This window comes from Arachis hypogaea, chromosome 5 (assembly GCF_003086295.3).
Source record: "Arachis hypogaea cultivar Tifrunner chromosome 5, arahy.Tifrunner.gnm2.J5K5, whole genome shotgun sequence".
Classification (NCBI taxonomy): domain Eukaryota; kingdom Viridiplantae; phylum Streptophyta; class Magnoliopsida; order Fabales; family Fabaceae; genus Arachis; species Arachis hypogaea.
In genome coordinates, this window is record NC_092040.1 from 50,027,420 (window position 1) to 50,099,508 (window position 72,089).

General features: G+C 38.8%; 2 non-coding genes across 2 annotated transcripts; one reads left to right on the forward strand and one right to left on the reverse strand.

The window, feature by feature from the left end:
* Window positions 1-8,434: 8,434 nt before the first annotated feature.
* Window positions 8,435-8,542, forward strand: LOC112804165 (small nucleolar RNA R71). The gene has a single exon (XR_003202783.1). It is a non-coding gene; the product is annotated as a small nucleolar RNA R71 (small nucleolar RNA).
* A 6,579-nt stretch (window positions 8,543-15,121) lies between these two features.
* On the reverse strand, window positions 15,122-15,225 carry LOC112804419 (small nucleolar RNA R71). Its single transcript, XR_003203030.1, has one exon. It is a non-coding gene; the product is annotated as a small nucleolar RNA R71 (small nucleolar RNA).
* Window positions 15,226-72,089: the final 56,864 nt, after the last annotated feature.

Consider the following 72,089-nt stretch of genomic DNA (forward strand, 5'->3'; position numbering starts at 1 on the left):
AGTGGGTGATCAGTCACATACAAGTGCTGATAACAACCCTTCTAAAAAGGCTTCCCAACCCACTTCTGTAGGTAATAAACCTGCAGCAACTAAGGTTGAGGAATACAAAGCCAAAATGCCTTATCCTCAAAAACTCTGCCAAGCGGAACAGGATAAGCAATTTGCCCGCTTTGCAGACTATCTCAGGACTCTTGAAATAAAGATTCCGTTTGCAGAAGCACTTGAGCAAATACCATCTTATGCTAAGTTTATGAAAGAGATCTTAAGTCATAAGAAGGATTGGAGGGAAACTGAAAAGGTTTACCTCACCGAAGAATGCAGTGCAGTCATTCTGAAAAGCTTACCTGAGAAGCTTAAAGATCCTGGGAGCTTTATGATACCATGCACATTAGAGGGTACTTGTGCCAAGCAAGCTTTATGTGATCTTGGGGCAAGTATCAACCTAATACCTGCATCTACTATCAGAAAGCTTGGTTTAACTGAAGAAATCAAACCAACCAGGATATGTCTTCAACTTGCTGATGGCTCCATTAAATACCCATCAGAAGTGATTGAAGACATGATTGTCAAGGTTGGGCCATTCGCCTTTCCTACTGACTTTGTGGTGCTGGAAATGGAGGAGCACAAGAGTGCAACTCTCATTCTAGGAAGACCTTTTCTAGCCACTGGCCGAACCCTCATTGATGTCCAAAAAGGGGAAGTAACCTTGAGAGTCAATGAGGAGGAGTTCAAGTTGAATGTTGTCAAAGCCATGCAACACCCAGACACCCCAAATGACTGCATGAGTGTTGATATTATTGACTCTCTGGTAAGAGAGGTCAATATGGCTGAGAGTCTCGAATCAGAGCTAGAGGACATCTTTAAAGATGTTCAGCCTGATTTGGAGGAATCAGAGAAGATAATAGAACCTCTGAAAATCCCTCCAGAAGAGGAGAAACCTCCAAAATCCGAACTCAAGCCATTACCACCATCCCTGAAATATGCATTTCTGGGAGAAGGTGATACCTTTCCTGTAATTATAAGCTCTACCTTAGAGCCACAGGAAGAGGAAGCACTAATTCAAGTGCTAAGGACGCACAAGACAGCTCTTGGGTGGTCCATTAGTGATCTTAAGGGCATTAGCCCAACCAGATGCATGCACAAAATCTTGCTGGAGGATGACGCCAAGCCAGTGGTTCAACCACAAAGGCGGCTGAATCCAGCTATGAAAGAAGTGGTGCAGAAAGAGGTCACTAAATTACTAGAGGCTGGGATTATTTATCCTATTTCTGACAGCCCCTGGGTGAGCCCTGTCCAAGTTGTCCCTAAGAAAGGAGGCATGACAGTGGTTCATAATGAAAAAAATGAACTGGTTCCTACAAGGACAGTTACAGGGTGGCGTATGTGCATTGATTATAGAAGGCTCAATACAGCCACCAGAAAGGATCATTTTCCTTTACCATTCATAGACCAGATGCTAGAAAGACTAGCAGGTCATGAATACTACTGCTTCCTGGATGGATATTCAGGTTATAATCAAATTGCAGTAGATCCCCAGGATCAAGAGAAAACGGCATTCACATGTCCATCTGGAGTATTTGCTTACAGAAGGATGCCATTTGGCCTGTGCAATGCACCTGCAACCTTTCAGAGGTGCATGCTCTCAATTTTCTCTGATATGGTGGAAAAATTCCTGGAAGTCTTCATGGATGACTTCTCAGTATTTGGAGACTCATTCAGCTCCTGCCTTAACCATTTAGCACTTGTTCTGAAAAGATGCCAAGAGACTAACCTGGTTTTAAACTGGGAAAAATGTCACTTTATGGTGACTGAAGGAATTGTCCTTGTGCACAAAATTTCGAACAAGGGAATAGAGGTGGATCAAACTAAGGTAGAAGTAATTGAAAAATTACCACCACCTGCTAATGTTAAGGCAATCAGAAGCCTTCTGGGGCATGTAGGATTCTATAGGAGGTTCATAAAGGATTTTTCAAAAATCGCCAAACCTCTGAGCAACCTGCTAGCTGCTGACACGCCATTTATCTTTGATAAAGAGTGTCTGTAGGCATTTGAGACTCTGAAAGCTAAATTGGTTACTGCACCAATCATCTCTGCACCAGACTGGACATTACCATTTGAATTGATGTGTGATGCTAGTGACCATGCCATTGGTGCAGTGTTGGGACAAAGGCATGACAAGCTTCTGCACGTCATTTACTATGCCAGCCGTGTTCTAAATGATGCACAGAAGAATTACACAACCACAGAAAAAGAGCTACTAGCAGTGGTTTACGCCATTGACAAATTCAGATCCTATTTAGTAGGATCAAAAGTGATTGTGTACACTGATCATGCTGCTCTTAAATATCTACTCACAAAGCAGGATTCAAAACCCAGACTCATAAGATGGGTATTGCTTCTGCAAGAGTTTGATATAGAAATAAGAGACCGAAAAGGGACAGAGAATCAAGTAGCAGATCACCTGTCCCGAATAGAACCAGTGGAAGGGGCGTCCCTCCCTCTCACTGAGATCTCTGAAACTTTTCCAGATGAGCAACTCTTTGCCATCTAGGAAGTGCCATGGTTTGCAGACATTGCAAACTACAAGGCAGTGAGATTCATACCCAAAGAGTACAGTAGGCTGCAATCAAAGAAATTGATCACAGACGCAAAGTACTACCTTTGGGATGAACCATATCTCTTCAATAGATGTGCAGACGGAGTAATCCGTAGATGTGTGCCTAAAGAAGAAGCGCAGAAAATTCTATGGCATTGCCATGGATCACAATATGGAGGACATTTTGGAAGTGAGCGAACAGCCACAAGAGTCCTCCAATGTGGCTTCTACTGGCCTACTCTCTATAAAGATTCCCGAGCTTTTGTACTTAATTGTGACAGTTGCCAAAGATCTGGCAATCTGCCTCACAGTTATGCCATGCCTCAACAAGGAATCTTGGAGATTGAGTTGTTTGATGTATGGGGTATTGATTTCATGGGACCTTTCCCACCATCATACTCAAACACTTATATTCTGGTGGCAGTGGATTATGTATCCAAATGGGTGGATGCTATTGCAACACCCACTAATGACACTAAAACAGTGTTAAAATTCCTCCAGAAACACATCTTCAGCAGATTTGGTATCCCTAGAGTATTAATCAGTGATGGGGGCACTCATTTCTGCAATAAACAGCTTTACTCTGCTCTGGTACGTTATGGAGTTAGCCACAGGGTAGCTACTCCATATCACCCACAAACTAATAGGCAAGCTGAAGTCTCAAATAGAGAACTTAAAAGAATCCTGGAACGGACTGTAATTAACCGTAGAAGGGATTGGGCAAGAAGCTTGGATGATGCTCTGTGGGCATACAGAACAGCATTCAAGACCCCTATAGGGACCTCTCCATACCAGCTTGTGTATGGAAAGGCATGTCACTTGCCAGTGGAACTGGAGCACAAGGCCTACTGGGCAACCAGATTCCTAAACCTTGATGCCAAATTAGCTGGAGAAAAACGTTTACTCCAGTTAAATGAGCTAGAGGAATTTAGACTCAATGCTTTCGAGAATGCAAAAATATACAAGGAGAAAGCAAAAAGATGGCATGATAAGAAATTGTCATCCAGAGTCTTTGAGCCGGGGCAGAAAGTTCTGCTATTTAATTCTAGGCTCAAATTATTCCCCGGGAAATTAAAATCCCGGTGGAGAGGTCCATATGTAATTACAAGTGTATCACCATATGGATACGTAGAGCTTCAGGATAATGACTCTAACAAAAAGTTCATTGTTAATGGACAAAGAGTTAAACATTATATTGAAGGTAATTTTGAGCAAGAATGCTCAAAACTGAGACTTAATTGAAGCTCAGTAACAGTCCAGCTAATGACATAAAAGAAGCGCTTGCTGGGAGGCAACCCAGCCATCACAAAATTTAATTTTATTTGCTTTTCTATTTGATCAAGTTTTACGGGTAGATGCTAGAGTATCTTCAAAAGGTGAAATAGCAATTGATTGAAGTCACAGAGTTACAGGGAAAATTGGAAGCTCACTGGCATGAAAAAGCCAGTAAGAAATGTTTTGGGCGTTGAACGCCCAAAAGAAGCACCCACTGGGTGTTCAACGCCAGTAAGGGTAGCCATCTGGGCGTTAAACGCCAGAAAGGAGCATCCTCTGGGCGTTGAACGCCAGAAGGAAGCACCTTCTGGGCGTTTAACGCCAGATTGTTAGCATCCTGGGCGTTCAGAAAAACGCCCAGTGACAAAGGACTTCCTGGCGTTCAACGCCAGAAAGATGCATCAGCTGGGCGTTGAACGCCCAGGAGAAGCAGCATTTGGGCGTTAAACGCCCAAAACATGCACCAGTTGGGCGTTTAACGCCAGGATGGCGAGGAGGAGCCTCTCCTTCTATTCCTCTCCTTTCCTTTCTTTTGCTTGAGGACAAGCAACCCTCTAAGTTTGGTGTGATTTGCCACGATCACTGAGCTAAAACTCATTAAGATCATGGCACCTAAGGGAACAAGAAGAGCAAGGATGTGAACTGAAGGAACTAAAGCGTCAGAAGTTATTCCTTGAAGGACCAAGCACCCCACAGACTAGAGGAACATCCACTTCCCAAAAATACAGGTTGTTAAGTTCTAATTTTAAGTTTTAACTCTGTGATAGTATTTTTATAAAAATTTACCTTAGAAGTTATATAGGAGTAGTAGTAATTAGCATATCTATTTTGATTTTATTTTCAATTAAGTTATGATTTATTTTTCTCATCATCATCAAACATGAATAAAATAGTAGATTTTTAGAATAAAGAGGCAATAATCTTTTTTCGAGTTCTTAATAAGAAAAATTCTAATTATTTATATGTGGTGGCAATACTTTTTGTCTTCTGAATGAATGTCTGAACAGTGCATATTTTTGATATTGAATTTTATGAATGTTAAAATTGTTGGCTCCTGAAAGAATGATGAACAAGAGAAATGTTATTGATGATCTGAAAAATCATGAAATTGATTCTTGAAGCAAGAAAAAGCAGTGAAAAACAAGCTTGTGAAAAAAAAATTACAAGGAATCATTGGATAAAGAAAAAAAGAAAAAGCCAATAGCCCTTAAAACCAAAAGGCAAGGGTAAAAAGGATCCAAGGCTTTGAGCATCAATGGATATGAGGGCCCAAGGAAATAAATCCAGGCCTAAGCGGCTAACTCAAGCTGTCCCTAACCATGTGCTTGTGGCATGCAGGTCCAAGTGAAAAGCTTGAGACTGAGTGGTTAAAGTCGTGATCTAAAGCAAAAGAGTGTGCTTAAGAACTCTGGACACCTCTAACTGGGGACTCTAGCAAAGCTGAGTCACAATCTGAAAAGGTTCACCCAATTATGTGTCTGTGGCATTTATGTATCCGGTGGTAATATTGGAAAACAAAGTGCTTAGGGCCACGACCAAGTCTCATAAAAGTAGCTGTGTTCAAGAATCAACATACTTAACTAGGAAAATCAATAATACTATCTGACTTCTGAGTTCCTATGGATGCCAATCATTCTAAATTTCAAAGGATAAAGTGAGATGCCAAAACTGTTTGGAAGCAAAAAGCTACTAGCCCCGCTCATCTAATTAGAATCTGAGCTTCACTTAAAACTCTGAGATATTATTGCTTCTTGATTTCTTTTTATCCTCTTTTATTCATCTAGTTGCTTGAGGACAAGCAACAGTTTAAGTTTGGTGTTGTGATGAGCGGATATTTTATACGCTTTTTGGGGGTAATTTCATGTAGATTTTAGTATGTTTTAATTAGTTTTTAGTAGAATATTATTAGTTTCTAGGCAAAAATCATATTTCTGGACTTTACTATGAGTGTGTGTATTTTTTTGTGATTTCGGGTATTTTCTGGCTGAAATTGAGGGAGTTGAGCAAAAATCTGACTTAGGCTGAAAAAGGACTGCTGATGCTGTTGGATCCTGACCTCCCTGCACTCGGAATGGATTTTTTGGAGCTACAGGAGTCCAATTAGCGCGCTCTCAACGGCGTTGGAAAGTAGACATCCAGGGCTTTCCAGCAATATATAATAGTCCATACTTTGTGCGAAGATAGACGACGTAACTTGGCGTTGAACGCCAAGTTGATGCTGCTGTCTGGAGTTAAACGCCAGAAAAACGTCATGATTCGGAGTTGAACGCCCAAAACACGTCATAACTTGGAGTTTAACTCCAAGAAAGGCCTCTACTCGTGGAAAGCTTTAGTCTCAGCCCCAGCACACACCAAGTGGGCCCCAGAAGTGGATTTCTGCACCAATTATCTTAGTTTACTCATATTCTGTAAACCTAGGTTACTAGTTTACTATTTAAACAACTTTTAGAGACTTATCTTGTACCTTATGACATTTTCAGATCTGAATTACATACTTTTGATGGCATGAGTCTCTAAACTCCATTGTTGGGGGTGAGGAGCTCTGCAGCATCTCGATGATTTAATACAATTCCTTTGTTTTCCATTCAAACACGCTTGTTCTTATCTAAGATGTTCATTCGCGCTTAATTATGGAGAAGGTGATGATCCGTGGCACTCATCACCTTCCTCAATCCATGAACGTGTGCTTGACAACCACCTCCGTTCTACATCAGATTGAATGAGTATCTCTTAGATTCCTTAATCAGAATCTTCGTGGTATAAGCTGGATTGATGGCAGCATTCATGAGAATCCGGAAAGTCTAAACCTTGTCTGTGGTATTCCGAGTAGGATTCTGGGATTGAATGACTGTGACGAGCTTCAAACTCCTGAAGGCTGGGCGTTAGTGACAGACGCAAAAGAATCAATGGATTCTATTCCAACCTGATTGAGAACCGACAGATGATTAGCCGTGCTGTGACAGAGCATAGGAACGTTTTCACTGAGAGGATGGGAGGTAGCCATTGACAACGGTGACACCCTACATAGAGCTTGCCATGGAAGGAACCCTGCGTGTGGGAAAAGGATTTCAAGGAAAAGTTGAGAATCAGAGGGCAAAGCATCTCCAAAACTCCAACATATTCTCCATCAATAAAGTAACAATTCCTTATTCCAAATACTTTGACTTCTTATCATTAAAACGAATTAATCCTATTGGCATCCTGACTAGGATTAATAAAATAAACATAGATTGCTTCAAACCAATAATCTCCGTGGGATCGACCCTTACTCACGTAAGGTATTACTTGGACGACCCAGTGCACTTGCTGGTTAGTTGTGCGGATTACAAATTCGTGCACCACTTCTCCAATACAGAGAGAGGCATGAGGTTTATGCTTGACCCTAGGTCACGCAGAGCCTTCTTGAAGGTCATGGTGCCTACTGTACAAGGTATTGAGAACTTTCCAGGGTCCTGTCTCTTTTGAGGTAATTTCTGCCTAGTCAAGTTATCCAGTTCTTTGGTGAGCAAATGGGGTTCATCCTCCCAAGTCTCATTACCAAATAACTTGTCATTTAGCTTCATGATTGCTCCAAGGTATTTAGCAACTTGCTCTTCAGTGACATCTTTATCCTCTTCAGAGGAGGAATACTCATCAGAGCTCATGAATGGCAGAAGTAAATCCAATGGAATCTCTATGGTCTCAGTGTGAGCCTCAGATTCCCAAGGTTCCTCATTAGGGAACTCATTGGAGGCCAGTAGACGTCCATTGAGGTCTTCCTCAGTGGCGCTCACTGCCTCTTTCTCCTCTCCAAGTTCGGCCATGTTGATGGCCTTGCACTCTCCTTTTGTATTCTCTTCTGTGTTGCTTGGAAGAGTACTAGGAGGGAGTTCAGTAACTTTCTTACTCAGCTGACACACTTGTGCCTCCAAGTTTCTAATGGAGGACCTTGTTTCAGTCATGAAACTTTGAGTGATTTTGATTAGATTAGAGACTATGATTGCTAAGTCAGAGTGGCTCTGCTTAGAATTCTCTGTCTGTTGCTGAGAAGATGATGGAAAAGGCTTGCCATTGCTAAACCTGTTTCTTCCACTATTATTGTTGTTGAAGCCTTGTTGAGGTCTCTGTTGATCCTTCCATGAGAGATTTGGATGATTTATCCATGAAGGATTATAGGTGTTTCCATAGGGTTCTCCCATGTAATTCACCTCTTCCATTTGAAGGGTTCTCAGGATCATAAGCTTCTTCTTCAGATGAAGCGTCCTTAGTACTGCCTGGTGCAGCTTGCATTCCAGACAGACTTTGAGAAATCATATTGACTTGCTGAATCAATATTTTGTTCTGAGCTAATATGGCATTCAGAGTATCAATCTCAAGAACTCCTTTCTTCTGATTCGTCCCATTGTTCACAGGATTCCTTTTAGAAGTGTACATGAATTGGTTATTTGCAACCATTTCAATGAGTTCTTGAGCTTCTGCAGGCATCTTCTTCAGATGAAAAGATCCTCCAGCAGAGCTATCCAATGACATCTTGGACAGTTCAGACAGACCATCATAGAAGATACCTATGATGCTCCACTCAGAAAGCATGTCAGAAGGACACTTTCTGATCAATTGTTTGTATCTTTCCCAAGCTTCATAGAGGGATTCACCTTCCTTCTGTCTGAAGGTTTGGACTTCCACTCTAAGCTTACTCAATTTTTGAGGTGGAAAGAACTTTGCCAAGAAGGCATTGACTAGCTTTTCCCAAGAGTTCAGGCTTTCTTTAGGTTGTGAGTCCAACCATATCCTAGCTCTGTCTCTTACAGCAAAAGGGAATAGCATAAGTCTATAGACCTCAGGGTCAACCCCATTGGTCTTGACAGTGTCACAGATTTGCAAGAATTCAGCTAAAAACTGATGAGGATCTTCTAATGGAAGTCTATGGAACTTGCAATTCTGTTGCATTAGAGAAACTAATTGAGGCTTAAGCTCAAAGTTGTTTACTCCAATGGCAGGGATAGAGATGCTTCTCCCATAGAAGTCGGGAGTAGGTGCAGTAAAGTCACCTAGCACCTTCCTTGCATTGTTGGCATTGTTGTTGTTTTCGGCTGCCATGTCTTCTTCTTGTTTGAAGATTTCTGTTAGGTCCTCTGCAGAGAGTAGTGCTTTAGCTTCTCTTAGCTTTCGCTTCAAGGTCCTTTCAGGTTCAGGGTCAGCCTCAACAAGAATGCTTTTGTCTTTGCTCCTGCTCATATGAAAGAGAAGAGAATAAGAAAATATGGAATCCTTTATGTCACAGTATAGAGATTCCTTGAGGTGTCAGAGGAAAAGAAAAATAGAAGGAAGAGGTAGAAGCGTATGGAGATGCTATGTCCCTTTCGTCTCTCTGCTTTCCTACTGTCTTCATCCAATCCTTCTTACTCCTTTCCATGGCAAGCTGTATGTTGGGCATCACCGTTGTCAGTGGCTACAATCCCGTCCTCTCAGTGAAAATGTTCAACGCGCTCTGTCGCAGCACGGCTATTCAGCTGTCGGTTCTTGATCATGTCGGAACAGAATCCAGTGATTCTTTTGCGTCTGTCACTAACGCCCCACAATCGCGAGTTTGAAGCTCGTCACAGTCATTCAATCCTTGAATCCTACTCAGAATACCATAGACAAGGTTTAGACCTTCCAGATTCTCTTGAATGCCGCCATCAATTCTAGCTTATACCACGAAGATTCCGATTAAGGAATCCAAGAGATATCCACTCAAGCCTTGTTTGCATGTAGAACGGAAGTGGTTGTCAGGCATGCGTTCATAAGTGAGAATGATGATGAGCATCAAATAATCATCACATTCATCATGTTCTTGGGTGCAAATGAATATCTTAGAACAAGAATAAGCTGAATTGAATAGAAGAACAATAGTAATTGCATTAATACTCGAGGTACAACAGAGCTCCACACCTTAATCTATGGTGTGTAGAAACGCCACCGTTGAAAATACATAAGAACAAGGTCTAGGCATGGCCGTGAGGCCAGCCTCCCATAATCTAAGAACTAGATGTCCAAAGATGATCCTAAGATCTAAAGTGATCAATAAATGTCAAATACAATAGCAAAAGGTCCTATTTGTAGAGAACTAGTAGCTTAGGGTTTACAAAGATGAGTAAATGACATAAAAATCCACTTTCGGGCCCACTTGGTGTGTGCTTGGGGTGAGCATTGAAGCTTTCATGTGTAGAAACTTTTCTTGGAGTTAAACGCCAGCTTTTGTGCCAGTTTGGGCGTTTAACTCCCATTCTTGTGCCAGTTCTGGCGTTTTACGCCAGAATTCTTGAGCTGACTTGGAACGCCGGTTTGGGCCATCAAATCTCGGGCAAAGTATGGACTATTATACATTGCTGGAAAGTCCAGAATGTCTACTTTCCAACGCAATTGAGAGCGCGCCAATTGTGTTTTTTTAGCTCCAGAAAATCTACTTCGAGTGCAGGGAGGTTAGAATCCAACAGCATCTGCAGTCCTTTTTATCCTTTGAATTAGATTTTTGCTCAGGTCCTTCAATTTCAGCCAGAAAAGACCTGAAATCACAGAAAAAAACACAAACTCATGGTAAAGCCCAAAAAAGTGAATTTTAAATAAAAACTAATAAAAATATAATAAAAACTAACTAAAAAAAACATACTAAAAACATACTAAAAATAATGCCAAAAAGCGTATAAATTATCCGCTCATCACCCCCATATCCTAAATTTGATGCATCTATTTCCACTATCTTGAATGCATAAGGAACAGGTAGGTAAAGACAAGGAAGAAATCTGATAATATCAGAATGCTTGTTTGTCAATGGTGGAGGATTTTTCTTAAGCCTATCATGGAGAGGCTTAATGAGATTGTTAAGATTTAGGATAAAATCTGATACATAATTGAGACATCCTAGGAACCTCTGGAGCTGAAGTTTATCAACGATATAATCTAGAAACTTTTCTGCAAACACAATCGATCTTTCAATTGGAGTTATAGTTCCTTGGAAAATCATATGACCAAGAAAATAGAATTTTGTTTGGAAAAGAACAATTTTTGATTTAGAGACAGCCAGACCATTTTTTGGATGATGTACATAAAATTTTTAACATGCTTGAAATGTTCATCTAAAATTTGGAAAAAGATTAAGACATCATCAATATAAACGATTGCAGAGTTTGAGTTTGGGTTGAAGATCTCATTCATGATTTTTTGAAATTCAGATGGGGCATTTTTCAGACCAAAAGGCATTACATTCCATTCATATTGACCAAATAGAACTATAAATGCCATTTTATATTGGTCTGATTCTGTGATTTGGATTTGCCAAAAACCGGATTTCATATCAAAGTTTGAAAAAATGTTTGCGGAGTTTAATCTATTAAGCAAATCCTTTTTGTTTGGGATAGGATAATGAATCCATTGCAAAGCTTGGTTCAAAGGTTTGTAATTGATGACAAGTCTAGGGGTTCCTCGTTCTATCTCAGCTTGTTTATTGACATAAAAAGCAAAACAGGACCAAGGACTCTTGCTAGGACGAATTAATCCTTTATCCAAAAGATCTTCAATTTCTTTTTGACAATGCTGCAAAAGCTGCTCATTCATCTGAATGAGATGGGCTTTTGTAGGGATTTTTGATTCCTTGAAATTTTTTTCATAGGGAAGATCAACAATGTGTTCTTTCCTATTCTAGAAGGCATGAGGCAAATTAGAACAGATAGACTTTTCAATTTGATTTGAAATATTTTTGATTTTATCTTGAATCTTTGGTTGAGAAAGTTGTGATTCAAGGGTTTTGAAAAGAGATTTCTTATTTCAAAAAGCAAATCTGTTTGGTTTTGGATTCAATTAAGTTTAGAGATCTCTGCTTTGGCGAGTCTAGGAACTCAAAGAAAGTTACCTGTCCTACAACAAAAGAGGTTAGTCCAGGAAAATCTACCAGATATGGAAACAAAAGGATTATGAAAGGTGTCCCCAAGACTACATCATTTTTGATATTCTTTGCTATGATGAATTTGATGGGAATTCTAAGATTACCCTTTTCAACAAAAACATCGATTAGTTTAAAATTGATACTTAGCCTTTCGCCTGTTATTGTGCTAAGATGTTCAGTAGACTTTTCGAAATATTTTGTGGGGATCAGACCTTTCTTAATACAGTTTGAATCTGCACCTGAGTCAAAGAGTGCGATGGTGTCGAAAACAAAATCTTTAACGACAATTCGGACATGAACACGATGCTTCATAAAAGAGAATACATTTATTATTGATGCCAAGGCATCTTAGGCTAGTTTCACTAGCATTTTTCTGTTAGTTTTAGTTGTTTTATGCATTTTCTTGAGCTTAAAGTAACCAAGAATGGTTAAATGAATAACAAAGAAATGAACCATCCAAACAGTATGATTTTGATGCAAATTTCATGAGTTTTTAGTTATATTACTTGAATGCTATGAATGGAAGATTTCTCATGAAATTTTGTAAGACTTTGATGCAGTTGTTTGGATGATTTCAGGGAAGAAGAGGTTAGGCAAGGAAGCAACAAAATCAATAAAGGAAGCTTGAATATCACATATGGAGTTTAAGCTCCAGTTTAAGCAAGTTTAAGCTCCAGTTTAAGCTCCAGTTTAAGCAAGTTTAACCTTAAACTAGAGCTTAAACGCCAAAATCATGAAAGCTGAGGAATGCTGAAACTGGCGTTTAACCTCCAGTTTAACCTTAAACTGGAAGTTAAACGCCAGAATGAGAATTGCACCAAGGAGCATTTCCACGTTTAAGCTCCAGTTTAACCTTAAAATGGAGCTTAAACGTGTTCGACCAGAATTTTCCTCCAGGGAACCATTTCCACGTTTAAGCTCCAGTTTAAGCTTAAACTGGAGCTTAAACGTGTTTGACATTTCTCCTCCTGGGTTGCTTTCTTCATTCCTACGTTTAAGCTCCAGTTTAAGGTTAAACTGGAGCTTAAACGTGTTCGACCCAATTTCTCCTCCAGGGTTGCAATCTTCATTTCCACGTTTAAGCTTCAGTTTAACCTTAAACTGAAGCTTAAACGTGTTCGACTATTTACCCTCCAGGGTTGCCTTCTTCCATTTCCACGTTTAAGCTTCAGTTTAACCTTAAACTGAAGCTTAAACTACAACTTAAACGCCACTTTTTGAAAGGGTTTCTGGGCCAAAGATATTGCAGTTTAAGTTAGCACTTGAGCACAAACATTAACTTAAACATACTCTGGTATGAAACCCAATTGAATATTATGGTTTATGGGATTGGGCCTGAAGAATTGATGAGTCTGGAATTTCAATTTGTTGAGTCATGTGTCATTACTTGATTATCACTAAGTTGGCTCAATGAATGTTACAGAATTGGATCAGCAAGCCTCATCAGGATTATGGATCATAAACCCAAAGCAAAAGGAAATCAAGGAAAGGCCTCAAAGCCCAAGAAACACAACAGAAGCTCAATTTAGAAAGTGTATAAATAGGATAGAATTTAAGTTAGAAAGGACTTTTACTTTTACTTTTGGGGGGGACTTTTAACTTTTGGATCATTTTTGCTAGTTTTGATACTTTTTGTAATTGAATTCAGAGCTATGACTCACTAAACCCCTTTCATTGGGTTAGGGAGCTCTATTGTAATTCAATGAATCAATAATAGTTTTTATCTTCTTCTTCAATCTTTTCTCTTGAATTTTGTTAGAAAGCTTCTCGATCTAAATTCCATTGGTTAGTTGTCTTGGGAAAGAGACTATCCATAATTGGAATCCTTCGGAACCTTGGGAAAGGAATGGAGGATTCATGCTAGAGAAGCTTTCTCACAGTGAATTGGATTGGGGTTTGGATGGATATTGTGACATGTAATCCTACCAAATTGTGGTTCATGAAACTGTGTGGTATAATCAGTGATCGAGCATCATCTCTTCTTATGAACATTTAAACCAAGGGATTGGGAATTTGTTTGTTTTTAGAGAGAATTGGTGAGCCAAGGGATTGGGATCCAATCATATAAGATTGCCAAGCAAAATTCAATGAATGCATTGGTTGAGGAAGGGATAAAAATGTTTTGATTCGGAGATCTCAATATCTCCTGAAACCCAATGAATTCCCCATTTCTGATCTACACTTTCTCTTTACACTCTGCAATTAAATTCATGCAATCACCCCCATCCCCTTTTAATTTCAGCAATTTAGCTTCTCGCTCTTTAATTCATGCAATTTTACATTCCGCAATTCTCATCTAAATCTTGATTCCGCTCAACTAGAACACACTTCTAATCCGAATTGCTCACTCAACCAATCCTTGTGGGATTCGACCTCACTCTATTGTGAGTTTTTACTTGACGATAACCGGTGCACTTGCCGGAAGGAATTTTTGCCGATTGTGCAATTTCCTAAAATCGTAGCTATCAAGTTTATGGCTATCAAGTTTATGGCGCCGTTGCCGGGGATTGGTTTTCGATTGACAATTCTCAAATTGGAAGTTAACTAGATTGAGCATTTTTCTTGTGTTGTTAATTCAGTTCAAGTTACTTGTTGAATTTTAATTTCTGCACTCTGTTACTTGCTTTCTTTCTTTATGCCTTTAAATTCAAGCAACTAACTCACTGACCCACTAACTATTTGAATTAATTCCTCAACTGCTCTAACCATACTCTTCCATTAACCAAGAGTATTTCACTTGTTTGTTGCCTGTGCTGTGTTCTTGTATGACAGGTAGGAGAGGAGAGACATCAACTCCTCCATATACCGAACCAGAGAGGACCCTTCATAAACTTAGAAGGGAAGCAAGAAAGAAGAGAGTACTGGGAGAAGAAGAATCTGAAGGAGAATCTGAGGACAATTTTGAGGAAGCTCTAGATCTCAACATGGATAGAGAAGTTCACAACCATGAGAGAGCTGATGGAAACAATGCCATTCCCGAGAGGAGGGTTCTTGGTTCATACATAAACCCAACCTCTGGGAATTGTGGTAGCAGCATTCAGAAACCACCCATTCAGGCCAACAATTTTGAACTCAAACCACAGCTAATATCACTGGTGGAGGATCATTGTTCATTTGGTGGTAGTGTTAATGAAGATCCAAACCAACATCTCACAAAATTCCTGAGAATTTGCGACACTGTGAAGTCCAATGGAGTTCAGGAAGATGCCTACAAACTGCTCTTGTTCCCATTTTCACTTAGGGACAAGGCAGCTAAGTGGCTGGAATCATTTCCAAGGGGGAGCCTAACAACCTGGGATGAGGTGGAAAGCAAGTTTCTGGCACGTTTCTACCCCCCACAAAAGGTCAATAGGCTTCGATCTGAGGTTCAGACTTTTAGACAACAAGAGGGTGAAACTCTCTACGAGGCATGGGAGAGATTCAAGGATTTGACAAGGAAATGCCCACCAGACATGTTCCATGACTGGGTGCAATTGCATATTTTCTATGATGGACTTTCTTATGAATCAAGGAAGGCTGTAGACCATTCATCAGGAGGTTCATTGAACAGGAAGAAGACTGTGGAAGAAGCCATTGAAGTGATTGAGACAGTGGCTGAGAATGAGTACTACTATGCTTCAGAGAGACACAACACTAAGGGAGTCATGGAGCTGAACCATGTTGATACAATTCTAGCCCAAAACAAGGTGTTTGCCAAGCAACTAGCAGAGCTCACCAGGAACTTAAAAACAAATCAAGTGGCTGCAATACACACATAAGACCAAGAGGAAGTAAGCACTGAAGGAGGTGATTGGGAAGAGGCCAACTATGTGGGAAATCAACAAAGGCAACCATATGATCCACATTCCAACACTTACAACCCAGGCTGGAAAAACCACCCAAACTTTGGGTGGGGAAACCAGCAAACCCAACCACAAAACCACAAACCTTACAACCCCAACCAACATAACAATTCCACATACCAAAACTCCAACCAAAGATCATACCAAGCCCCACAAAACACTTACTCCCAACCACCATATCATGGCCAAAATAATCAACCTGCCCAACCTAATCCGAACCAACAATTTCAAGATCAATTAAACAGGATAGAAGGAATGCTAGCAAACATGGGTCAGGACATAAGTGAGTTGAAAAGCTTTAGGGAGGATGTGAGATCTACCTTAAGGAACCATGGTGAAAAACTCAAGAGGATGGAGACTCAAGTAGGAGAGCTATCTCAACAGGCCCCCAAGTCAACTGCAGTGTTCCCTAGTGACACAGAAAAGAATCCTAAAGGGGAACAAAAGGGAGTGAGATGGGAAGAATGCAAGGCCATCACCATATTGAAGGAAGTCTCAGAAGAAGAAGAAATCAGACCCTCAGAACAGGAGCCAGAAATTTCGAAGGAAGGTGTGGAAGAAGCTAAGCAGGAAAGTGAAACTGAGCAAGCCAAGAAACTGAAAAATAAAGGCATGCTGGAAACATACCAACCAAAAGCACCATTTCCTCAGAGGTTAGGAGGAGGTGAAAAAGGGAAAACATATTCAAGGTTTTTAGAGACATTTAAGTCTCTCCATATCAATATTCCCTTTCTTGAGATTCTCCAGCAGATGCCTACACATATCAAGTATTTGAAGGAATTGCTGAGCAAGAAAAGAGTTTTGAAGGGAGGACAAACTGTAATAATGAACAAAGAATGCAGTGCCCTCATCAAGAAAGACATAGTCTCTAAGAAAACAGACCCAGGAAGTTTTCATATCCCCTGCATCATAGGGGAAACAAAAATTGACAGAGGATTCTGTGATTTAGGAGCTAGCATAAATGTGATGCCTCTGACTCTTATGAAGAGGCTACAACTGAATGAGGTGAGATCCACTGATGTAATCATACAATTGGCTGACAAAACTCAAAAGCAAGCTGAAGGGGTAGTTGAGAATGTGCTGGTGAAAGTGGGAAATTATTTCTTCCCCACAGACTTTGTCATTTTGGACATGGAGGAAAGTTACCTACACCCTATCATTCTGGGAAGGCCATTTCTAGCCACTGCTAGAGCACTCATAGATATAGAACAAGGAGAGCTAATTTTGAGAGTACATGATGAACAGCTCATTTTCCATGTTTTCAAACCTGCATCTGAGCCTGAACCAGAACCTGAAAAGCCTATGGATGATAGTAGCCATCTGTGTTTGGAGGAAAGCAATCCAGCAGCTGAAACTCTGAAACAGTCCTTGGAAGGCAAACAAGAATTGCAAGAGTTAAAGCCACAAAAATCAATAGAAACAGCTCAGAAAGATCCTCCTGGCATAAGGGTCAATAAAGAAATCCTCAAGAGAGAGGGAAGAGTTGTAAAGAAATTGCCAAGAGGGTGGAGGAACAAGAAAATTCCCACTGAAGGTTTCTCTCCGGGAGATAAAGTGATATCAACTCATTATCTGCCAATCCCACCTGGCCTCAAACCCATTCCTTCCCAGCTCCCTCAAGTGTTCATAATCAGGAAAGTTCTTTCTATGGAACATTTGGAAATCATGAAGGAATCAAATGGGGACGTTTTCATAGTGAGAGGAGAGGACATCAAGCACTACAATCCACCCTAACAAGGGACAACCGTCAAGCTAGTGACGTTAAAGAAGCGCTTCATGGGAGGCAACCCATGTTTTAGTATCCTTACTCTTTATTGTTTTGCTCTGCATCTAATAAAGCATGGTTTCTTATGCATGAACTTGAATCCTCAGGACAACTGTTGATAAGGTGCACTAAACATTACATGTAAAATACAATTGGTCTCTAAGTTTGGTGTGCCTGAAGGCACTCCCAAATCTTATTCAAATTGTATTCAATCCTTCATTCAAGGTGCACAACCAAGCATTAAGTTTGGTGTTCCTCTTTGAACAAAGTTAATGAAAAGCAAGAAGTTCCTCTGGATTTAGAAATTCATGACAAGTATACCATTTGCATGTTTTAATACTTTGATTTCAATTACTTTAGGTAGTAAAATTGTTTAGGATCAAAGAGCCAAAGTGACTATGATTTATTAGAATTATGCACATTCATTAAGGACAACCAACATGGATTTCATGTCATCAGGAGACATTACCAAACACTAAGTTTGGTGTCCAGTAATAAGTGTGCATACATACAAAGGTCACGGCTATAAGCTCATGAAGTCAATCATTGATTTACAATTCAAAAAGAATGAAAAACATGTGCAAGTGCTATTCATTATTCACATGGACCGAAAAAAAATGATAGCAAATTTGTTTGTTTGTGCAGATACAAAAGTAAGGATAAGAATGGATGAAAAAGACAAAGGAAGTACAAGTGGTCAAAAAGAGGTAAGAAGCAAGAAGAAGCAGGACCCCAAGAATCAAAAAGAACCAAGCAACAAATGAAAGGTGGTCTTGTTCCTTAATAAGCAAATAATAGTTTGTGAATTGTCTTTATGAGCTTTCTTTCATTTTAAGTCATTTGAGTTTATGTGAAATTCTTAGTATGTTTGTCTGTTTACTGCTTTGAATAAAGTGAATGCCTAGATGTTTGGATATAACTTCACCTTCTTAAACAAATGCTTGCCATGCTTGTTCTGTTTCCAAAAATAAAAGAAAAGTTTGAACAAAAGTAACTTGGCTCAATTAGTGACAAATCAAGTAGAATTAAGTGGTGGTATGCATGCTTGATTGTTTAGTCAGCTCACTGGAAATTGAGTGTAGAATTGTCATTTTTGTGTAGAAGTTTGAATACTGTCTATGGATCTTGATGAATAAATGTCTTTGGCCATGAAAAAGAAAGAAAAAGAAGAAGAAAAAGCCACTGAAAAAGGGCAACCAAAAAGAAAAAAAAATTGAGAAAATAAGCTAGGCACCAATGGTTTGAACTTCTGAGACAAATGCCTGTGGTGTTTATGTATTAAGGATATGCTTGGATGAATAGGTTCTGAGGAGTGTTTCAACACTTGGTAACTTGGGTTAACTAACCCGGGATTATCAACCAAAAGTCCATTATCAAGAGCAACCTAAATACAAAACATTTAGTCACACAAAGAGGTGCTGGGCACCAATGTCTCAAGAAGAAATGTGAACTAAAATGCCTGTAGTGGATATGTATAGTGCACTGATAAGACAAAGAAAATGCCAAAGGCTTGTGGAACACATGACACTGAGCAAACAAGGAGCAAGGGAGCTCTAAGAAAAAGAAAAACAAAGAAGGGAAAAGTGCCAAAGACATAAGAATAACAAGAGGCCATAGTAGTGTTTGATGGATGCAATGAAAAAGTGATAATCTTACATGATAAGAATGAAAAAGTGATGCTGCAACTTTCTGCATAAAACCCTTCTGATGAACTTCAAATGCTTGCTAATATAGCCAATGTAATTGCTTTCTGTTTCATACTTTCTTCTCAATTAACTCAGGACTTGCTTAGGGACAAGCAAGTATTAAGTTTGGTGTTGTGATGCCAAGGCATCTTAGGCTAGTTTCACTAGCATTTTTCTGTTAGTTTTAGTTGTTTTATGCATTTTCTTGAGCTTAAAGTAACCAAGAATGGTTAAATGAATAACAAAGAAATGAACCATCCAAACAGTATGATTTTGATGCAAATTTCATGAGTTTTTAGTTATATTACTTGAATGCTATGAATGGAAGATTTCTCATGAAATTTTGCAAGACTTTGATGCAGTTGTTTGGATGATTTCAGGGAAGAAGAGGTTAGGCAAGGAAGCAACAAAATCAATAAAGGAAGCTTGAATATCACATGTGGAGTTTAAGCTCCAGTTTAAGCTCCAGTTTAAGCAAGTTTAACCTTAAACTGGAGCTTAAACGCCAAAATCATGAAAGCTGAGGAATGCTGAAACTGGCGTTTAACCTCCAGTTTAACCTTAAACTGGAAGTTAAACGCCAGAATGAGAATTGCACCAAGGAGCATTTCCACGTTTAAGCTCCAGTTTAACCTTAAACTGGAGCTTAAACGTGTTCGACCAGAATTTTCCTCCAGGGAACCATTTCCACGTTTAAGCTCCAGTTTAAGCTTAAACTGGAGCTTAAACGTGTTCGACATTTCTCCTCCTGGGTTGCTTTCTTCATTCCCACGTTTAAGCTCCAGTTTAAGGTTAAACTGGAGCTTAAACGTGTTCGACCCAATTTCTCCTCCAGGGTTGCAATCTTCATTTCCACGTTTAAGCTTCAGTTTAACCTTAAACTGAAGCTTAAACGTGTTCGACTATTTACCCTCCAGGGTTGCCTTCTTCCATTTCCACGTTTAAGCTCCAGTTTAACCTTAAACTGAAGCTTAAACTACAACTTAAACGCCACTTTTTGAAAGGGTTTCTGGGCCAAAGATATTGCAGTTTAAGTTAGCACTTGAGCACAAACATTAACTTAAACATACTCTGGTATCAAACCCAATTGAATATTATGGTTTATGGGATTGGGCCTGAAGAATTGATGAGTCTGGAATTTCAATTTGTTGAGTCATGTGTCATTACTTGATTATCACTAAGTTGGCTCAATGAATGTTACAGAATTGGATCAGCAAGCCTCATCAGGATTATGGATCATAAACCCAAAGCAAAAGGAAATCAAGGAAAGGCCTCAAAGCCCAAGAAACACAACAGAAGCTCAATTTAGAAAGTGTATAAATAGGATAGAATTTAAGTTAGAAAGGACTTTTACTTTTACTTTTGGGGGGGACTTTTAACTTTTGGATCATTTTTGCTAGTTTTGATACTTTTTGTAATTGAATTCAGAGCTATGACTCACTAAACCCCTTTCATTGGGTTAGGGAGCTCTATTGTAATTCAATGAATCAATAATAGTTTTTATCTTCTTCTTCAATCTTTTCTCTTGAATTTTGTTAGAAAGCTTCTCGATCTAAATTCCATTGGTTAGTTGTCTTGGGAAAGAGACTATCCATAATTGGAATCCTTCGGAACCTTGGGAAAGGAATGGAGGATTCATGCTAGAGAAGCTTTCTCACAGTGAATTGGATTGGGGTTTGGATGGATATTGTGACATGTAATCCTACCAAATTGTGGTTCATGAAACTGTGTGGTATAATCAGTGATCGAGCATCATCTCTTCTTATGAACATTTAAACCAAGGGATTGGGAGTTTGTTTGTTTTTAGAGAGAATTGGTGAGCCAAGGGATTGGGATCCAATCATATAAGATTGCCAAGCAAAATTCAATGAATGCATTGGTTGAGGAAGGGATAAAAATGTTTTGATTCAGAGATCTCAATATCTCCTGAAACCCAATGAATTCCCCATTTCTGATCTACACTTTCTCTTTACACTCTGCAATTAAATTCATGCAATCACCCCCATCCCCTTTTAATTTCAGCAATTTAGCTTCTCGCTCTTTAATTCATGCAATTTTACATTCCGCAATTCTCATCTAAATCTTGATTCCGCTCAACTAGAACACACTTCTAATCCGAATTGCTCACTCAACCAATCCTTGTGGGATTCGACCTCACTCTATTGTGAGTTTTTACTTGACGATAACCGGTGCACTTGCCGGAAGGAATTTTTGCCGATTGTGCAATTTCCTAAAATCGTAGCTATCAAGTTTATGGCTATCAATTATTCTCAAAATTTCTTTTCCCTCATTGTCGTTAGAAATTTTATTTTCTTGTTTCTTAAAACACTCAGTTTGGTTTAAAAGAGAATCAAGTTCTTCATTATCAGACTCTTCTTGTTGCATTATCTGCGAGAGAATGATTTTATGATTGTCTTGATTTCTTTTGATTTTTTGGATTTCCCTCTTAAGGTTGTTAACCTCTGTTTGGAGATCCTGGATGGTTATGGGACGAATAACTTGTTTTTCTAATTTTTTGAAAATAGGTTTGACGTCATATTTATTGCTAAGGACCAAATTTTTGGGTTTTTTCTCCTTTTGCAAAGATCTTTTAAATTTCAAAAGGAAGTCTTTCTTTTGTTCTGGATTGTCAATAGCCTCGATAGCATCAAATAAGAGATCTTGATCTTTGGATAAAACATTAATTTGCTTGACATCTGAATTTGAGGATGATTTAATGTCATCGACTTGGATGTTATTGATGTCATCCGAAGATTCTGGGTCAGAATCATTATCTGAGCTTTCTATCAAAAGATTATTAATCTATTCCTCAATCAGAGGGTCAAGGTTTAGATTATTAATCTTTCCTTTTAACTGACAGGATTTGCTAATATGTCCTGGTTTCTTACATGTATAGCAAATAATGGATTTTTCTGTGGGTGGTTTTGGAAATTCTTTTGGAAACCTTTTTCATTTTTAGTTTTTTGAAAACCATTTCTGGATCTTCTAAAATTATTTTCAGGATTAGGTTTAAAATTTTTTCGATTGGATGATCTTTTAGATTTCCTTGGATGACAAGCAAGAAGACCAAATTGTTCACAGAAAGTTCCCAGATTAATACAATTTTGGGTTTTCTCAGGAGCAAGTTGCCTTTGGATTTTATCATCTTGACAAATCTTCAGAGCAAGCTTTTGGATGAAAGAAATGATTTGACCATAACTCAACTCATCATAGGGTATTATCTCGTCTGGGGTTAAGCTACGAATTTCGTCCCTTACTTTATCTCCCAGGGATTTGGGGAGTCCAGCAAGAAATTTTTCTTTCCAGAAAGGTTGTTGATTGTCTTCTCTGGTATAGACCCTAGTAAGAAAGGTGTCCTTATACCATCAAAAGTCAGACTGAGTTTTGCATCTGAGATTAGAAAGCAGTTCAGCAGATCGGTCTTTCCAAAGAGATGGGTCACCTATGAAGTGGCTTGCTATGGTAAAGATTAAGGTGTTGACAGCATCAGGGATAGGTTCTCCGTCGTCTCCAATGATGGGTTTGTTCTGATCATTGACTTTTATGGTAGAAAAGATTGAGTGTTTTTGGTTATCAGAAAGGTAGTTATCCCACCATCCTTTGAGTTGACCACTGAACCCGGAAACAATAACATTGGCTATTGTTCTTCAGAAGTTTCATGGGCTGCTTGATAGGCTGTGCCTACCATTGTCATATGCTGAAGCATACTCATGATATTATATTCGGTTTTGCCGTCTATATTCCATTCATAGAAATTATTGGCATTGAAGCTGACAAAACCTAGTTCTCTTTCTTCGAGAGCTAGATTCGGAGCGGATACTCAATTATAATCATATGCAGAGGGTTTGGTTAAACCCTTCCACTTGGTTAGAGAGTTGGTTATAATAGGGATGACCTTGAGGGAAGACTTACCAGAATCATCACTTTGCTCGGAGGAAGATTCATTGGAATCATGGCCAAGGGCATTAATGGCTTTGGATGAGCGAGTTTGAATACAAGAGGTAGATTCACCAGAGTTTGTAGGAGTTTCAGGGACAGTAGTAAGACGATTTAGAAGTTGATCGATCTTTTGCATGACTTCTGAATCACTAGATTGTTGTTTTAAAATAGAGGTTCTAAGACTTTGTTTTGCTTTGCTACTCATTTTAAAAGTTTTGAAAAGAGGTTTTTCAATAGTTTTGGAAATAGAAGTTTCATGGATGTTTTTTTGAAGACAAAAGAGATCCTAAAAATGAAAGGTTGTCACCCAGACATTGTAAAAATCTGTTGGTGTAATTTTCCTGTTCAATAAGATTTTTGATATCTTTTGGGGCGACTGCTTCATCTACATTTTTGGTTTTGAATGGAGAGGCCATAATTGGGTTATGTCCTTCCGTATTTGAAATAACAAAAGGTTCTTTTGGAGGAAATTCAGATCTGACTAAATTTCCATCTTTAACTTTCCAAGTTGAAATAACCTTTGCTGAAAGCGAAGTTTATTTGTTTCTGAAAGGATAATCGATATTATTTTTGATGGAATAAGCATGAAACCATTCAAAGAAAGGAATATGCATTTTAACATCATTTAAAAATTTGTAATACTTTTCTTTGAATGGTGAAATTTGAGCAGCTGTATATGTACGTAAATACCATTCTTTGTGGAGGTCATATTCCTCAGATTCAAGATTTTTACGTAAAGCTTTTCTATTTATAACAAATTCTATGCTACTCATTGGCATCATTCATAGAAGAGTATGTTGGAGATTGAATGGAAGATTGTACTTCAACTTCAACATCATCATCCGAGTGCCTACCCTCGGTTTGATAAACTGCTTGAGAAATGTTTGAATTATTTTGTAATCCTGAAATATTAATTTCAGAATGTACTGGTTTTGAAATTTTTGAAAACTGAGATTGAGAAGCCACGAAAAAAGACCTTATTGCTGAAGCAAAATCATTGGATGTTCCTACTTCAGATCTGGAGGAAAAAGAGTTTCATCTGTCAAAGAAAATCTCTACTTTCCCTGATTCATCCTGTTTTATTTCTCAAAAGAGAGGTGCTTGTCTAGGTTGTGTTGGGATAGCATGGTCAATAGACCATGACTGGGGGAGGTCAATTTCATCCCACCTTATGAGCCTTGGGATCATGACGTTGGCTGATGAGCGGATAATTTATACGCCTTTTGGCATTGTTTTTAGGTAGTTTTTAATAGGATCTAGCTACTTTTTAGTATATTTTTATTAGTTTTTAAGCAAAATTCACATTTCTGGACTTCACTATGAGTTTGTGTGTTTTTTTTATTTCAAGTATTTTCTGACTGAAATTGAGGGACCTGAGCAAAAATCTGATTCAGAGGCTGAAGAAGGACTGTAGATGCTGTTGGATTCTGACCTCCTTGCACTCGAAATGGATTTTTTGGAGCTACAGAAACCCAAATGGCACGCTCTCAATTGCGTTGGAAAGTAAACATCCAGGGCTTTCCAAAAATATATAATAGTTCATACTTTGCTTGAGTTTAGACGATGCAAACTGGCGTTCAACGCCAACGTTCTGCCCTATTCTGGCGTTAAACGCCAGAAACAAGTTGCAAGCTAGAGTTAAACGCTAGAAACAAGTTACAAACTGGCATTTAACTCCAAAGAAGGCCTCTACACATGAAAGCTTCAATGCTCAGCCCAAGCACACACCAAGTGGGACCGGAAGTGGATTTCTGCATCATTTAATTGTTTCTGTAACCCTATTAACTAGTTTAGTATAAATAGAACTTTTTACTATTGTATTAGGCATCTTGGATACTGGGATCTTTTGATCATATTTTGAACTCTTGATCACATTTTGGAGGCTGGCCATTCGGCCATGCCTGGACCATTATCACTTATGTATTTTCGACGGTGGAGTTTCTACACCCTATAGATTAAGGTGTGGAGCTCTGCTGCTCCTCAAGTATTAATGCAAAGTAATATTGTTCTTCTATTCAATTCAAGCTTATTCTTATTCTAAGATATTCACTCGTACTTCAACCTGATGGATGTGATGATCCGTGACACTCATCATCATCATCCTCCCTTATGAACGCGTGCTTGACAACCACTTCCGTTCTATCTGCAAGAGCTTGAGTGTGTATCTCTTAGCCTACTGGTTCACGATGCATGGTTGCCTCTCCTGACAACAGAGCTTCCATTCCGTGTGACCAGAGTCTTCGTGGTGTAAGCTAGAATCAATTGGCAGCATTCTTGAGATCTGGAAAGTCTAAACCTTATCTGTGGTATTCTGAGTAGGATCTGGGATGGGATGACTGTGATGAGCGTCAAACTCATGACTGTTGGGCATAGTGACAGACGCAAAAAGATCATTGGATCTTATTCCGACACAAGTGAGAACCGACAGATGATTAGCCCTACGTAACCCGTAGCTGGACCATTTTCACTGAGAGGATGGACGTTAGCCATTGACAACGGTGACCCCCCTACATACAGCTTGCCATGGAAAGTAGTATGAATGATTGGATGAAGGCAGTAGGAAAGCAGAGATTCAGAAGGAATAACACATTTCCAAACGCTTATTTGAAATTCCCACCGATGAATTACATAAGTATCTCTATCTTTATTTTATGTTTATTTATCTTTAAATTTTCAAACTTTATAACCATTTGAATCCGCCTGACTGAGATTTACAAGATGACCATAGCTTGCTTCAAGCTGACAATCTCCGTGAGATCGACCCTTACTCACGTAAGGTTTATTACTTGGACGACCCAGTGCACTTGCTGGTTAGTTGTACGAAGTTGTGAAAAAAGAGTTGAGATTACAAATGTGCGTACCAAGTTGTTGGTGCCATTGAGATCACAATTTCGTGCACCAAGTTTTTGGCACCGTTGCCGGGGATTGTTCGAGTTTGGGCAACTGACGGTTCATCTTGTTACTCGTATTAGGTAATTTTCTTCTTGTTTCAACCTCTATTTTATTTTCAAAAAGTTTTCAAAAATCTTTCAAGATATTTCTTCTTTTTTGTTTTTCAAAAAAATAATTTTCAAAAAATCCAAAAAAATTTATAAAATCATAAAATAAAAAATATTTTGTGTTTCTTGTTTGAGTTAGTGTCAATTTTTAAGTTTGGTGTCAATTGCATTTTTTTTAATTTTCTAAAAATTTTTGAAAACTCATGCATGGTGTTCTCCATGATCTTCAAGTTGTTCTTGATAAGTCTTCTTGTTTGATCTTCATATTTTCTTGTTTTGTATCTTTTGTTGTTTTTCATATGCATTTTTTTATCCATAGGGTCTAAACATGAAAAATCTCTAAGTTTGGTGTCTTGCATGTTTTTCTTTTCTTGAAAAATTTTCAAAAATAATAAGTTCTTGATGTTCATCATGATCTTCAAAGTGTTCTCGGTGTTCATCTTGACATTCATAGTGTTCTTGCATGCATCATTTGTTTTAATCCAAAATTTTTATGTGTTGAGTCTTTTTGTGGTTTTTCTCTTTCCTCATTAAATTAAAAAAATCAAATAAATATCTTTTCCTTATTTCACTCATAAATTTTGAAATCTTTGGGTTGACTTAGTAAATTTTTTTTAAAATAAGTTGTTTCTTGTTAGTTAAGTCAAGATTTCAATTTAAAAAAAAAATTATCTTTTCAAATTCTTTTTTAAAATAAAATCTTTTTCATTTTTCTTTCATGATTTTCAAAAATTTTAAAAATTGTTTTTTAAAATCTTTTTCTTAATTTCATTTCAAATTTTCAAAAACTTTACTAACAATTAATGTGATTGATTCAAAAATTTCAAGTTTGTTACTTTCTTGTTAAGAAAGGTTAAACCTTTAAATTCTAGAATAATATCTTTTAGTTTCTTGTTAGTCAAGTCATTAACTTTAATTTCCAAAATCAAATCTTTGTAAATTACTTTTTCAAATCTTTTTCAAAATAAATTTAAATCATATCTTTTTGATCATATCTTTTCAATCATATCTTTTCAAACATTTCTTTTTCAAATCATATCTTTTTCAAAATCAATTTCAAAATCTTTTCTAACTTATATTTTTAAAATTGATTTGCAAATCTTTTTCAATTAACTACTTAACTTTTTGTTTGATTTTAAAATTCTTATCTTTTTCAAAACCACCTGACTACTTTTCTCTCTCTAATTTTCGAAAATCACCTTCCTCTTTTTCAAAAATCTTTTTAATTAACTAATTGTTTCAAAATTTAATTTTTATTTTATTCCTTTTCTTAATTTTTGAATACTAACTAATTTTTAAAACAAAAACAAAAATATTTTTCTTCTCTTTTAGTTAATATTCGAGTTCCCTCTCTCTCTCATCTCTTTCTATTTATTTTATTCATTTACTAACACTTCTCTTCATCTAAAAATTCGAACCCTCTCTTCTTCTCTGTGTTTGAATTTTTCTCTTCTCCTTCTTCTATTCTTTTCTTCTTCTACTCACATAAAAGAATCTCTATACTATGACATAGAGGATTTCTCTTCTTTTCTGTCCTCTTCTTTTTCATATGAGCAGGAGCAAGGACAAGGACATTCTTGTTGAAGCAGATCCTGAACCTGAAAGGACTTTAAAGAAGAAGCTAAGAGAAGTCAAAGCACAACAATCCAGTGAAAACCTTACAGAAAATCTCGAAAAAGAAGACATGGGCGAACCCAACAACAATGCAAGGAAGATGCTTGGTGACTTCACTGCACCGAATTCCAACTTCCATGGAAGAAGCATCTCAATCCCTGCCATTGGAGCAAACAATTTTGAGCTAAAGCCTCAATTAGTTTCTCTAATGTAACAGAATTGCAAGTTTCATGGACTTCCATCAGAAGATCCTTTTCAGTTCTTAACTGAATTCTTGCAGATCTGTGATACTGTTAAAATCAATGGAGTTGATCCCGAGGTATATAAGCTTATGCTTTTCCCTTTTGCTGTAAGAGACAGAGCTAGAACATGGTTGAACTCTCAAGCTAGAGATAGCCTGATCTCTTGGGATAAGCTAGTCACGATTTTCTTAGCCAAGTTCTTTCCTCCTCAAAAGCTGAGCAAGCTTAGAGTGGATGTTCAAACCTTCAGGCAGAAAAAAGGTGAATCCCTCTATGAAGCTTTGGAAAGATACAAGCAACTGACCAAAACGTGTCCTTCTGACATGCTTTCAAAATGGACCATCTTGGATATATTCTATGATGGTCTATTTGAATTGTCTAAGATGTCATTGGACCATTCTACAGGTGGATCTATTCACCTGAAGAAAACGCCTGTAGAAGCTCAGGAACTCATTGACATGGTTGTAAATAACCAGTTCATGTACACTTCTAAAAGGAATCCTGTGAGTAATGGGACACCTCAGAGGAAGAGAGTTCTTAAGTTGATGCTCTGAATGCCATATTGGCTCAGAACAAAATGTTGACTCAACAAGTCAATTTGATTTCTCAGAGTCTGAATGGATTGTAAAATGCATCCAATAGTACTAAAGAAGCATCTTCTGAAGAAGAAGCTTATGATCCTGAGAACCCTGCAATGGCATAGGTGAATTACATGGGTGAAGCCTATGCAAACACCTATAATCCTTCATGGAGAAATCATCCAAATTTCACATGGAAGGATCAACAAAAGCCTCAACAAGGCTTTAATAATGGTGGAAGAAATAGGTTTAGTAATAGCAAGCCTTTTCCATAATCCTCTCAGCAACAGACAAAGAATTATGAGCAGAGCCCCTCTAGCTTAGCAAACATAGTCTCTGATCTATCTAAGGCCACTCTAAGTTTCATGAATGAAACAAGGTCCTCCATTAGAAATTTGGAGGCACAAGTGGGCCAGCTGAGTAAAAGAGTCACTGAAACTCCTCCTAGTACTCACCCAAGCAATATAGAAGAGAATCTAAAAAGAGAGTGCAAGGCCATAACCTTAGTTGGTGTGACCAAACCTAGAGAGGAGGAGGAGGACGTGAATCCCAGTGAGGAAGTCCTCATGGGACGTCCTCTGGACAAAAAAGAGTTCCCAATTGAGGAACCTAAGGAATCTGAGGCTCATCTAGAGACCATAGAGATTCCGTTGAACCTACTTCTGCCATTCATGAGATCTGATGACTATTCCTCCTCTGAAGAGGATGAAGACATTACTGAAGAGCAAGTTGCTAAGTACCTTGGAGCAATCATGAAGCTAAATGCCAAGTTATTTGGAAATGAGACTTGGGTGGATGAACCCCCTTGCACACCAATAAACTAAATGACTTGGTTAGGCAGACATTACCTCAAAAGAAACAGGATCCTGGTAAATTCTTAATTCCCTGTACCATAGGCACCATGACCTTTGAGAAGGCTCTGTGTGACCTGGGGTTAGGCATAAACTTAATGCCACTCTCTGTAATGGAGAAACTGGGAATCTTTGAGGTACAGGCTGTCGAATTCTCATTAGAGATTGCAGACAAATCCATGAAAAAGGCTTATGGACAGGTAGAGGACGTGCTAGTAAAGGTCAAAGGCATTTACATCCTGCTGATTTCATAATCCTAGACACTGGGAAGGATGAGGATGAATCCATCATCGTTGGAAGACCCTTCCTAGCCACAGCAAAAGATGTGATTGATGTGGACAGAGGAGAGTTGATCCTTTAATTGAATGAGGACTACCTTGTGTTTAAAACTCAAAGATCTCCCTCTGTAACCATGGAGAGGAAGCAAGAAAAGCTTCTCTCAATGCAGAGTCAAACAAAGCCCCCACAGTCAAACTCTAAGTTTGGTGTTGGGAGGCCACAACTAAACTCTAAGTTTGGTGTTGAACGCCCACATTCAAACTCTAAGTTTAGTGTTGGGAGGCCCCAACAATGCTCTGAACATCTGTGAAGCTCCATAAGAGCTCACTGTCAAGCTATTGACATTAAAGAAGTGCTTATTGGGAGGCAATCCAATTTTATTTTTCTATGTTATTTTCTTTTTTTAGGTTAATGATCATGTGGAGTCACAATAACAACTGCAAAAATGAAAGAAAAATAAAAAATAGCATTAAAAATAGCACACCCTGGAGGAGAAACTTACTGGCATTTAAATGACAGTAAGGGTAGTAGAATAGGCATTTAACGCCCAGTCTGGCACCATTCTGGGCATTAAACGCCAGAAAGAAGCACCAGACTGTCGTTAAACGCCAGAAACAGTTTGTAGCTTGGCATTTAACGCCAGGAAAGGAATAAAAGCTGGCGTTTAACGCCATAAATAAGCAGCAGTCTGGCGTTAAATGCCAGGATTGCACAATAAGGGCATTTTTGCACGCCTAAATGGAGCAGGAATGAGAAGTCCTTGACCCCTCAGGATCTGTGGACCCCACAGGATCTCCGCCTACCCCATCTCTCATCTCCCTCTCCACTAATTCTTCTTCTTCTACTTCTTTCTTTCTTCTTTTGCTCGAGGATGAGCAAACCTTTTAAGTTTGGTTTGGTAAAAGCATTGCTTTTTGTTTTTCCATAACCATTTATGGAACCTAAGGCCGGAGAAACCTCTAGAAAGGAAAAAGGCAAAAGCTTCCACCTTCGAGTCATGGGAGATGGAGAGATTCATCTCAAGGGTCCATAGCTCAGTAGTAGAGCATTTGACTGCTGGTGCACGAAATTGTGATCTCAATGGCGCCAACAACTTGGTACGCACGATTGTAATCTCAACTCTTTTTCACAACTTCGCACAACTAACCAGCAAGTGCACTGGGTCGTCCAAGTAATAAACCTTACGTGAGTAAGGGTCGATCCCACATAGATTGTCGACTTGAAGCAAGCTATGGTCATCTTGTAAATCTCAGTCAGGCGGATTCAAATGGTTATAGAGTTTTGATAATTAAAAGATAAATAAACATAAAATAAAGATAGAGATACTTATGTAATTCATTGGTGGAAATTTCAGAAAAGCGTATGGAGATGCTTTCCTACTGCCTTTGTCCAATCCTTCATACTCCTTTCCATGGCAGGCTGTATGTTCAGGTATCACTATTGTAAATGGCTACCTCCCGTCCTCTCAATGAAAATGGTCCAGCTACGGGTTACGTAGGGCTAATCATCTGTCGGTTCTCACTTGTGTTGGAATGGGATCCAGTAATCCTTTTGCATCTGTCACTACGCCCAACGTCATGAGTTTGAAGCTCGTCATAATCATCCCATCCCAGATGCTACTCGGAATACCATAGACAAGGTTTAGACTTTCCAGATCTCAAGAATGCTGCCAATTGGTACTAGCTTATACCATGAAGACTCTGATCTCAAGGAATTGAAGGCTCTGTTATCAGGAGAGGCAATCAAACGCATGGACCAGGAATCCAAGAGATATGCATTCAAGCTTGTTTTCATGTAGAACGGAAGTATTTGTCAGGCACGCGTTCATAAGTTGAGAATGGTGATGAGCGTCACATAATCATCACATTCATCATGTTCTTGTGTGCAAATGGAAATCTTAGAATAAGAATAAGCATGAATTGAATAGAAAATAGTAGTAAATGCTCGAGGAACAGTAGAGCTCCACACTTTAATCTATGGTGTGTAGAAACTCCACCCTTGAAAATACATAAGTGATGATGGTCCAGGCATGGCCGTGAGGCTAGCCCTCCAATGTCTAAAAACTAAAAAGGATCCAAAGATATTCCAAAAGATCATCCAAAGATGTAAATACAATAGTAAAAGGTCCTATTTATACTAGACTAGTTACTAGGGTTTACAAAAATAAGTAAATGATGCAGAAATCCACTTCCGGGCCCACTTGGTGTGTGCTTGGGTTGAGCATTGAAGCTTTCATGTGTAGAGACTTTTCTTGGAGTTAAACGCCAGTTTGCAGCCTGTTTTGGGTGTTTAACACTAGCTTGTAACCTGTTTCTGGCGTCTAACACCAGAATAGGGCAAGAAGTTGGCGTTTGAACGCCAGTTTGCATTGTCAAAACTCTGGCAAAGTATGGACTATTACATATTTCTGGAAAGCCCTGGATGTCTACTTTCCAACACAATTGAGAGTGCGCCATTTGGGTGTCTGTAAGTCCAAAAAATCCATGTCGAGTGCAGGGAGGTCAGAATCCAACAGCATCAGCAGTCCTTTTTCAGCCTCTGAATCAGATTTTTGCTCAGGTCCCTCAATTTCAGCCAGAAAATACCTAAAATCACAGAAAAATACACAAACTCATATTAAAGTCCAGAAATGTGAATTTTTCTTAAAAACTAATAAAAATATACTAAAAAGTAGATAGATCCTACTAAAAACTATCTAAAAATAATGCCAAAAAGCGTATAAATTATCCGCTCATCACAACACCAAACTTAAATGGTTGCTTGTCCCCAAGCAACTGAAAGCAAAATAGGATAAAAAGAAGAGAGTATACTCACAATATCAATGAAACTTAGTCCCAATTAGATGAGCGGGGCTAGTAGCTTTTTGCTTCTGAACAGTTTTGGCATCTCACTTTATCCTTTGAAATTCAGAATGATTGGCATCTATAGGAACTCAGAATTTTGGATAGTGTTATTGATTTTCCTAGTTCAGTATGTTGAGTCTTGAACACAGTTACTTTATGAGTCTTGGCCGTGACCCTAAGCACTTTGTTTTCCAGTATTATCACTAGATACATAAATGCCACAAACACATAACTGGGTGAACCTTTTCAGAATGTGACTCAGCTTTGCTAAAATCCCCAATTAGAGGTGTCCAGAGTTCTTAAGCATAATCTTTTTGCTTTGGATCATGACTTTAACCACTCAGTCTCAAGCTTTTCACTTGGACCTTCATGACACAAGCACATGGTTAGGGACAGCTTGATTTAGCCGCTTAGGCCTGGATTTTATTTCCTTGGGCTCTCCTATCCATTAATGCTCAAAGCCTTGGATCCTCTTTACCCTTGCCTTTTGGTTTAAAGGGCTATTTGATTTTTCTGCTTGCTTTTTCTCTTTTCTTTCTTTTTCTTTTTCTTTTTTTCGCTACTTTTTTTTTCTTTTTCACTACTTTTTCTTACTTCAAGAATCACTTTCATGATTTTTTAGATTATCAATAACATTTCTCTTTGTTCATCATTCTTTTAAGAGCCAACAATTTTAACATTCATAAACTTCACTATCAAAAATATGCACTGTTCAAGCATTCATTCAGAAAAATAAAAAGTATTGCCACCACATCAAAATAATTAAACTAATTTCAAGATAAAATTTGAAATCCAAGTACTTCTTGTTCTTTTGTAATTAGGCACAATTTTCATTTAAGAGAGGTGAAGGATTCATAGAATTATTTATAGCATTAAGGCATAGACACTAGACACTAATGATCATGTAATGAAGACACAAACATAGATAGCACATAAAGCATAAAAATCGAAAAAAAGAAAAAAATAAGAACAAGTAAATTAAAGAACGGGTCCACCTTAGTGTTGGCGGCTAGTTCTTCCTCTTGAAGATCCTATAGAGTGCTTGAGCTCCTCAATGTCTCTTCCTTGCCTTTGTTGCTCTATCCTTAGTGCTTTTGGTGCTCCTATCCTTAGTTGCTCCCAATAGTTGTGTGGAAAAAAATGTATCCCTTGAGGCATCTCAGGGATTTCTTGATGAGGAAATTCCTCATGCTCTTGTTGAGGTCCATGAATGGACTCTCTTATTTGATCCATCCTCTTTTTGGTGATGGGCTTGTCTTCTTCAATGAGGATGTCTTCCTCTATGACAATTCCAGCTGAGTTGCATAGGGATCACCTTTTTCTTGGCCACAACTTCATAGAAGTGGTCTTGATGGATCTTTGAGATGAATCTCTCCATCTCTCATGACTTGGAGGTGGAAGCTTTTGCCTTCCCTTTCCTCTTTATAGAGGTTTCACCGGCTTTAGGTGCCATCAATGGTTATAGAAAAATAAAAAGCAATGATTTTACCACATCAAACTTAAAATGTTTGCTCATCCTCGAGCAAAGGAAGAAAGAAGGGCGGAGAAGAAGAAGAAATAGAGGAGATAGAGGGGGTTAAGTGGTTCGGCCATGTAGGGGAAAAGTGTATAAGATGTGTGAAAATGAAGGAGTGAGGAGGTGTTTATATAGGAGGGGAAAGAGAGGGTAGGGTTCGTGTATTAGGGGTTGGGTTAGGGAGGGAAAAGGGTTTTCTTGGGAAAGAGTGTTATGAAAAGGTGTGAAGAAGAGATAGAGTGAGTTGAGGTTGGTGGGGATCCTGTGGGATCTACAGATCTTGAGGGGTCAAGGATTCTCATCCCTGCTCCATTTAGGCGTGCAAAATGCCCTTAGAGTGCAATTCTGGCGTTTAACGTCTGACTGCTACCTATTTCTGGCGTTAAACGCCAGCTTTTATACCTTTCCTGGCGTTTAACGCCAAGCCGTTACTTGTTTCTGGAATTTAATGCTAACTTGGTGCTCTGTTCTGGTGTTAAATGCCAGTCTGGTGCCCATTTCTGGCGTTAAACACCCAGAATGGTGCCAGACTGGGCATTTAACGCCCATTCTGCTACTCTTACTGGCGTTTAAACGCCAGTAAGCTTATCCTCCAGGGTGTGATATTTTTAATGCTATTTTTGAATTTGCTTTGATTTTTGTAGTTATTTTTGTGACTCCACATGATCATCAACCTAAAGAAAACATAAAATAACATAGATAAATAAAAATCGGGTTGCCTCCCAATAAGCGCTTCTTTAATGTCAATAGCTTGACAGTGTGCTCTCATGGAGCCTCACAGATATTCAGAGCATGGTTGGGGCCTCTCAACACCAAACTTAGAGTTTGGTTGTGGCCTCCCAACACCAAACTTAGAGTTTAAAAGTGGGGATTTTGTTTGACTTTGTATTGGGAGAAGCTTTTCATGCTTCCTCTCTATGTGTACAGAAGGAGAACATTGAGTCTTGAATACAAGGTAGTCCTCATTCAATTGAAAGACCAACTCTCCTCTGTTAACATCAATCACAGCTTTTGCTGTGGCTAGGAAAGGTCTGCCAAGGATGATGGATTCATTCTCATCCTTCCCAGTGTCTAGGATTACAAAATTAGCAGGGATGTAAAGGCCTTAAACCTTCACTAGCACGTCCTCTACTAGTCCATAAGCCTTTTTCATGGATTTGTCTGCCATCTCTAGTGAGATTCTTGCAGCTTGAACCTGAAAATTACCTAATCTAAGCAACAAGATGAACCGTCAATTCTCCAAACTCGAACAAACCCCGGCAACGGCGCCAAAAACTTGGTGCACGAAATTGTGATCTTAATGGCGCCAATAGCTTGGTACGTACGATTGTAATCTCAACTCTTTTTCACAACTTCTCACAACTAACCAGCAAGTGCATTGGGTTGTCCAAGGAATAAACCTTACGTGAGTAAGGGTCGATCCCATGAAGATTGTCGGCTTGAAGCAAGCTATGGTCATCTTGTAAATCTCAGTTAGGTGAATTCAAATGGTTAAAGAGTTTTGATAACTAAAAGATAAATAAACATAAAATAAAGATAGAGATACTTATGTAATTAATTGGTGGGAATTTTAGATAAGCGTATGGAGATGCGTTATTCCTTCTGAATCTCTGCTTTCCTACTGCCTTCGTCCAATCCTTCATACTCCTTTCCATGGCAAGCTGCATGTTCGGGTATCACCGTTGTCAATGGCTACCTCCCGTGCTCTTAGTGAAAATGTGATGCCAGGGCATCTAGGCCAGTTTCACTGACCTTTTCTTTACTGTTTTAAGGTAGTTTCATGCATTTTCTTAGTGAATAAGGCAAGTTTTGGATGAAAATACACTTACACCTTGATTCAAGCAACTATTGTGAATTTCACATGATTTCATGAGGATTTTGCTAGAATTGAATGATAAATTGATGATGCATAATCTCATGACTTTGGCTAGAGCTTTGATGCACTTTATTTGCTTGATTTCAGGACAAAGGAAGCAAGGAAGAACCACGTTAGTACTCACGTTAATCTAGTTAACGTGACGACTAACATGGAATGGAAAATAGCTTGCAACATTAAGGAGAAAAGTGATCACCAATAACGCCCGCGAAGCCATCATAAGCCCACGTTAATTGCCACGTTAACTAAGTTAATGTGGTAGTTAACGTGGAGACAAAAGAAAGCTCCAACGTTAGTGGTAAACGTGAACACCACTAACGTTCCAAGATTTGGCAATGAGCCACGTTAAGAGTCACGTTAACTTAGTTAACGTGAACTCTAACGTGGAAGAGAGGAACAATGCCAACATTAGTGACACTCACCTTTGTCACTAACGTTGGATTAACTAGCATTGCCCACGCTAGTGGTCACGTTAAGACCACTAACGTGAAAGTTAATGTAGAGCTGAGATTGCTGAGCCAACGTTAGTGACACTCACCTTTGTCACTAACGTTGGAAGATGGCATTACTACCACGTTAGTAGCCACGTTAACTTAGTTAACGTGAGCTCTAACGTGGAGAGTAGGGGCACTTTGAGCGTTAGTAACAAAGGTAAGTGTCACTAACGCTCTCGAAGGTGAGGCATAACCACGTTAAGAGCCACGTTAGTTACACTAACGTGAACTCTAACGTAGGGACAAAGGGCATAAGGCAACGTTAATGGGAAAGGTGAGTCCCAATAACGCTTGCGAAGGGTTATAAGCTAACGTTATTAGGAAAGGTGAGTACCAATAACGCTAGCGAAGATTTACAAGGCAACGTTAGTGGTCACGTTAGTGCCACTAACGTTGGAGTTAACGTAGGCTATATGGGGTTGGAACGTTAGTGAAAATTGTGATTGCCACTAACGTTCTCGAACCCACAATGTCACTTAACGTTAACTTCACTAACGCCCATGCCTAATACATACTTCTCTGCAAGCTGGGCCCACTAAAGATTGGAACTGCTTCAACTCAAGATCCAAAGCCCAATACAAGACTTGAAGAACTCACTAGAAGATCAAGAGGAGTAGTATATATAGGAGTAGTTTTGAACTATAGAGGAGCTTGGCACTTTGGAGAGCTACTCTATGTATATTTACTTTTATGCACTTTTAGCTGGGATGTATTATTTTCTGCCATTTTCCATTTCTAGAGCTATGAACAACTAAACCCCTTTCATTGGGTTAGGGAGCTCTGTTGTAATTTGATGGATCAATTATAGTTTTCATTCTCTTCTTCTTTCTTCTCTTTTGATTTACTAGAAAGCTTTCGATCTTAATTCAATTGGTTAGTTGTCTTGGAAAAGAAACTCTCCATAATTGGATCTCCTCTGAGCCTTGGAAAAGGGATGAGGAGATCATGCTAGAAATTCTTTCTCATGTTAGACCAAATTGGGGTCTGGGCGGATATAGTGACATGTAATCCTCCCAACACTTTGATTTGGAAATACATGCGGTATAATCAGTGACCATACTTCATCTCTTCCCATGAGCAATTAAATCAAGGAATTGGGCAATTGTTCAAGCTTAAAGAGATTGGATTACCAAGGAATTGGAATCTAATCACCTAAGATTGCCAAGGAGATCAATAGATGCATTGATTGAGGAATAGATGAAAATGAACTTGATCCGGAGAATACAACATCTCCTGAGCCCAATGAATTCCCCATTTCTGATCTTACCCATTTTCTTTATTTTCTGTCATTTATTTTCATGCTCATTACCCCAAACTCCCATTTAAGATTCTGCACTTTATTTTTTGCTATTTACTTTTCCGCCATTTAATTTTTTGCAATTCTCAAACTACACTCTGTTTAGCTCAACTAGCATACTCTTGCAACTAAAGTTGCTTGACCAATCAATCCCTATGGGATTCGACCTCACTTTATTGTGAGTTTTTACTTGACGACAAATTCGGTATACTTGCCGAAGGGAAATTTGTTGAGAGACAAGTTTTCACGCATCAAAATGGTCCAGCTACGGGTTACGTAGGGCTAATCATCTGTCGGTTCTCACTTGTGTTGGAATAGGATCCAGTGATCCTTTTACGTCTGTCACTACGCCCAACAGTCATAAGTTTGAAGCTCATCACAGTCATCCCATCCCAGATCCTACTCAGAATACCAAAGACAAGGTTTAGACTTCCTAGATCTTAAGAATGCTGCCAATTGGTTCTAGCTTATTCCACAAAAACTCTAATCTCAAGGAATTGAAGGCTCTATTGTCAGGAGAGGCAATCAAACTCATGGACCAGGAATCCAAGAGATATGCATTCAAGCTTATTTTCATGTAGAACGGAAGTGTTTGTCAGGCACGCGTTCATAAGTTGAGAATGGTGATGAGCGTCACATAATCATCACATTCATCATGTTCTTGTGTGCATATGGATACCTTAGAATAAGAATAAGCATGAATTGAATAGAAAACAGTAGTAATTGTATTAATACTCGAGGAACAGAAGAGCTCCACACTTTAATCTATGGTGTGTAGAAACTCCATCGTTGAAAATACATAAGTGATGATGGTCCAAGCATGGCCGTGAGGCCAGCCTCCCAATGTCTAAAGACTAAAAATGATCCAAAGATGTTCCAAAAGATCGTCCAAAGTTGTAAATACAATAGTAAAAGGTCCTATTTATACTAGACTAGTTACTAGGGTTTACAGAAATAAGTAAATGATGTAGAAATCCACTTCCGGGCCCACTTGGTGTGTGCTTGGGCTGAACATTGAAGCTTTCATGTGTAGAGACTTTTCTTGGAGTTAAACGCCAGTTTACAGCCTTTTTTGGGCGTTTAACTCTAGCTTGTAACCTGTTTCTGGCGTTTTATGCCAGAATAGGGCAGAAAGTTGGCGTTTGAATGCCAGTTTGTGTCATCAAAACTCTAACAAAGTATGGACTATTATATATTGCTGGAAAGCCCTGGATGTCTAATTTCCAAAGCAATTGGGAGTGCGCCATTTGGGTTTCTGTAGCTCCAAAAAACCATTTTGAGTGTAGGGAGGTCAGAATCCAACAACATCAGCAGTCCTTTTTCAGCCTCTGAATCAGATTTTTGCTCAGGTCCCTCAATTTCAGCCAGAAAATACCTGAAATCACAGAAAAACACACAAAATCATTTGGCAAAGTATGGACTATTATCCGCTCATCAGCTGCACAACAAGAGAGCCCACTCATGGACCTCAACAAGAGCGTGAGGAATTCCCTCATCAAGAAATCCCTGAGATGCCTCAAGGGATACATTTTCCTCCACACAACTATTGGGAGCAACTAAGGATAGGAGCACCAAAAGCACTAAGGATAGAGCAACAAAGGCATGGAAGAGACATTGAGGAGCTTAAGCACTCCATAGGATCTTCAAGAGGAAGAACTAGCCGCCATCACTAAGGTGGACCCGTTCTTTAATTTCCTTGTTCTTCTTTTTTTTTGTTTTTCGATTTTATGCTTTATGTGTTATCTATGTTTGTGTCTCCATTACATGATCATTAGTGTCTAGCGTCTATGCCTTAAAGTTATGAATAATTCCATTCACCTCTCTTAAATGAAAAATGTGCTTGAATACAAAAGAACAAGAAGTACTTGAATCTCAAATTTTATCTTGAAATTAGTTTAATTATTTTGATGTGGTGGCAATAATTTTTGTTTTCTGAATGAATGCTTGAACAGTGCATATTTTTATAGTGAAGTTTATGAATGTTAAAAAGTAGCGAAAAAAAAGAAAAAGAAAAAGAAAGAAAAAAGAAAAAGCAAGCAGAAAAAGCCAATAGCCCTTTAAACCAAAAGGCAAGGGTAAAAAGAATCCAAGGCTTTGAGCATTAATGGATAGGAGGGCTCAAGGAAATAAAATCCAGGCCTAAGCGGCTAAATCAAGCTGTCCCTAACCATGTGCTTATGTCATGAAGGTCCAAGTGAAAAGCTTGAGACTGAGTGGTTAAAGTCGTGATCCAAAGCAAAAAGAGTGTGCTTAAGAACTCTGGACACCTCTAATTGGGGACTTTAGCAAAGCTGAGTCACAATCTGAAAAGGTTCACCCAGTTATGTGTCTGTGGCATTTATGTATCCGATGGTAATAGTGGAAAACAAAGTGCTTAGGGCCACGACCAAGACTCATAAAGTAGTTGTGTTCAAGAATCAACATACTGAACTAGGAGAATCAATAACACTATCTAAAATTCTGAGTTCCTATAGATGCCAATCATTCTGAATTTCAAAGGATAAAGTGAGATGCAAAAACTGTTCAGAAGCAAAAAGCTACTAGCCCTGCTCATCTAATTGGGACTTAAGTTTCATTGATATTGTGAGATTCATTGTATATTCTTTTCTTTTTATCCTATTTTTTTTCAGTTGCTGGGGAACATGCAACAATTTAAGTTTGGTGTTGTGATAAGCGGATAATTTATACGCTTTTTGGCATTGTTTTTAGGTAGTTTTTAATAGGATCTAGCTACCTTTTAGTATATTTTTATTAGTTTTTAAGAAAAATTCACATTTCTGGACTTTACTATGAGTTTTTGTATTTTTCTGTGATTTCAAGTATTTTCTGGCTAAAATTAAGGGACCTAAGCAAAAATCTGATTCAGAGGCTGAAGAAGGACTGTAGATGCTGTTGGATTTTGACCTCTCTGCACTCGAAATGGATGTTGTGGAGCTACAGAAACCCAAATGGCGCGTTCTCAATTGCGTTGGAAAGTAGACATCCAGGTCTTTCCAACAATATATAATAGTCTATACTTTGCCTGAGTTTAGACAACGCAAACTGGCGTTCAACGCCAGCTTTCTGCCCTATTCTGGCGTTAAATGCCAGAAACAAGTAACAAGCTAGAGTCAAACGCCAGAAACAAGTTACAAACTGACGTTCAACTCCAAAGAAGGCCTCTACACGTGAAAGCTTCAATGCTCAGCCCAAACACACACCAAGTGGGCCCGGAAGTGGATTTCTGCATCATTTACTTGTTTCTGTAACCCTAGTAACTAGTTTAGTATAAATAGAACCTTTTACTATTGTATTTGACATCTTGGATGCTGGGATCTTTTGATCATCTTTTGATCTCTTGATCACATTTTGGAGGCTGGCCATTCGGCCATGCCTGGACCATTATCACTTATGTATTTTCAACGGTGGAGTTTCTACACCCTATAGATTAAGGTGTAGAGCTCTGCTGCTCCTCGAGTATTAATACAAAGCACTATTATTCTTCTATTCAATTCAAGCTTATTGTTATTCTAAGATATTCACTCGTACTTCAACCTGATGGATGTGATGATCCGTGACACTCATTATCATCCTCCCTTAAGAGCGCGTGCCTGACAACCACTTCCGTTCTATCTGCAAGAGCTTGAGTGTGAATCTCTTAGCCTGCTGGTCCACGATGCATGGTTGCCTCTCTTGACAACAGAGCTTCCATTCCGTGCGACCAGAGTCTTCATGGTGTAAGCTAGAATCAATTGGTAGCATTCTTGAGATCCGGAAAGTCTAAACCTTGTCTGTGGTATTCCGAGTAGGATCTGGGATTGGATGACTATGATGAGCTTCAAACTCATGACTGTTGGGCGTAGTGACAAAACCAAAAGGATCATTGGATCTTATTCTGACACAAGTGAGAACCGACAAATGATTAGCCATACGTAACCCATAGCTGGACCATTTTCACTGAGAGGATGGACGGTAGCCATTGACAACGGTGATCCCCCTACATACAGCTTGCCATGGAAAGGAGTATGAATGATTGGATGAAGGCATTAGGAAAGCAGAGATTCAGAAAGAATAACGCATCTCCATACGCTTATCTAAAATTCCCACCAATGAATTACATAAGTATCTCTATCTTTATTTCATGTTTATTTATCTTTTAATTTTCAGACTCTATAACCATTTGAATCCGCCTGACTGAGATTTACAAGATGACCATAGCTTGCTTCAAGCCAACAATCTCCGTGGGATCGACCTTTACTCACGTAAGGTTTATTACTTGGACGACTCAGTGCACTTGATGGTTAGTTGTACGAAGTTGTGAAAAAGAGTTGAGATTACAATTGTGCGTACCAGGTTGTTGGTGCCATTGAGATCACAATTTCGTGCACCATTGGCCTTTGTCATGTCAGTGACAAACAAAGTAGTTTCATGATCTTAGGATTTAAGAAGGACTCTAGAATTACAAGTGTTCATGACCTTGTATTGAATCTTGTAGATTAAATCGGCTGGAATGGATCCTTCCTTCATGTTAAGACCATGAATTCGGGTGTTTAGGAAAAGAGAGTCAAGAATGTTAATGTCTAACAAGCTGACCATTTTATTTGGGAAACAGTTGAAGTAAACCGAACCGTGTCCTAGACTTGTTTCAACTATTCCGATAAGGGAATCTTGGAAGTCATTGTGTCTAATATCTCTAAGACATATGAGGATTGAGGTATTCAACCCTTATCAGATGAGAGGTTTGACAGCAACTTGGACACACCCTATGTGAAGATATATGTAGTGATGGGCATGTTCTCTGACAGATTGTTTTGTCAAAATTTGGAATTCCTCATCGGACTCTGATCCTAGAGGAATGTTGTTTTCAGTGGTTTTGATGATATAGTATGATTTTCTTTTGTTGTCGTCAGGGACATATAACTCATCTTTAGGGATTTTGGGTATTTCCCAATTCTCAATGGCTTGATTGATATCTTCGAAGCAGACTTCTTCAAAGATATTATGTTTGGGAGAGAGTTTCTCAGGATGAGCAACTTTCTCGGTAAGGGGGTTGGAGGAAGAATAGGTTGGAGAGGTGGAGGAGGAAGACAAAGAAGAAAAGGAAAGGCGTCTAGAAAGATAGCGGAAGAGTTTAGACATATTTTCATAAAATCTGATATCATTGCCCTCCTTTGGTTCAGAAAGAACATATATATTATCACTAAACTATCCCTCAAATTTTTGAATCTGGGGTTTTTAACTCTTTTTATTTATTTATTTATTTTTTTAAATCCATAGCCACCAGGAGTTCTTACGTTCGGATCTTATCACCTTCAAGAACATCATCAAATTAGCCTTACTGCCCAATCTCAAGGGTCTTACTGCTACAGTCCCTTTAAGTGATAAGATTAAACAGCATGTACTTCCAGATTTAAAGCATTGTTTGAGGTATACAGTAAATATGAACAGTAAGTATCATTCCAAGATGCATGAATTTCAGAGATAGTCTAATGATAATAATTATATTCCTACTTCTCCATCAATAGAAGCTAGTCACAGCCTGCGAAATTTAGTCCGATTAGTTAAGAAATACATCAGAGTTTTAAGAAGGCTTACTCCTATCTCTCGAGTTTTAAACAGAATCCTCTAAGGCAATAAAGTTTTACTTATACAAAAGATGAGAGAATAACTACAACAAAAGTAAAACAGATACAAAATAAAGTGAAGCCATCCTCTGCTTTGTCACCAATCTGTAACTCACATAGGTGGGTTGTGACCTACACCTAAAAAATAACAACAATATATGTGGTATGAGAACCTCCGGTTCTCAGTATGGTAACAGTGCCCAATATATAAGATATAAGGTTCTAGGACGCCAAAGGCAGTCCTAGAACTTCTCCTCGATATAGTTATTCAAGCTTAACAGAATATAAAATATAAACCATAATTAGGGTATTCTAACTTAGGGGATTTTTAACTAACATAATGCTATTGTGATATCACTTGTCAGTCCATAAATGCTAACTCGACATCCTTTTCGATGTAGCCTTTCTGCCACGCCAGGGATATAGTGCCCTACACACTTTTGACCTAGGGATATACTGTCTTGCACACTATAGACCCATGGATATAGTGCACAGCACACTTGCATGCTTAATCTAAGGATATAGTGCTTGGCACACTCTTACAGCAGAAAAGATTATCAATCATAATTCAACCCAAGGATATAGTGCCTTGCACACTATTGTTCCAAGGATATAGTGTTTGGCACACATTCATTCTATATTCAACAAGTTCACCATCTTCTCATCTTAATCCATTCTCAACTCTCAAGTCTTAGTATTCCAGGGATATAGTTCCCTGCACACTATCATTCCAAGTATATAGTGACTGGCACACTTTCAATCTTATTCTCAATCCTTTCCCAAGTTATCAACTCACTATAACCGTCATTAGTTTTTAATTTCTCAAATTCATCATAAGAATTCTCATTTCTCAAAATCTCTTCAACGAAATACTTCACAACTCAATATTCACCAATTTCATCTACAAACCTTCCAAAACCTATTTCACTGGCTCTAAACTCATAACCAAAATACCCTTTTTTTATTCACATATTGTGTTTTCCCTTGATTCAAAGTCTAAATACTAGAAAAAATGTTTTAAACAAATGTCTTGGAAGTTTACAAGCATGCCGGAAAGGTAAAATGATAAAAAAAAATAGAGCTTTTTTTTATTGAAAAACTGGGTCTGTGCATGCGCACAAGTTGTGTGCGTACGCATGCAACAGAAAGATTTCCCGGCTTGTGCGTACACATGATGTTGTGCATACACACAACTTGAAAGACACGCTCTGTTCTGTGCGTGCGCACACAAGACAGATTTTCAAGGCTTCTGCAACATCACAGAATTCAGTTTTATGACCCTAACTTCCAACATCCCATAACTTTCTTTTAAAAATTTCAATTTTACTCATCTTTATACCGTTTTAAAGCTCTCTTAATTATTTTTAATTTAAACTAAAGTTCACTACAATTCAATATCCGAGGGCCAAGTTATAGCTCATCGAAGTTGGCTCAAAACATGATTTTTACCAAATTGTCACTTCTGAAAATCTACCACATTCTTCATCCAAAACCAAATCAATCACATTTTGACCATTCTAAAGCAACCCAAAATTCATTTCTATTTCTCAATTAATCAACCATCTAAAACATTCAACAACTCCAAATTCAACCTAAATCACCCCACAACTTATATATTTCTATCATTATCCAACTATACAACATTCAACCTTTAACATCCCAATTTATCAACTTCTTCAACACTTATCAATCCAAGCATCCATTTATTATTATTATTATTATTATTATTATTATTATTATTATTATTATTATTATTATTATTATTATTATTATTATTATTATTATTATTATCAAAACTCATGATCCTCATCATTTATCAACAATACCAATACTCACCATTCATCATCCACAACAGCAATACTCATTATTAATTATCAACCAAAATAAATAATCATCACCAACATTAACAAATATCATAACTTATTACCAATACCAACTTTATGTCACCACAACAACTCCATATCAAAAGATCAATACATACAACTCATACAATTCATTCCTATCTTAAATGCCTCTAGCCTAAGTTTCACGAACATTATATATTACATAGAAAAAATTGAAACCATACCTTGGCTGATTCCCAACCTAGCGTTTTAGGTCCATTTGACCCAAATTTGGGGCAAAACTTTTAAGATTAGCACCTAGTTTTCAATTCTAAATTATTTTGTCTTTCCAAAATAATAAATTCAATTTTCAAAATCTTTTTTTTTTCAAGATGCGGTACCGAATAGACTAGAGTCGGTATTGCCGGCTTAAGTATCGAAACGCATTTTTACAAATATTTTTCGCAAAAGATACATTTTTTTCATTCAGAAAAATCTATTGAATTCAAATTTCACCTTTATATTTTTCAATTATTATTTCTAATTTTTCAAACCTATTTCGGACAATTAAATTATTATTTTATTTGAGTTAAGAAGGTATTAAATTCCGGTTCTTACACCGCAAACGGCTCATCGTCGGAGCTCCGGAGCAAAGGTTATGATAGGTTGAAGATGGTGGAGTTAGGATTTTTGCTCTCACATCTCTCTTCTCTCTTCTATCCAAACTCTCTCACTTAAATAGAGAGAATGGTGGCTGAAATCTTATTTAGTGTGGGTATATATATGGGGTTGGTGTGAGAGTTATTGCCGGTTTAGAATTAATCAAATTCAGAATCACTTCGTTAATAGCATAGTCCAAAACAACAATGAACTCTCACAATCAAAGTTTAAAAGGACATATTGTCACAATTCAAAATAAATATAAACCGGAAGTTTTAATTCCTAGGTCGTCTCCCAAGGACTAGTGATCAATGAGTGTGCAATTTTGGTTGTGAAGGCAAACAAGATTTTCAATGAAGAAGTAAACAATTAAAGGAATAAAAGAACACTGAAAATTGCAAGTAATGAACTAATAAAGAAAATAAAGAACTAGCTATGTAATATGAACAAGGAAGGTATAAAAGTGATTGATGTATGTATGTGTGTGTGTGTGATTCAAAGCATAAATGGAATCTTGGCTTGGGATGAGCTAGGGGTCATTTCCTTGTTGCAACCACAACTATGACAATTGTAATGGATTAATCTCACTTAGTTAACCCTTATATCGGAGAGTAGGTTAAGTGAGCATAGTTGTTCTTAATCCACAAATCCTAACTCACTTGCTAATTGCCTTAGCAACAAGTTAGCGTTAGTGGAAAGAAGAACAATTAAACAACCCAAGAATTATCACTAAATATTGGACATTCCAACTCTAGGAACCCATATGCTCATTTTTCCTAAGCCAAGAGGTAGAAATTTAACCCATAATCAAAATTGACATTTCCACAAATACTTGGTGAGCATAAACACAAATCATGACAAAATTAAGAAAATGCTTAAAATTATGAGCAACAAATGATCAAAAGCAACAATAGCAACTCAACCAAGCATGTAATAATAATCAATCATCAAAATCATCAACAAGATATCAAAATTGCAAAAGTATATGTATTAACAATATGACTTTAACTACAAAAAAGAGTATCAAAATTGTAATAATTAAGAAATACTTATAATAGAGACAAGCAAAATCCAAGATCAAAAATAGAAAATGACACTTGAAATGTAAAACCTAATAGAAACCCTAATGGTGTTAAGAGAAAACTTAGAAGAAAAACTAAACCTAAAGCCTCCTACTACTATCTAAAAACTACCCTAATGATATGCTAGACTTCTACAATGTTTGCCCCTTGTAATATGAGCTCTAGCCATCATAATTGGGCCTACAAGCCTCTCAAAATGTGAGTCACGTGCGTTTTTAATGAAGGTATGCGCAGGTACTTGTGCGTACGCACAAGATGCTGTGCTCTCGCACACTTCGCTTTGCTTTGCTACCTGTGCGTACGCACAATAGGTTGTGCACACGCACACATCGCTTTGTATTTCTCTTTTCTTTCTTCATGCTTCCTTCTCCTTGCATTCTTCTCTTCCATTATCACCAAGCCATTCCTACTTTATACATCTGAAATCACTCACAAACAGCATCAAGGTATCGAATGGAAGGCAATTAGAATAAAGCAGGTTAAATTAGGCATAAAAGAGCATGTTTTCATAATTAAGCATAATTTAGGAGGAAAGCTCAAAAGCATGCTATTTAAGGGAATAAGTGTAGGTTTATATGATGAAATCCTCTTAATTCTAACAAAAACTTATTGTAAAATATGGATTCATCAATTTTTCCACACTTAAACACTAACGTGTCCTCATGCTAATAACAATCAAAGGAGATGTATGAAAGGGCAAACAATTTATTTAATGTACTACCTATATGCATGCAACTATCCTAGATATTACATACCAATATCTACTCTACTGAAAGTTGGTAAAATCAAACTATAAAATTCGAATCAATCCCAAGAAAGTCTTAGGGCCAAGGCAAAAAGTCAATGCACTATGATCAATGTCCAAAGAATTAAATTGAGATTTTCAAAACTAACAACAACTTGCAAGAAGATACAATATAAGAAACAAGAACATAGAATTGAGCGATCGAACCCCTCACCGGATGTGTATTCACTCTATTCGCTCAGTGTTTAGGGCTTAATCACTCAATTCTCCTTTAATCATGTTTTTCAAAGATTTGCAAGTCATCTAACAATCAACTAATATTTGATGCATGAAAACAAATATCATGAGGTCTTTGGAGGGTTATAATGGGGCTAAGGTTAAGGTAAGATTAATATGGTTAAGTGGACTTAGTGAATTAGATATTTGATTAGCTCAAATGTCCACCTAATCCTATACCATCCTATATACACATAACAAAACAACCTAACTTCCCCTTTATCTCCTTTCTCACATTCACTCATGCATTTTCTTTCCACAATACAAACATATGCATCTTTTTATTTATCTTTTTATTTCATATGCTACTATGCACAAAATTTGATTTGATTTTGATTTTTTTTTTCAATTGCAAAATCAAAATTTCCTTGCTTTTGTCAACAACAAGAGATGCATATGTCTTGAACAATGAATGCATGAGTATTTACCCATTTTCTAAATTTTCACTATGAATACCCCATGTAACTTCATCACCAATGTTTTTCAACAATTTTTCCCCACGCTTTGAGTAACACACACTACTCCACCCAAGCTAATCAAAGAAGCAATTCAAGGACATCAATGATTTTTCGCTTTAGGGAGAATAATGTGCTTAGAATCAAAACAAAAGGGGATTTAAATGCTCAAAAAGGGGTTACAAAGGTGAGTGTAAGGGTTGGCCATATGGGTTAGATGATTTAATATTAAAAATGGCCTCAATCATGCTAAATGCAATCAAACACCAAATATAGGACATAAAGATTCACGCAAATCTAAGATCACAATAAAAAAGGGGTATAATCACACAAGAACAACTTTATGGTTGGAAATGTGTAACCATGCATTAGAGCTCAAATCTCACAAGGTATGTTGTTCTAACTCTTTTTTTATGTTTTATAAAAAGAATACTCTAAGAAAGTTGAAAAACAAATTTTCAATTCAATCAATGGCACGCCCTAAGAGAGATTTCATGAAAATTTCTTGTTGTTTTACCAAACTTATTTACTCTACCATACAACATGCAAATATTTACTACCATATAACTATAAGCACTAAAGAAATATATACAAACAAACCAAGTAAAGTGCAATAAGAACAAAATTGCAAAAATTGAAGAAAAAGACTCAAAGGTATTGCAAAGTGTTTAAGAAAAGAATTTTACCAACCTCAAAGTTTCCGATCCTCCCCCACACTTAATTAATGCACGGTCCTCTATGCATGCTCATAATCCAGAAGAATGATAACTTGGGGCTCTACCTTCAGCTGGTGGTTGCTGACATGGGTTGATTATTTTCACTGTCTTCCTCCACATCCAATTCTTTGATTGGCAAAGGTGTCCGGTTTGTTGCTCCGATGATAGGAGGGACATGGAAGAGTATTCTCTGGGTCCACCGGTTGTGGAACCGGTGCTTTGCCTTTCTAGCGCATCCTAAAAAGGAGAAATAAAGAAATAGATTTTAAGATCATACGGTAACAACAAAACAAGATCAATGAGGAAGTATAAATAATGTCCATAAAAATTAAGATACTTGATTGAGAAGCTTTCAAAATAGTGTGGTTTAAGATGAAACAATGTATGTATTCCAAATGTGCACGCGGTTAGAACACATACATCGGCCGGCTGAAACGGCAATCATACTATTAAAACAATCAAAGTTCAATGCTTCTCATTCAAGTGTTTAAGTTGTAAGTGTAAAGAATTAAGATGCAAGCAAACTTAAACATGCACAAAATGACTTAATTGAATTCCTTGAGGCAATAGTTATTGGGGTTGTGGACATGAAAGTTCATTATTAAAAAGGGCGCAACAACAATAACCATTTAAGCAAAGTGGAACATCATTGTTCATCTTCAAGAAGTGATAATCACATATACAATGTCTTCTAGTTAAGGTAAAAGATGTTTGATTAAAACATCAAGGGATATGAACAATTGTAATGTGATTACTCCAATTTAATTACCAAGATGAACAATGTCAAATTGAATTCAATCAAGGTCAATGCATTCATAACAAATCACCCATTAACTAAGGATCAAAAATCATGTAAGACATGTGTGTTTGGAGCTTCAAGTTCAAGAAATAAGGGAATGCATTGGTCATGTCAAGTTGATCATCATCAAAAATCATATTTGAAGTTGCACAATCATAGACTATGCCAAACAAGAGAATGTTGAAAGCATATGATGGCCATCTCATATGAATCAAACAAGAGATTCATTTAGGCATTTCATCAAACAATTAATGTGCATTGTGCTAACTTGTGATATTTAAACTCAAATTCAATCAAAAGCAATCCAACAATTCAAATAACAACACTCGCAATACAAAGATAACTGGTAGCGCGAAATTGTGAACAATACTTTTCACAACTCTCATAATCCCCGGTCATAAACCCCAAAAACTTGGTGTTCAATACCATGGCATAAACACAACTTCGCACAACTAACCAGCAAGTGTACTGGGTCGTCCAAGTAATAAACCTTACGCGAGTAAGGGTCGATCCCACAGAGATTGTTGGTATGAAGCAAGCTATGGTCATCTTGTAAATCTTAGTCAGGCAAACTCAAATGGATATGGTGATGAACGCATAAAAACATAAAGATAAAGATAGAGGTACTTATGTAATTCATTGGTAGGAACTTCAGAAAAGCGCATGAAGATGCCTTCCCTTCCGTCTCTCTGCTTTCCTACTGTCTTCATCCAATCCTTCTTACTCCTTTCCATGGCAAGCTTATGTAGGGTTTCACCGTTGTCAGTGGCTACCTCCCATCCTCTCAGTGAAAATGTTCCTATGCTCTGTCACAGCATATGGCTAATCAGCTGTTGGTTCTCGGTCAGGCCGGAATAGAATCCAGCGATTCTTTTGCGTCTGTCACTAACGCCCCGCCTGCTAGGAGTTTGAAGCACGTCACAGTCATTCAATCATTGAATCCTACTCAGAATACCACAGACAAGGTTAGACCTTCCAGATTCTCTTGAATGCCGCCATCAGTTCTAGCCTATACCACGAAGACTCTGATCTCACGGAATGGTTGGCTCGATTGTCAGGCGAGCACTCGGTTGTCAGGTGATCAACCATGCATCGTGCAATCAGGAATCCAAGAGATATTCACCCAATCGAAGGTAGAACGGAGGTGGTTGTCAGTCACACGTTCATAGGTGAGAATGATGATGAGTGTCACGGATCATCACATTCATCAAGTTGAAGAACAAGTGATATCTTAGAACAAGAACAAGCGGAATTGAATGGAAGAACAATAGTAATTGCATTAATACTCGAGGTACAGCAGAGCTCCACACCTTAATCTATGGTGTGTAGAAACTCCACCGTTGAAAATACATAAGAACAAGGTCTAGGCATGGCCGTGAGGCCAGCCTCCCAGTGATCTAAGATAGCATAAAAATGAAGATAGCTACCCCGATATCTCAATACAATAGTAAAAGGTCCTACTTATAGAAAACTAGTAGCCTAAGGTGTACAGAGATGAGTAAAAGACATAAAAATCCACTTCCGGGCCCACTTGGTGTGTGTTTGGGCTGAGCAATGAAGCATTTTCGTGTAGAGACTCTTCTTGGAGTTAAACGCCAGCTTTTATGCCAGTTTGGGCGTTTAACTCCCATTTTGGTGCCAGTTCCGGCATTTAACGCTGGGATTTCTAAGGGTGACTTTGAACGCCGGTTTGGGCCATCAAATCTTGGGCAAAGTATGGACTATCATATAATGCTGGAAAGCCCAGGATGTCTACTTTCCAACGCCGTTGAGAGCGCGCCAATTGGGCTTCTGTAGCTCCAGAAAATCCACTTCGAGTGCAGGGAGGTCAGAATCCAACAGCATCTGTCCTTTTTAGTCTCTGAATCAGATTTTTGCTCAGGTCCCTCAATTTCAGCCAGAAAATACCTGAAATCACAGAAAAACACACAAACTCATAGTAAAGTCCAGAAAAGTGAATTTTAACTAAAAAATAATAAAAATATACTAAAAACTAACTAGATCATACTAAAAACACACTAAAAACAATGCCAAAAAGTGTATAAATTATCCGCTCATCACAACACCAAACTTAAATTGTTGCTTGTCCTCAAGCAACTGAAAATCAAATAAGATAAAAAGAAGAGAATATGCAATGAATTCCAAAAACATCTATGAAGATCAGTATTAATTAGATGAGCGGGGCTTTTAGCTTTTTGCCTCTGAATAGTTTTGGCATCTCACTCTATCCTTTGAAATTCAGAATGATTGGCTTCTTTAGGAACTCAGAATCCAGATAGTGTTATTGATTCTCCTAGTAGAGTATGATGATTCTTGAACATAGCTACTTATTGAGTCTTGGCTGTGGCCCAAAGCACTCTGTCTTCCAGTATTACCACCGGATACATACATGCCACAGACACATAATTGGGTGAACCTTTTCAGATTGTGACTCAGCTTTGCTAGAGTCCCCAACTAGAGGTGTCCAGGGTTCTTAAGCACACTCTTATTTTCCTTGGATCACAACTCTTATTTCTATATATTTTTTTCGTTTTCTTTTTCTTTTTCTCTTTTTTTTCGATTTTTTTTTTGAATAGAAATGCTTTTTCTTGCTTCAAGAATCATTTGTATGATTTTTTAGATCCTCAGTAGCATGTCTCCTTTTTCATCATTCTTTCAAGAGCCAACATTCATAAACCACAAATTCAAGATACATATGCACTGTTTAAGCATACATTCAAAGGACAAGAGCATTGCCACCACATCAAAATAATTAAACTGTTATAAAATTCAAAATTCATGCAATTCTTTCCTTTTCAATTAAGCACGTTTTTATTCAAGAAAGGTGATGGATTCATAGGACATTCATAACTTTAAGGCATAGACACTAAGACCCTAATGATCACAAGACACAAACATAGATAAACATAAGCATAAAATTTGAAAAACAGAAGAATAAAGAACAAGGAAATCAAAGAACGGGTCCACCTTAGTGATGGCGGCTCTTTCTTGCTCTTGAAGATCCTATGGAGTGCTTGAGCTCCTCAATGTCTCTTCCTTGTCTTTGTTGTTCCTCCCTCATGATTCTTTGATCTTCTCTAATTTCATGGAGGATGATGGAGTGTTCTTGATGCTCCACCCTTAGTTGTCCCATGTTGGAACTCAACTCTCCTAGGGAGGTGTTTAATTGCTCCCAATAGTTTTGTGGAGGAAAGTGCATCCCTTGAGGAATCTCAGGGATCTCATGATGAGTGGGGTCTCTTGTGTGCTCCATCCTTTTCTTAGTGATGGGCTTGTCCTCATCAATGGGGGTGTCTCCCTCTATGTCAACTCCAACTGAATAACAGAGGTGACAAATGAGATGAGGAAAGGCTAACCTTGCCAAGGTAGAGGACTTGTCCGCCACCTTATAGAGTTCTTGGGCTATAACCTCATGAACTTCTATTTCTTCTCCAATCATGATGCTATGGATCATGATAGCCCGGTCTATGGTAACTTCGGACCGGTTGCTAGTGGGAATGATTGAGCGTTGGATGAACTCCAACCATCCTCTAGCCACGGGTTTGAGGTCATGCCTTCTCAATTGAACCGGCTTTCCTCTTGAATCTCTCTTCCATTGGGCGCCCTCTTCACATATGACTGTGAGGACTTGGTCCAACCTTTGATCAAAGTTGACCCTTCTAGTGTAAGGATGTTCATCTCCTTGCATCGTAGGCAAGTTGAACGCCACCCTCACACTCTCCGGACTAAAATCCAAGTATTTCCACCGAACCATAGTAAGATAATTCTTTGGATTCGGGTTCACACTTTGGTCATGGTTCTTGGTGATCCATGCATATGCATAGAACTCTTGAACCATCAAGATTCCGACTTGTTGAATGGGGTTGGTAAGAACTTCCCAACCTCTTCTTCGGATCTCATGTCGGATCTCCGGATATTCACCCTTCTTGAGTGAAAAAGGGACCTCGGGGATCACCTTCTTCAAGGCCACAACTTCATAGAAATGGTCTTGATGCACCCTTGAGATGAATCTCTCCATCTTCCATGACTCGGAGGTGGAAGCTTTTGCCTTCCCTTTCCTCTTTCTAGAGGTTTCTCCGGCCTTGGATGCCATAAATGGTTATGGAAAAACAAAAAGCAATGCTTTTACCACACCAAACTTAAAATGTTTGCTCGTCCTCGAGCAAAAGAAGAAAGAAGAGAGTAGAAGAAGAAGAAATGGAGGAGAAAGGGAATGGCTTTGTATTCGGCCAAAGGGGAGAGAAATTGTGTTTAAGGTGTGTGAAAATGAAGGAGTGAAGGAGGGTTTATATAGGAGAGGGGGAGAGAGATGTTCGGCCATTTGAGGGTGGGTTTGGGTGGGAAAGTGGTTTGAATTTGAATGGTGGGGTAGGTGGGGTTTTATGAAGGATGGATGTGAGTGGTGGAGAGAAAGATGGGATTTGATAGGTGAGGGGTTTTTGGGGAAGAGGTATTGAGGTGATTGGTGAAGAAGAGAGAGAGTGGTAGGGTAGGTGGGGATCCTGTGGGGTCCACAGATCCTGAGGTGTCAAGGAAAAGTCATCCCTGCACCAAATGGCATGCAAAATCATGTTTTGTGCCATTTCTGGCGTTAAACGCCGGGCTGATGCCCATTTCTGGCGTTTAACGCCAGCTTCTTGCCCTTCTCTGGCGTTTAACGCCAGTCTGGTGCCCCTTTCTGGCATTAAACGCCCAGAATGGTGCCAGACTGGGCGTTTAAACGCCCAACAGCTAACCTCACTGGCGTTTAAACGCCAGTGGGTGCGTCCTCCAGGGTGTGCTATTTTTCTTCCTGTTTTTCATTCTGTTTTTGCTTTTTTCATTAATTTTGTTACTTCTCATGATCATCAACCTACAAAAAAAGATAAAATAACAAAAGAAAATAATTAATTATAAAGCATTGGGTTGCCTCCCAACAAGCGCTTCTTTATTGTCATTAGCTTGACATAGGACTCTCATGGAGTCTCACAGATTCTCAGAGCCATGTTGGAACCTCCCAACACCAAACTTAGAGTTTGAATGTGGGGGTTCAACACCAAACTTAGAGTTTGGTTGTGGCCTCCCAACACCAAACTTAGAGTTTGACTGTGGGGGCTCTGTTTGGCTCTGTTTTGAGAGAAGCTCTTCATGCTTCCTCTCCATGGTGACAGAGGGATATCCTTGGGCCTTAAACACCAAGGATTCTTCATTCACTTGAATGATCAACTCTCCTCTATCAACATCAATCACAGCCTTTGCTGTGGCTAGGAAGGGTCTGCCAAGGATGATGGATTCATCCATGCACTTCCCAGTCTCTAGGACTATGAAATCAGTAGGGATGTAATGATCTTCAACTTTAACCAGAACATCCTCTACAAGTCCATGGGCTTGTTTTCTTGAGTTGTCTGCCATCTCTAGTGAGATTTTTGCAGCTTGCACCTCAAAGATCCCTAATTTCTCCATTACAGAGAGGGGCATGAGGTTTACACTTGACCCTAAGTCACACAAGGCCTTCTTGAAGGTCATGGTGCCTATGGTACAAGGTATTGAAAACTTCCCAGGGTCCTATCTCTTTTGAGGCAGTTTCTGCCTAGACAAGTCATTCAGTTCTTTGATGAGCAAAGGGGGTTCATTCTCCCAAGTCTCCTTTCCAAATAACTTGTCATTCAGCTTCATGATTGCTCCAAGGTATTTAGCAACTTGCTCTTCAGTGACATACTCATCCTCTTCAGAGGAAGAATACTCATCAGAGCTCATGAATGGCAGAAGTAATTCTAGTGGAATCTCTATGGTCTCATTTTGAGCCTCAGATTCCCATGGCTCCTCATTGGAGAATTCATTGGAAGCCAGTGGACGTCCAGTGAGGTCTTCCTCAGTGGCGTTCACTACCTCTTCTTCCTCCCAGAATTCGGCCATGTTGATGGCCTTGCACTCTCCTTTTGGATTTTCTTCAGTATTGCTTGGGAGAGTACTTGGAGGGAGTTCAGTAATTCTCTTGCTTAGCTGACCCACTTGTCCTTCCAGATTCCTAATGGAGGACCTTGTTTCATTCATGAAACTTTGAGTGGTTTTGATTAGATCAGAGACCATGGTTGCTAAGTCAGAGGTATTCTGCTTAGAGCTCTCTGTCTGTTGCTGAGAAGATGATGGAAAAGGCTTGCTATTGCTAAACCTGTTTCTTCCACCATTATTGTTATTGAAACCTTGTTGAGGTCTCTGTTGATCCTTCCATGAAAGACTTGGATGATTCCTCCATGAAGGATTATAGGTGTTTCCATAGGGTTCTCCCATGTAATTCACCTCTTCTATTGGAGGGTTCTCAGGATCATAAGCTTCTTCCTCAGATGAAGCTTCCTTAGTACTGCTTGGTGCATTTTGCATTCCAGACAGACTTTGAGAAATCATATTGACTTGTTGAGTCAATATTTTGTTCTGAGCCAATATGGCATTCAGAGTGTCAATCTCAAGAACTCCTTTCTTCTGACCAGTCCCATTGTTCACAGGATTTCTTTCAGAAGTGTACATGAATTGGTTATTTGCAACCATTTCAATCAGTTCTTGAGCCTCAGTAGGCGTCTTCTTCAGATGAAGAGATCCTCCAGAAGAGCTATCCAAAGACATCTTGGACAGTTCAGAGAGACCATCATAAAAAATACCTATGATGCTCCATTCAGAAAGCATGTCAGTGGGACACTTTCTGATCAATTGTTTGTATCTTTCCCAAGCTTCATAGAGGGATTCTCCTTCCTTCTGTCTGAAGGTTTGGACTTCCACTCTAAGCTTACTCAATTTTTGAGGTGGAAAGAACTTTGCCAAGAAGGCATTGACTAGCTTTTCCCAAGAGTCCAGGCTTTCTTTAGGTTGAGAGTCCAACCATGTTCTAGCTCTGTCTCTTACAGCAAAAGGGAATAGCATTAGTCTATAGACCTCAGGGTCAACCCCATTAGTCTTAACGGTGTCACAGATTTGCAAGAATTCAGCTAAAAACTGATGAGGATCTTCCAATGGAAGTCCATGGAACTTGCAATTCTGTTGCATTAGAGAAACTAACTGAGGCTTAAGCTCAAAGTTGTTTGCTCCAATGGCAGGGATAGAGATGCTTCTCCCATAGAAATCGGGAGTAGGTGCAGTAAAGTCACCCAGCACCTTCCTTGCATTGTTGGCATTGTTGTTGTTTTCGGCTGCCATGAGTTCTTCTTCCTTGAAGAATTCGTTCAGGTTTTCTAAAGAGAGTTGTGCTTTGGCTTCTCTTAGCTTTCTCTTCAAGGTCCTTTCAGGTTCAGGGTCAGCCTCAACAAGAATGCCTTTGTCTTTGCTCCTGCTCATAAGAAAGAGAAGAGAACAAGAAAATGTGGAATCCTCTATGTCACAGTATAGAGATTCCTTCAAGTGTCAGAGGAAAAGAAGAGTAGAAGACAGAAGTAGAAAATTCGAACTTATCAAAGGAGATGGAGTTCAAATTTTGCATTAAGGGATAGTGTTAGTCCATAAATAGAAGGATGTGGGAAGAGGGGAGGTGATTTTCGAAAATTAAGTCAAAGATTTTGAAAACATTTTGGAAAAGCATTACTTAATTTTCGAAAATGAAAGTGGGAAAGAACTAAGTTGATTTTTGAAAAAGATTTTGAAGTTAGAAATCAAAAAGATCTGATTGAAAATTATTTTGAAAAAGATGTGGTTAAGAAAATATGATTAGTTTTAAAAAGATGTGATTGAGAAGATATGATTTGAAAAACATTTTGAAAAGATTTGATTTGAAAATTAGAAACTTGACTAACAAGAAAAGATATGATTCAAACATTAAACCTTTCTCAACAGAAAAGGCAACATACTTGAAATGTTGAATCAAATCATTAATTGATAGTAAGTATCTTAAAAAATGGAAAGAAATTGGTTTTGAAAAAGATTTGATTGAAAAATTGATTTGAAAAAGATTTGATTTTGAAAAGATTTTGAAAACTTAGAAAAAATTTGATTTGAAAACAAAATCTTCCCTTCTAGCCATCCTGGCGTTAAACGCCCAGAATGGTGCACATTCTGGCGTTTAACGCCCAAAATGCTACCCTTTTGGGCGTTAAACGCCCAACCAGGTACCCTGGCTGGCGTTTAAACGCCAGTCTGTCCTTCTTCACTGGGCGTTTTGAACGCCCAGCTTTTTCTGTGCAATTCCTCTGCTGTATGTTCTGAATCTTCAATTCTCTTTATTATTGACTTGAAAAGACACAAATTAAAAATATTTTTGGATTTTTAATAATAAGGAAAAATCAAAATGCAACAAGAATCAAATAACAATGCATGCAAGACACCAAACTTAGCAGTTTGTATACTATTGACACTAACAAAATGAAAATGCATATGAGACACACAAAACACTCAAGTCAATAGAATTCAAATATCAGAGCAAGTAAATCATCAAGAACATCTTGAAGATCACTAAGACATATGAATGCATGCAATTGACACCAAACTTATGATGAGACACTAGACTCAAACAAGAAATTTTTTTTTTGATTTTATGATTTTGTAAATTTTTTTTGTGTTTTTCGAAAATTAAGTGGAAAAAGGTATCAAAATTCTTAATGAGAATTCCAGGAATCAGTGCAATGCTAGTCTAAGACTCCGGTCCAGGAATTAGACATGGCTTCACAGCCAGCCAAGCTTTCAAAGAAAGCTTCGGTCCAAAACACTAGACATGGCCAGAGGCCAGCCAAGCCTTAGCAGATCACTGCTCCAAGAGCAAGTTTGATAAAAATCAACAAACTCTTGTGGTGATAAGTTGAAACCTCGGTCCAATGAAATTAGACATGGCTTCTCAGCCAGCCAGATTTCAACAAATCATCATGAAACTCTAGAATTCATCTTCAAGAATTTCGAAAAAAATAAATACCTAATCTAAGCAACAAGATGAACCGTCAGTTGTCCAAACTGAACAATCCCTGGCAATAACGCCAAAAACTTGGTGTTGTTGCCAGATCTTGGCACTGATGTTACCAAAAGCTTGCTCAAAACTAGAACAATCCCCGGCAACGGCGCCAAAAACTTGGTAGCGCGAAATTGTGAACAATACTTTTCACAACTCTCATAATCCCCGGTCATGAACCCCAAAAACTTGGTGTTCAATACCATGGCATAAACACAACTTCGCACAACTAACCAGCAAGTGTACTGGGTCGTCCAAGTAATAAACCTTACGCGAGTAAGGGTCGATCCCACAGAGATTGTTGGTATGAAGCAAGCTATGGTCATCTTGTAAATCTTAGTCAGGCAAACTCAAATGGATATGGTGATGAACGCATAAAAACATAAAGATAAAGATAGAGGTACTTATGTAATTCATTGGTAGGAACTTCAGATAAGCGCATGAAGATGCCTTCCCTTCCGTCTCTCTGCTTTCCTATTGTCTTCATCCAATCCTTCTTACTCCTTTCCATGGCAAGCTTATGTAGGGTTTCACCGTTGTCAGTGGCTACCTCCCATCCTCTCAGTGAAAATGTTCCTATGCTCTGTCACAGCATATGGCTAATCAGCTGTCGGTTCTTGGTCAGGCCGGAATAGAATCCAGTGATTCTTTTGCGTCTGTCACTAACGCCCCGCCTGCTAGGAGTTTGAAGCACGTCACAGTCATTCAATCATTGAATCCTACTCAGAATACCACAAACAAGGTTAGACCTTCCGGATTCTCTTGAATGCCGCCATCAGTTCTAGCCTATACCACGAAGACTCTGATCTCACAGAATGGTTGGCCCGATTGTTAGGCGAGCACTCGGTTGTCAGGCGATCAACCATGCATCGTGCAATCAGGAATCCAAGAGATATTCACCCAATCGAAGGTAGAACGGAGGTGGTTGTCAGTCACACGTTCATAGGTGAGAATGATGATGAGTGTCACGGATCATCACATTCATCAAGTTGAAGAACAAGTGATATCTTAGAACAAGAACAAGCGGAATTGAATGGAAGAACAATAGTAATTGCATTAATACTCGAGGTACAGCAGAGCTCCACACCTTAATCTATGGTGTGTAGAAACTCCACCGTTGAAAATACATAAGAACAAGGTCTAGGCATGGCCGTGAGGCCAGCCTCCCAGTGATCTAAGATAGCATAAAAATGAAGATAGCTACCCCGATATCTCAATACAATAGTAAAAGGTCCTACTTATAGAAAACGAGTAGCCTAAGGTGTACAGAGATGAGTAAAAGACATAAAAATCCACTTCCGGGCCCACTTGGTGTGTGTTTGGGCTGAGCAATGAAGCATTTTCATGTAGAGACTCTTCTTGGAGTTAAACGCCAGCTTTTATGCCAGTTTGGGCGTTTAACTCCCATTTTGGTGCCAGTTCCGGCGTTTAACGCTGGGATTTCTGAGGGTGACTTTGAACGCCGGTTTGGGCCATCAAATCTTGGGCAAAGTATGGACTATCATATATTTCTAGAAAGCCCAGGATGTCTACTTTCCAACGCCGTTGAGAGCGCGCCAATTGGGCTTCTGTAGCTCCAGAAAATCCACTTCGAGTGCAGGGAGGTCAGAATCCAACAGCATCTGTCCTTTTTAGTCTCTGAATCAGATTTTTGCTCAGGTCCCTCAATTTCAGCCAGAAAATACCTGAAATCACAGAAAAACACACAAACTCATAGTAAAGTCCAGAAAAGTGAATTTTAACTAAAAACTAATAAAAATATACTAAAAACTAACTAGATCATACTAAAAACACACTAAAAACAATGCCAAAAAGTGTATAAATTATCCGCTCATCAATAACTAAAGAAAGCAATAAACTCAATCTAATTAACATGAAAAGAAAATAAAAATAATTTCAAAACTTAACATGAAAAGAAAATAAAAACCTAAAAATCAAAGGATGAAGAAAGGTAGATGAGAATATGAAACATTAACACTTGTTATAGCCACTGCGAGTTCATGATGGTTATCTTTGTCAGAGATACACCGGAGTTCCACAAAGGTGAAGAAGCTCTCCGGTGGTAGAGAAAGAAAAGAGAAAGATAAGAAAGAAAGGAAGAAGAAAGAGAGAAGATAGAGAAAGAAGGGTGGCGGTGGCTGATGGCGGCAGGACGCTGGTGGCAAGGTCGCCGGAAGAGGGCTGGGCGGAGTGGCTCAGCAGTAATGGAAAAGAAGAGAGGAAGAAGCTACTGGCTCAATAGGGGTTTTGCGCTGTTTAACGTCCAGGTCGAGGCTTGTGCGTGCGCATGCATAGAAAGCAAAACAGAAGGGGATGCAGCGCTCCAAACAGAGGGGGTGCATCGAGGTGTGCGGGCGCACAAGGCTCTGCGTTCGCACAGATGGCTGAAATTTTTCTTTTTTACTTGGGGAAGGGTTCATGTGCACAGGCTGTGCCAGCGCTCCCAACAGAAGGGGTGCAAGCTGGTGTGCGGACGCACAAGCCTGTGTGCTCGTAGAGAGTGTGCAAAAAGAGTGGTGCATGCGTGCACACAAGCAGGTGTGCGCGCACAGATCACAAGAGAAACAGGGGAGCGGCCATGCACAAGCCATGCGAGCGCTGCGAACATATGGCACAAATATGAGTGTGCGCGCACACAGGGAGGTGCACACGCACAGGACGTAGAAAACAGAAGTTTTGTGCACACGCACAGGTGTGTGTGCACGGACGATGCCCTATTTTTTCAAAAAGTTTTTTTCTCAATTTCTAAGGTACTCAACCTTAGCTCAATCAAAATTTCAACCCCAAATATACAAACATCAAAACATTCATGAACCTTAAGAAAATGAACCTATCTAATTCAAAGATTAAACTAATCCTAAGTGAATCAACATAGCAAAAAGCAATTAAGTCAAAGAACTATGAACAAAAAGAGAAGGGTTAGAACAATGTTACCATGGTGGGGGTGTCTCCCACCTAGCACTTTGGTTTAATGTCCTAAGTTGGACAATTTGAGGGGCTCATATTAAGGAGGCTTATGCTTCTATTCATCCTTGATCTGCCACCCATGCTTGGTCTTCAATTGTCCTCTGGGGTCCTACGCTTTGTTTATCAATACCCCTCCTTGTTGATCTTTAAGCCTCCAATGGGGTGACCAAACTCTTGAATTCTCACCGAGACTCCAAATCCTTCTTTAAAAACCTCTAAATTCTGTCTTGCACCACCCTTGGGACTCAAATCTTGAGGGTGCAACCTTAGATGGCCTTAATCCACCATGCCACCCAACCTTGATCTCTTTCTCACTTAGCAATCCACAAAGGATTCTAAGTTAACCGTCCATTTCTAAGAAAGTGTACTCATGTGGGCAAATAAGGTTAAGGGATGAAATTGTTACCCACTTAAACAGTGTGTTAGATGGTTGCTTAGGAAGGGAGACTTCCAATAGCCTTGAAATTTCTGCTCCCTTGCTCTCCTCTTTGATCACCTCCACTTCTTGCTCAATCCTTCTGTTCCTGCCCTTGGTCGAGTTGTACGACCCGGGTTAATTGAAGACAAGTCGACCGACCTCTTTAGGACAGGATTACCCGATCTCTTCTCAAAGAGATCGGCCAAATTGCCAGAAGACCCCAAAGAGGGCCCAAATGAAGGAACCCAGCCCAAATCTAATGGCAACTAAAGCCTAGAAAGATAAAGGCGGTTCTCCTTAAAGATAAGATGACCTCACTCAAACATAAGATAAGATAACTATCTTATCTCCAGAAAAAGGTCACTCTACACCTGGTGCACGGAATTTTGAACACACTTTTCACAACTTCGGTACAACTAACCAGCAAGTGCACTGGTCGTCCAAGTAATAAAACCTTACGCGAGTAAGGGTCGATCCCACAGAGATTACCGGCTTGAAGCAAGCTATGGTCATACTGTAAATCTTAGTCAGGCGGATTCAATTGGTTATGAGTTTTGATAATTGAAAGATAAATAAAACGTAAATTAAAATAAAGATACTTATGTAATTCATTAGTGGGAATTTCAGATAAACGTTTGGAGATGCTTTATTGCTTCTAAACCTCTGCTTTCCTATTGTCTTCATCCAATCATGCGTGCCCCTTCCATGGCAAGCTGTATGTTGGTGGATCACTGTTGTCAATGGCTACCATCTGTCCTCTTAGTGAAAATGGTCCAGGTACGGTTTCTGTATGGCTAATGAACTGTCAGATCTCTCGTCTCGGATGAAAAATACCAGGCACAGCTACCACACGGCTAGTCATCTGCCGATTCTCACTTGTGTTGGAATAGGAACTCTCTATCCTTTTGCACACTGTCATTGCGCCCAACATTCGTTAGTTTGAAGCTCGTCACAGTCATCCTGTCCTAGATCCTACTCAGAATACCACATACAAGGTTTAGACTTTCCGGATCTCGGGAATGCTGCCAATTGGTTCTAGCCTCTACCACGAAGGTTCCAATCTCATGGATTTGAATGCTCTGTTGTCAGGAGAGGCAAGTCAAATCCGTGGATCAGAGACCCAAGAGACTATACTCCGGCTGTCGTCTAATGACTACGTTGAACATCATGTAGACCGCTTGTGGTTGTCAGGCACGCGGATCTTGGATAAGCGAGTAACGAAGATAGTTAGTGATTGTCACGGATCATCCCTTCATTTTGACTTAACTGAATTAAGTACGAGAGTATATCTTGGAGAAGTAGTAAGCGTGAATTGAAAGAGAAACAATAGTACTTGCATTAATTCATGAAGAACAGCAGAGCTCCGCACCTTAATCTATGAGGTGTAGAAACTCCACCGTTGGAAAATACATAAGAGAAAAAGGTCTAGGCATGGCCAAATGGCCAGCCTCCCAAATGTGAAAAATTGCATAGGCCCCGAATACAATTGTAAAAGAAGCTATTTATACTAAACTAGTTACTAAGGATTACAGAAAATAAGTAACTAAGTGCAGATAGTGCAGAAATCCACTTCTGGGGCCCACTTGGTGTGTGCTTGGGCTGAGCATTGAGATTTACACGTGCATATGCCTTTTCTAGAGTTAAACGCCAGCTTGGATATTAGTTTGGGCATTTAACTCCAGTTCTGGTGCCAGTTCTGGCGTTTTACGCCAGAAAAGAGACTCTGGCTGGCGTTGAATGCCAGTTTGGGCCATCAAATATTGGGTAAAGTATGAATTAATATTGATTGATGGAAAGCCCAAGATGTTAGCTTTTCAGCCCAATTAATAATGTGCCAATTGGACTTCTGTAGCTCCAGAAAAACGCGTTTGAGTGCAGGGAGGTCAGAATCCAACAGCATATGCAGTCCTTTTTCAGCCTCTGAATCAGATTTTTGCTCAGGTCCCTCAATTTTAGCAAGAAAATACCTGAAATTACAGAAAAATACACAAACTCATAGTAAAGTCCAGAAATGCGATTTTTGCATAAAAACTAATAAAAATATAATAAAAAGTAACTAAAACATATTAAAAATTACGTAAAAATAATGCCAAAAAGCGTATAAATTATCCACTCATCAGAACACCAAACTTAAATTGTTGCTTGTCTCCAAGCAACCAAAAACAAAATAAGATAAAAAAAGAGAAAATACAATAAATTTCAAAAATATCAATCAAGATTAGTTTTAATTAGATGAGCGAGACTAGTAGCTTTTTGCCTCTGAATAGTTTTGGCATCTCTCTATCAATTGGAGTTCAGAATTGTTGGGCTCTTTAGGAACTCAGAAATACAGATAATGTTATTGTTTTTCCTAGTTAAGTTCTTTTTAATTCTTGAACACAGCAACTTTATGAATCTTGGCCGTGACCCTTAACATTTTGTTTTCCAATAGTACCACCGGATACATAAATGCCACGGACACATAACTGGGTGAACCTTTTTAGATTGTGACTCAGCTTTGCTAGAGTCCCCAGTTAGAGGTGCCCAGAGTTCTTAAGCACACTCTTTTGCTTGTAATGGTTTATTAGTGGTTAAGAGAAGTGGGGGTTGAATCTTAGCCCCTTTTTCGCTTAGTAACTCTTGTTGTCCTTCAGAAAACTTGAGGAGATATTTCTTGTTTTTGTCTTGTGCCTAGCCATAAGATTTTTTCGTTTTGTCTCGTGACCAGCCAGGAGATATTTTTCAGTTTTGTCTCCTTTGCAGCAGAATCAGAAATGGAGTAGAAGAGAGAGAAAATCACACCAAGATATATCCTGGTTCAGCTGCAAAGTGCAATGCAGCCTACATCCAGTCTCCATCACAACAATGATGGAATTTCACTATAATCATCTTTGATTACAAACACCAATTTTCCCTAGAAACTACCCTTCCTATCCAGGACAAGTCCAGAATCTAATCCCAAAACTGAACTTGACTTGGTCACTGCCAAGCTTTCATCTGCTAAGTGCTAACCCAACTTGCAAGGGATTTCCACAGAATCATGAAACACAACACAGATGTACAAAGGACCTCTAAGGACATCTATGGCTTTTTCTTTTAATTTTGCACTTTCGCCTTTTTCTGCTCTATGGCTTTTTCTTACAAACCTCACTATTTGCCTTTTTCTATGAGACTCAAGACAGACAAAATTAAACAGAAAAATACAAAATGAAGAACATTGAAGGAGAAGAACTTCTATTAGCTTAGGTAGCTATGTGAACACTGTGCCTTGCACTCTCACTCCTTGCTTCAAGCCCTGGATGTTCTCCCTTATTTATAGAAGGGGAAGCCTCCACGGTTGAAACCATTTTAACCAAGCTAAACTTCTTCTTCTTCAAGAAAACTGGTCCGGCCAGAGAGAGAGGAGAGGAAACAGAATGCTTTAACTAACATGCAATTACCTCTGTGTCTTCCCTTTACACCAAGCTTCATCAATCCGAGCCATTCCCCCTTGCTTGCACTCCAAGAAGGACTCCTAGTCCTTGATTCTTCTTGATGCATGACAGCTTCTTCTGCTCAAACTTCTGCATCTTCTCCACGTAGCTACAGTAGCTACCTCCTGTGGTAGTTGATCAAAAGTTTAGACAAGCCATCCCTCAAGGATCTTCTTCCTCTGACCAAAATCTTCTCTTCCATTTTTGGTGTGAAGAGCTTGAGCTTACTTCACCAAATCTTACCTTTCTTGGTGAACATCTCAGCCACAACATACTTTTTGTTTTCTTTTTCTTGCCATCATTGCGATGGTCTTGTTGCTTGTTTCTCCTTCCTTTCGGTAGCTAGCCATAGCTTCCATGCTTTCTCTGTGAAGTGACCGAAGTAGGATAAGAGAGATGAGAGTGAAGAAAGAGAAACTTGAACAATAATTAATGAATGTGATAAAGTGAATTAAGTTTCCCACTTACCTTGCTTTAGGTAGCGTGTAGCATTGATGATGTCCATCAAATCAAGTGTTAAAACTCTCTCATGTTTCCAATGTAAGTTAATTGAATTTGAAATCCATCCCAAATTAAAAATGGGATCCGTTGGAAGCATTCCTTGCTTTCTTTCAATATTGGTTTCGGACCAAATACTTTGGTCTTGAGACATGAATTTCAATTGCGCTTGTATCACAAATTCTGGTCCAAAATAACATAACAACAATTCAGCCATAAGGATCAAAACAATTTTGTATCAATGCTGAATGTATTTTTAACACAATTGGGCTTGCAACAAATTTTCTTTTCTGTTCGGCCCAATCATCAAAATCTGCACAGCAAAAATTAACATATATGAATCCATATCAAATTGATAATTATGCAGATAATCATATTAATAATGTTTAGTCATCACTAATATTAATTTAGAGTTTTCCAAACTCATCAGCTTGGGATCACGACCTTTACCACTCAGTCTCAAGCTTTTCGCTTGGACCTTCATGACACAAGCACATGGTTAGGGACAGCTTGATTTAGCCGCTTAGGCTAGGATTTTATTCCTTTTGGGCCCTCCTATCCACTGATGCTCAAAGCCTTAGATCCTCTTTTTCCTTGCCTTTTAGTTTAAAGGATTACTAGCTTTTTCTGCTTGCTCTTTCTTTTTTTTCGCAAGCTTTTGCTTTTCACTGCTTTTTCTTGCTTCAAGAATCAATTTTATGATTTTTCAGATCACCAATAACATGTATCCTTTTTCATTATTCTTTCAAGTGTCATCTTTTCTTAATTCCAATTTCAAACATGCACTGTTTAAGCATACATTCAGAAAGCAAGAAGTATTGCCACCATATCAAACTAATTAAACTAATTTTAAGATAAATTTTGAAATTCATGCACTTTTTATTCTTTTGCAAATAAAAAATATTTTTCATTTAAGAAAGGTGCGAGATTCATGGAATCATTCATAGCTTTAAGACATAGACTCTAAACACTAATGATCATGTAATAAAGATAAAAACACAGACAAAACATAAAACATAGGAAATGAAAAACAGAAAAATAAGAACAAGGAAATTAAAGAATGGGTCCACCTTAGTGACGGCAGCTAGTTCTTCCTCTTGAAGATCCTATAGAGTCCTTGAGCTCCTCAATATCTCTTCCTTGCCTTTGTTGCTCTTTTCTTATGGCTCTTTGGTCCTCTTTGATTTCATGGAGGATAATAGAGTGCTCTTGGTGCTCCATCTTTATTTGCTCTATGTTAGAACTTAAATCTCCTATAGAGGTGTTTAGTTGCTTCCAATAGCTTTGTGGAGGAAAGTGTATCCCTTGAGGCATCTCAGGGATTTCTTTATGAGGAATTTCCTCTTGCTCTTGTTGAAGTCCATGAGCGGGCTCTCTTGTTTCCTCCATCCTCTTTTTAGTGATGGGTATGTCCTCTTCAATGAGGAAGTCTTCCTCTATGACAATTCCGGTTGAATTGCATAGGTGACAGATGAGATGAAGAAAGGCTAACCTTACCAAAGTGGAAGGCTTGTCAGCCACTTTGTATACTTCTAGAGGTATGATCTCATGAACTTCCACTTACTCTCCAATCATGATACTATGGATCATGATAGCTTGATCCACAGTTACTTCGGACCGGTTGCTAGTAGGAATGATAGAGCGTTGGATGAACTCCAACCATCTTCTAGCCACGGGTTTGAGGTCAGGCCTTCTCATTTTAACCGGCTTGCCTTTTGAGTCTCTTTTCCATTCGGCTCATTCCATACAGATGTCTGGTGGGCGAAATTGTGATCATCAACAATGGCTCCAAAAACTTGGTGCTCTCAATCATGAATCACACTTTGTCACAACTCCGCACAACTAACCAGCAAGTGTACTGGGTCGTCCAAGTAATACCTTACGTGAGTAAGGATCGATCCCACAGAGATTGTTGGTATGAAGCAAGCTATGGTCACCTTGTAAATCTCAGTCAGGCGGATTCAAATTGATAGTGGTTTTCGGAAAAGATAAAGAGATACTTAATTAAATAATAAAGGATAGAAATACTTATGTAAATTCATTAGTGGGAATTTCAGATAAGTGTCTGGAGATGCTTGTCCCTGTTGGATCTCTGCTTTTCTACTGCCTTCCTTCAATCTTTGTCACTCCTTTCTATGGCAAGCTGTATGTAGGGCATCACCGTTGTCAATGACTACATCCCATCCTCTCAGTGAAAATGGTCTAAATGCTCTGTCACAGCACGGCTAATCATCTGTCGGTTCTCAATCAGGTTGGAATAGAATCCAGTGATTCTTTTTCATTTGTCACTAATGCCCAGCCTTCAGGTGTTTGAAGCTCGTCACAGTCATTCAATCCCGGAATCCTACTCGGAATACCACAGACAAGGTTAGACTTTTCAGATTCCCATGAATTCCGCCATCAATTCTAGCTTATACCACGAAGATTCTGATCAAGGAATCCAAGAGATATGCGCCCGGTCTAAGGTAGAACGGAAGTAGTTGTCAGTCACGCGCGTTCATCGGTGAGAATGATGATGAGTGTCACAGATCATCACATTCATCAAGTTGAAGTGCAACGAATATCTTAGAACAGGAATAAATCGAATTGGATAGAAAATAGTAGTAATTGCATTAAAACTTGAGGTACAGCAGAGCTCCACACCCTTAATCTATGGTGTGTAGAAACTCCACCGTTGAAAATACATAAGTGAAAGGTCCAGGCATGGCCGAATGGCCAGCCCCCAAAATGTGATCAATAGTCTCCTAAGATGAATAAAATAAAACTGAGACCAAAGATGTCTAATACAATAGTAAAATGTCCTATTTATACTAGACTAGCTACTAGGGTTTACAGAAGTAAGTAATTGATGCATAAATCCACTTCCAGGGCCCACTTGGTGTGTGCTTGGGCTGAGCTTGATCTATCCACAAGCTGAAGCTTCTCTTGGAGTTGAACGCCAAGTTGTAACATGTTTTGGGCGTTCAACTCTGGTTCGTGACTTGTTTTTGGCGTTTGACTCCAGAATACAGCATGGAACTGGCGTTGAGCGCCAGTTTACGTCATCTAATTACGAATAAAGTATAAACTATTATATATTGCTGGAAAGCTCTAGGTGTCTACCTTTTAACGCCATTGAGAAAGCGCCATTAGGAGTTATATAGCTCCAGAAAATCCATTTCGAGTGCAGGGAGTTCAGATTCCAACAGCATCAGCAGTCCTTTGTCAGCCTCGTATCAGAGCTTTGCTCAGGTCCCTCAATTTCAGCCAGAAAATACCTGAAATCACAGAAAAACACACAAACTCATAGTAAAGTCCAGAAATGTGAATTTAGCATAAAAACTAATGAAAACATCCCTAAAAGTAACTAGATCATACTAAAAACTACCTAAAAACAATGCCAAAAAGCGTATAACTTATCCGCTCATCACAACACCAAACTTAAATTGTTGCTTGTCCCCAAGCAACTAAAAATCAATTAGGATAAAAAGAAGAGAAGATACTATGAATCCCAAAATATCAATGAATATTAATTCTAATTAGATGAGGGGGACTTGTAGCTTTTTGCTTCTGAACAGTTTTGGCATCTCACTTTTTCCTTTGAAGTTTAGAATGATTGGCTTCTATAGGAACTTAGAATTTCAGATAGTGTTATTGATTCTCCTAGTTAATTTTGTTGATTCTTGAACACAGCTACTTTTATGAGTCTTGGCCGTGGCCCTAAGCATTTTGTTTTCTAGTATTACCACCGGATACATAAATGCCACAGACACATGACTGGGTGAACCTTTTTAGATTGTGACTCAGCTTTGCTAGAGTCCCCAGTTAGAGGTGTCCAGAGCTCTTAAGCACACTCTTTTTGCTTTGGATCACGACTTTAACCACTCAATCTCAAGCTTTTCACTTGGACCTTCATGACACAAGCACATGGTTAGGGACAGCTTGATCTAGCCGCTTAGGCCTGGATTTATTTCCTTGGGCCCTCCTATCCATTGATGCTCAAAGCCTTGGATCCTTTTTACCCTTGCCTTTTGGTTTTAAGGGCTATTGGCTTTTTCTGCTTGCTTTTTCTTTTTCTTTCTATTTTTTTTTTCGCCACCTTTTTTTTTCAAGCCTTTTGCTTTTTCACTGCTTTTTCTTGCTTCAAGAATCAATTTTATGATTTTTCAGATCATCAATAACATTTCTCTTATTCATCATTCTTTCAAGAGCCAATAATGTTAAATTCATAAACAACAAGATCAAAAATATGCACTGTTCAAGCATTCATTCAGAGAACAAAAAGTATTGTCACCACATCAATATAATTAAACTAAATTCAAGGATAAATTTGAAATTCATGTACTTCTTGTTCTTTTGAATTAGAAACATTTTTCATTTAAGAGAGGTGAAGGATTAATGGAATTATTCATAGCTTTAAGACATAGTTACTAACTACTAATGATCATGAAGCAGAGACACAAAACATAGATAAACATATAACATAAAAATCGAAAAGCAGAGAAAATAAGAACAAGGAATGAGTCCACCTTAGTGAGGGTGGCACCTTCTTGAAGGACCAATGGTGCTCTTTGAGCTCCTCTATGTTTCTTCTTTGCTTCTGTTGCATGATCCCTAGTGATTTTGGTGCTCCTATCCTTAGTTCCTCCCAATAATTGTGTGGCGGAAAATTTATCCCCTGAGGTATATCCGGAATCTCTTAATTTGTAGTCAAATGTTCTACCACTGAGCTATAGACCCTTTAGATGAATCTCTCCATCTCCTATGACTCGGAGGTGGAAGCTTTTGTCTTCCCTTTCCTCTTTCTAGAGGTTTCTCTGGCCTTAGGTGCCATCAATGGTTATGGAAAAATAAAAAGCTATGCTTTTACCACACCAAACTTAGAAAATTGCTCGCCCTCGAGCAAGAGAAGAAAGAAAAGATGAAGAATAAGAAGAAGATATAGAGGAGATGGAGGGATGTGTGTATTCGGATATATGGGTGGGTTTGGGTGGGAAAGAGAAGTTGAATTTTGAAGGTAGGTGGGGTGTATGGGGAAGAGTGGATAGATGTGAGTGGTGTATGAAAAACAGAAGGGATGACCATGAATGGAGAGAGAGAGGGTGAGGTAGGTGGGGATCCTGTGGGGTTCACAGATCCTGAGATGATCCTGTAGGGTCCACAGATCCTGAGGTGTCAAGGATTTACATCCCTGCACCAATTAGGCATGTAGAATGCCTTTGCATACAATTCTGGCATTTAAACGCCGAAGTGATGCTCAATCTTGGCGTTCAACGCCCAATTGTAGCATGTTTCTGGCGTTGAACACCAGTTCCATGCTTGTTTCTGGCGTTCAGCGCCAGCTTTCCTCAGGGTGTATTCCTGGCGTTTAAACGCCAGAGTGTTGCTTGTTTCTGGCGTTCAACACCAGATCCATGCTCTGTTCTGGCGTTGAACGCTAGCCAGATGCTCTTTACTGGCGTTTAAATGCCAGTAAGTCCTTCCTCCAGGGTGTGATTTTTCTTTTGCTGTTTTTGATTCTGTTTTTAATTTTAATATTTTTTCGTGACTCCACATGATCATGAACCTAATAAAACACAAAATAACAATAAAATAAAAATAAAATTAGATAACTAAAATTGGGTTGCCTCCCAACAAGCGCTCTTTTAATGTCACTAACTTGACAGTGGGCTCTCATGGAGCCTTAGAAAAGTTCAGACCACGATGAAGTCCTCCCAACACCAAACTTAGAGTTTGAATGTGGGGTCTTTTCAACACCAAACTTAGAGTCTGGTTGTGGCCTCCTAACACCAAACTTAGAGTTTGACTGTGGGGGCTTTGTCTGACCCTGTGTTGAGAGAAGCCTTTCATGCTTTCTCTCCAGTGTTACAGAGGGATGGCCGTGTGCCTTAAACATAAGGTAGTCCCCATTCAATTGAAGGACTAATTCTCCTCTGTTAACATCAATCACAGCACCTACTGTGGCTAGGAAAGGTCTTCCAAGGATGATGCATTCGTCCTCCTCCTTCCTAGTGTCTAAGATGATGAAATCAGCAGGGATGTAAAGGCCCTCAACCTTTACTAACACATCTTCTACTAATCCATAAGCTTGTCTTATTGACTTTTCTGCCAATTGTAATGAGAATA